General features: G+C 34.6%; 1 protein-coding gene and 1 non-coding gene across 4 annotated transcripts; one reads left to right on the top strand and one right to left on the bottom strand.

Annotated features, from left to right (window-relative positions):
- Positions 1-925: 925 nt before the first annotated feature.
- TRNAN-GUU (transfer RNA asparagine (anticodon GUU)) lies at positions 926-997 on the top strand. Its single transcript has one exon. It is a non-coding gene; the product is annotated as a tRNA-Asn (tRNA).
- Positions 998-40,669: 39,672 nt separating this feature from the next.
- Positions 40,670-67,185, bottom strand: LOC149528487 (DEAD-box ATP-dependent RNA helicase 53, mitochondrial-like). Of its 3 annotated transcripts, XM_089809394.1 has the most exons (11): positions 66,782-67,185; positions 66,202-66,404; positions 62,294-62,421; positions 61,738-62,149; positions 61,405-61,503; positions 60,249-60,473; positions 59,785-59,946; positions 52,394-52,656; positions 49,857-49,934; positions 48,830-48,904; positions 40,670-41,254 (listed from the first exon to the last, which is right to left on the bottom strand). In XM_089809394.1, exons 1-10 carry the CDS (start codon positions 66,978-66,980, stop codon positions 48,871-48,873), a joined length of 1,803 nt encoding a protein of 600 aa, XP_089665520.1. In that variant the 5' UTR covers positions 66,981-67,185; the 3' UTR covers positions 40,670-41,254; positions 48,830-48,870. The 3 variants fall into 3 exon arrangements, with proteins under 3 accessions (XP_089665520.1, XP_089665521.1, XP_089665522.1); XM_089809395.1 differs by lacking the exon at positions 49,857-49,934; XM_089809396.1 differs by lacking the exons at positions 48,830-48,904; positions 49,857-49,934.
- Between the last annotated feature and the right edge of the window lie 4,904 nt (positions 67,186-72,089).

The following is a 72,089-nucleotide window of genomic DNA, read 5'->3' as shown; positions in this document are numbered from 1 at the left end:
ATGATAAAGAATAAAAAAAGATGGATGAATAAAATAAAGGGAATCAAATCTTTTTGGCTCCAAATCAATATGAAAAATGATTTTTCTATTTGGCTGAGAGAATCCAAAAAGTGCTTATCGCATAGCTCCATTTGTATCATTTCGAGTTTTTTGCTTGATAGGGCCCCAAAAAGGAGCCTCTACCAAGTAGAGAGCTCCACAAGTACTAACCAATATCTTATGGCCTTCTTCGTTTATGGTTTGAAATTCTGGTGTCTCAGGCATAGGGGAACCACACCAATCCATCTCGAACTTGGTGGTTAAACTTTACTATGATGATGATACTATAGGGGAAGCCCTGTGGAAAAATAGCTTGATGCCAAAATAATAAAAAGCTTACTTATTTCCTTTTTTTATTTTTTAATCAAAAAAAACCTTGGTATTCTTTTTTCCCATTCCACACTGCTAAATGCAATAATTTTTTTATCTAGTGGAGATGGGGACTGTAGCTCAGAGGATTAGAACATGTGGCTATGAACCATGGTGTCAAGGGTTCAAATCCCTCCTTGCCAAAAATAGCTCACTACTAGAGAGACTACGAGTCTCTCTAGTAGTTCTAGAGACTAAAATAGTAAAATGACTACAACTACTCTTGAACTATTAAGAGAACTGTGAATACCAAGATCTAAGTTTATAGTGAAGCTTTGGAACTTTACTATAAGGGTTTTTCACCTATACTACTATTTATTCATATATTTAAGATCTCATTCTATAAGACAATTCTTTGTGTATGATCTTATATAACTCTTTCTCATCAGCACCAAGCTTGCACAGCATGTTGGTAAGAAAAGAACCAAGGGCTCTTACTCATTAAGACACTTGCTTATTCAAACTAGGGTTATTTACTCACAAATTTTCATCTTAAGTGATATCATACCTTCTTTATTCCTCAGTAGCTCAGTGGTAGAGTGGTCGGTTGTTAACCGATTGGTTGTAGGTTCAAATCCTATTTGAGGAGAGCTCTCTTTTTTTTCTTCAAGCACTTGGTTCCATAGTTATAAGTAAGATATTGTCCACCATAAAAAGAGTGAAAAATTTGCCCAATTTAGTTGAATTGGAGAAAACTTCTCTTTGCTCATACACATTCTTTTTTTCCAACTATTGATTATCACTTCATTGATAATTTTAGCAATGTTACCAACATCTTTGTGTAGATTAGGAATAATCTAAAACTCAGGGTTAGCCCACTCATTCATTTCAAATTATGAGTGAGCTATATTCATCAATTCGAGAGAATTGATTTCAATCAAGAGAAGGTCCTTGGCCTTTTCATCTTTATACCTTATGCAGACTATATAACCTTTGAATCATGGGCTAGTTGATAGGATATGTGAAATCTTATTCGATCTGCTTGAGGATTTGAAATGAATTATTAGGAAGTGGTAAAGTGTGAAAATGGACTTCACTTTTCAGTGGGAAAGCTTATTCATTGCTCAAAATAAAGCAAACCCCTTCCACTTATCCAGTGGTGGGTGAATCTAATGAATCATTTAGCCAAGGAGTAACAGTAATGAATCAACTCAATAACATTATTAACATCCAATGTCAAAATTTGAATAGCTTAGAAAATATATCTTTGACAGTATAGCATTCTAAAGGGTAATAAGTTTACTCCACATTCATTATAATCCCTAAATAATTGGTGTAATGAAGTATTGATACAAAACAAATACTGAACACCTCTCCAAAAGGACCCAAAATAATGAAACCAATTCACCCATTTGGAAATAACAAGTGTACCTTATTTGGATGACTAGGAAGCCATCACAAGTCTGCAAAGGGACTGGCAACATGTTGTAATAGCCTGGACAATGACATATCAACCTAGATAGTTCACCAACACACATTTAGCATATTCCTTTATACGCTCCCAAACTTCATTGAATATCATTAGAAATAAGTAATATTACTTTGATAATTATGATCAAAATAATATGGAAACATCAATATTAATTTATTCTATGCTAAATTGCTTGGAAACATGTTACCACACCTAAGTGACTCCATACATCAAGAAAATGGTGTTAAGCTTGGGCACTTTGCCTGAGCAAGCTCATACCTTTCCTCAACCATGGGACAACCAACAAAGTAAAATGATGTGACCTAGCTTAAATGTGCTTCCACACCCTTCAATGATGTACAACATACAAATACCTAATAAATGATGTCCAAATAGCAGATAAATGAAGCACTTAAATTTAGAGTTAAACCCACAAATAGAAAATTTGCAAATAATCCATGACATAAATATTCACAAATAATAGATTAGTTAGGGGGTTTTATCCCTAAAAATAGAAACCTTGAGAGGAATTTCATCCTCAAAATATTGTGGAAGAACCCAAGCTCATTCCTACAACGTAACAATAGCATTCTTCAGCATATCCTAAAAATGATCCCTAACACCTTTTTAAATAGCTTTTGGAGGTAAAATATTCAATCAGGAACATCCATCAAAAGAAAATCTTTAAATCTTTACCTAATATCAACACCCCCTCTAAAGGCATATCTAGTGACATTATCATGAACCCACATGTCTATAGTTGTTGAAGAGACATTCATAAGCCTCAACATGTTCTTTGGAATGCCCACCATGACCTGAATACTAGAGCCCACAAGAGCCTCCAAAACTAGGGGATCTGAATCAAAAATCTTCACATTCATAATATTATTGGCCCTTATAAGCCTCACAACAACAAGAGGAGGGATTTTATGTGTTGATATGGTGCCCCAATCGACACCAATGTCTAATGTCTTCACACTCCACACATGATGGTCAAAGCCCCTTTACTTTACCCTTTCAACAAGTGCATGTTTCTCTTCACATGAAATAAAACTTTTTTTATTTTAACATAATGAAGCCTGTGTTGGTCAAAATGGGCATGGATTTTTATTTTATTTTTAAAAGATTTTTTTCTTGCATATTCTGACCAATTTGACCCCATTTTAATAAATGGTCAAAAATTTTGGTCTAAAAATGGGGTCAAATGTAGTAGTGGATGAAGTAGGAATTTGAAATGTCAATGTTTGGTGAGATCAAATTCTTTGTGGGATTATAAGTATATCTGATGAAATATGGTGTATATATCACTTGGTCAAAATATGTCAAAGAGATATTGAAGACATTTGGACTAGAGGACTCAAAACTATTAAGTACATCTATGGTGACAACACTCAAGCTATGCAAGAATAATGATTCAATTGAGGTAAATCAAACGTTATACATATCCATGATTGGAAAATTGCAATATGTAGTACACAAAAAACCTGATATTGCATTAGTCGTAGGGATAGTTGCAAGATTCTCTACTAACCCTAAAGAGATTCACTTGATAGCTGTGAAAAGGATAATGAGATACTTGAAAGGAACAAAAGATTTTGGTTTATACTATAAGAAGAATGAAAATTTTGAACTAAAAGCCTACACTGATGTTGATTGGGCTGGAAATATTGATGATAGGAAAAGTAGTAGTGGAGGAGCATTCTTCTTAGGCAGAAGACTTGTTACATGGACTAGCAAGAAGCAAAGTTGTACTTCCCAATCTACTATTGAAGCAAAGTATGTTGTTGCTGCTATTAAGTGCACAAACATTGTATGGATCAAATAGCTACTTAAAGGAATGAAGGAAGAAATCTAGAACCAGTGACACTTTATTGTGATAATACAAGTGCTATCAATATATCAAAGAATCTTGTAATGCATACAAAGACAAAGCACATTGCAATCAAGTATCATTATATGAGGGAATTGGTTCAAGATAAAGAAGTGAAGATGGAATATATTAACACAAAGGATCAAATTGTTGATATCTTCACAAAAGCATTACCTAAGGATGCTTATGAGTATTTGAGAGGTAAACTAGGGGTGATACCCCTATCAAACACTATGTAAAAGACAGAGGGAGTACCCTATATCAAACAAGCTTGCATTCATTTTGTACAAATTGATGCAATGGATCTTACTTTGGGAATTTCCTAAAGTAATCATAGAACTGGAATTGCAAAATAGTCACAAGTAAGGTGATAGAGGGAGAAAATTGAAGAACCTACAAAAGCCTATATCTGCATATCTCAAAGATGCCAAGTGTTGAATACATGTTTTTTCTAGTGATTATTGTCAAAGAGGGAGAAAGTACATTAAATTGATCAAGTGCAAGAGGAACGATTGAGAGCGCACCATCAAAAGATCAGAAGACTAAAAGAAAGAAAGAGGGAGAAAGTAGAAAGCAATCAAAGGAAGGATTAGAACAAAAAAAGGGAGATATTATAATATTTTGTTGATCCATGAAAGAGGAGAATCAGATAAAGAAGGAACTTATAAGGAGTTATATTAGGAAACCTAATCAGAAGAGGGAGCTGCTGATAGAGGAAGAAATTTCAATCATAAGATTTTTTTTTGGTATTGTCTTACTGTTTTAACCTAGTTAGTTGGACAGAACAAGATGTTCATCATTTTTTTAATTGGTTGATCAATTCGGTTTGCCATCAATGTCAAAGAGGGAAATTGTTGATATCTGATTGAAAAGCTCATTTGAATAGAAAGATTGTTGAAGAAGATAGTGTGTTTCAATCATTATTTTTTCACTGATGTCAAACCTACAACATGTTGGTAAGACAATTACTTATATGTTTCAAGTACTATCACTTAGTTGATTGATGAGGAGGATTTGATCAACAAGATGTAACAAAAGTACCTAGAGGAAAGGTTGTGTTATGATTATGTATTGAAGTGCAAGAATCAATTAAGATAGTCATAACATAATATATTAATGATCTACTTGAGGTTACAAAATGACTGGCTGCACTTAGAAAGAGTAGAAGAATAAAGTTAAACAAAGTTCATTTGCCAAGCTTGACCAAGTGGATAGTAGGTGCCGAGAAAATTTAGTGCAAACCGAGCAAAAAGTCAGTTGGAGCCAAGTGAAAGCAAATTCTAGTGGATGCTAAGCAAGTTAGTAGATGTCGAGTAATTTTTAGTTGATGCGGAGCGCTAGTAAAATTCACTTGATGTCGAGTGATTTTACAGTAGATGTCAAGTAACATAATATGTGTTGAGCATCAAAAGATTGATAATGCCAAGCTACTGCATTATGACAAAGATCAAAGATTTGCCAAATAAAAGTTGACAAGTTTATTTTCTTAGAACTTGTGAATCAGAAGGAAAATAAGATTGATGAGCTAGTGACACAAAATCTTATGTAAACTATTTTGGAGGCAAATTCAAATGGATTTCAAAGAGAAGTTTCTAGAAAAGATAAGATATGGGGTAGATACATTGTATCCTACCTAATCCATCAAAAATCCTAATTTTGGTGATGGATAATGAGTGAGAAAAGTGTTCTAATTTCCTATATGTAGGAATTTCTAGTCATGAAGCAAAGATTTAGAGAGTTTTGCTACAAAAATCTAACAAGGAGAAAGAAAGGGGTTTTGCTTCATCAAGTGACCCAAGTAACAAAGTTTGCAATGGCATACTAAGCAAGAAGGCTTAAAGAGGATGAATACTTAAAGGGTGAACAAGCTATCAAAACTGTAAAGATTGGAAGTCAAGCATAATTGAGAACTGAATAGTGATCTAAAATCTACAAGGTTGTAAGTTGTATCAAATCAAAGCTCTATTGTTACTTTCTAACAATTGTATCAACCTAGGTTAAATCATTTGGAGTAAGGTTGACTTAATAGTCATTGGAAAATCCTTTAAAAGGGTGGCATTCCAAGTGAATGGCCTAAAGTCCTCTAACAAGGCTGACTTTTGACAAGGTGACTGAAATCCTTTAACTAGGTCACATTTAACAGTGTGTATTGTAACCTTTAACAGGGTTGGCCTTTAATAAGGCATCACTTCAGAAGAGTAAAAATGGAGTAGCATGTTACTGGTGGTTTTTTCCAAATTGAGTTTCCACATTAAATCATTGTGTCAAATGTGTTGATGGATATTTTGTATTTTATCATTTACATTTTTACAAGTTGATTTGATAGTAACATATCAGTTTTAGTTAATACACAATGAATGCATGTATGGTTAAGAATGTTTAATGGGTTCACTAAATTGTGAAAAAATTTATTTGTACATCTAGACCTTGAATAACTAATTCACCCCCCCCCCCCACCCCACCTTTCATTTATTCTAAAAGAAGTCCAACAATATTTTCCTAAGTAGTAGGCCCAACTCTGATAGGAAGAAAGATGGTTCCTTCGATGATTTACTCCAAGTTTCCCTAGGCTTTGATAGTGATGACTTCATTTATGATGTATGCCTCTATGTACCCTACTTGTTTGATGAATTTCAATGTATATAGGTTTAAGGCTAATCTATTATCTATCATGACCCTCTTGATAGCAAAGTTGGAAACCATGATAGCTATAGGGAGTAGAAGGATGTGATATGGTTCAACTACTAGGACATCATAGATTTTGAAGGATAATGCACATGGGGTGGAAAGATGGCCTACCAAATTTTGAAATGTTGTAGCATTGATATGAGTAGGATCATGAGACTCATGAAGTGTACTATCAAGGATTCTTTTATAAAGTGGATTGGAGTGGAGTAAATCCATGATGGAAATTTGGGCTAGCATGTTCCCAAGATATTCTAGAATATTGTATTGCATTGCTGAAGGAGCGAGTGTAGGTATAGGTGGCCCTGTGATGTTGAGTTGGGTTCTTTGTGTAGTGACTGCACATTGAGTATTAGAGCCTTTGATATTTATTACATTAATAGAGAATTCCACTTGGGATAGGAAATCGATAAAGCTATCATAGTCTAGGTATGAAAAATTTAATCCTAAGATCTATCATGATTGTTACCTTGCTTAGTTTGGATATGATTTGTTCGATTGGTGTTGTTTAGATTTTTGTTTGGTGGGAATGTATTTTCATAGATCAAGAGTCCTGCATCTGGAGAGGCTTGTACTCCCAATGTGATTTCCTTACAATCGATTAGATCTTGCAAATAATCTTTGAGTTGCATGCATCTAAAGGTGAGATACCCTTTCACATGATGAAATTTGCAGAGATTATTCTCTTTGTACCATGCACTTTAGATTGATTTAGGCCAACTTGTTGTGTTCTTCAATAGTGGATAAGACTATCTTTGGCCAATTTTTCAAAAATGACATCTAGCAGTTCCCCTAAGGGAGTGTATACTCTAGATTGTCTTAGGACCCGCAATTTTGGTCTAGCTACAATAGTGAGAGCATTAGTTTGATTTACTGGTCCTTGATAAGGGGGTGTTGGTGTGTTATGCTAATATTGATATTGTGGAGATCATTGATATGTTTTTTGATAGCATATGTTGGGTTGATATGATGGTTTTTGTTATTGAGGTATTGGTTGGTAAGAAGTGTTTGATGTGCTAGGCATTGTACTGACCACTTGGACATGTCAAGTGCCAATGGCACCATCTGTGATAGTATTCTTTTTTATGTTCTAGTGTCATGGTTTGTCATTAGAGTGTTCACACTCTTGGTTATTTTCTTTATGGATCTTTAAGATTCCATAGTTAATAAGCCCTTACTCAAGGCCCATTCCTTTCTCTTTGATATCTTTGTATGTTTGTAGGTAGTTCATGATGATGTGATGAGAGAGTTTAGGATGTGCATTGTTAATGAACATTTTGACAAGGTGGTGCTTGGGTATTTTGCAAGAAATTCATGTTGTGAGATTTTTCCATCTTTATAGGTAATCAATGAGATTTTTACCCTCTTTTTTTTTGGTGTGGACTAAGTCAACTACGAATGACTTAGTTTCAACAAGATGGGTGTATTGTGCCACAAAGACTTTTGAAAGAATAGCAAAGGTGTTAATTGTTCCTTGGGGTATTCGATAGAACCATTCGAAAGTGGGACCTCCCATAATTTTAGGAAAGAGATGCATGAGGAATACATCATTATAGGCTACCTCTTGGAAATTCATATATAATTATTTTACATTTGTGATAGGATCTCCTTTCCCCCTAAACTTATCAAATTGGGAATCTCAAATTGTTTAGGAAAAGATGTCATTGTGATAGCTCTATCAAATGGGTATGGATGAACATCTTCAAATTTAAAGGTCTTGGAATCAGTTCCATCTTTGAGTGTCTTCAGAGCATTCTTCATTTCCTCCCACTCAAGGTTGACAGATGTTATTTTTGGTGCCCCCAATCCTAGTACCCCCGATGTAGGGGATGTATCAGATTGGGTGGGTGAATATGGATAGTTTTGGTGGGTGTACTATGGCAAGTGAAATTTATATTGAACTATTGTTTGGATGGGTGGTATCAGTTGTTGGGGTGGTGGTTGTACATATTAATTCATTGGTTGGGTAAATTGTTGATATTGTAGCTATTGTTGGGTTAGATAGGTGTGGAACTATTATCTAAATGGAGGATTTTTCATGGGTGGTTGCACATACTGCCATAGTGGTAATTGTTGTTGGGGAGGTGGTGGATATGTTGGTGCTATGCTTTAGGTTTTCACACTACCCAATATAGGTTGGTTGTGCTCCTGGTTGAGAAGGCAATAGGGTGTTGAGGGATGCCAAGTAGTTGATGTAGGGAACTATTTCTATTGCTAGTGGTTGTTGTTGTTGTATCATTTTGCTACTTCATAAGGGTGGAATAGAAAATTAATTGGTGATGGGTGGTAGTGGATTGGTTGGTGGTGGTGGCTGATGTTCTTGGAATATGGGCATGAGTGAAGTACTAAGTGGTAAGCTTATGGTTGGCACCTATGATTGTCCAAAACTCTAAGGACCAAGTGGGAATGAAGTGGTGTTTGGCATAGATGTAAATGGACTAAGGGTAATGAAAGGTGGGTTGGTAGGCCCTTTTGATAGCATCCCTGTAGTAAATTGAGAGGTTAATGGGGGATTCTACTGGAATGTGTTAGATGCACTACTGGTGGGTACACATGAAGTGGGAGAAGAAATTTGGGAGGTGGAAGGTCTTATAATGTTGAATGGAATGGATTTTAATTGTGAAGTAGTAGCAGCAGTAGTGATGGAAGTGGTTGTATGTGTAGATTGTGTGATGGTAGGTTTCTGAGGGGTTGTGTGGACCAATGACTGTACAATGGTAGGTTGGTTACTTTGTGGGATGGGAGCACCGAGTTAGGAGGAGAGTATATTTGGATCCATGAGTTATGGTTGTATTTTAGGATGTCCTCTTTCTAGTATGAAAAAGGGGTCATTAGGATTAGATGGACCAATGGGTGGCAGTAGTCTACTGAATAAGGGATGTGTGGGATTTGACATGTCTAAAGGTGGTGGTCTCCTAAAGCTAAAGGTACTGACATTATCTCTTAGGAATTTTTCCATGATGATTTTTCTATTTCTATCTATGATAGCATTAACAATGGTTTTGTACCCTACTTGATTCAAAAAGGCATCTATGTCTAGTGAAGGACCCAAATCTTATGGATTTTTTGGTGGTGGGTTATGGGTGATCACGGATATCATCAGGTATGGTTGGGTGTTATCTAAGCTGCTACCAAGAATAGCATTCATGTCATTCTTCTTCCTTTTGTTCTAGTCAAAACATGTAATAAGTCACTAAAATGATAATGCTCCTAAGGATGAAATGCAAGATGGTATGCTTGTAAATATGAAAAAAGGGTGTTTTCTAAGCTTTCTAAGGCTGTGACAACTACAATGCAAGGATTTTCTAAGATGTAGAGGTTTGTGATAGATACAAAGGGGGGTGATGGAAAATCTTACTTCTAATGATATGATGTTTATGGGACCTAAAAGGTTTAGTTATGTGATGTTGAAGTAGAAGAGATGTTTTCCTTATGTATAAGCTCAAGATGTGATGGTGATGTCAACTTTAGGATAGACTAATGAACCTTTGGAAGACAAATGATGATCAAATGTGAAGCCCAACCTTTGGCTTAAGGTGATGAGGGACACAAGTGAAAAAGATAGAATACTCTACATAATGCTTTATCAAAGGGAGAATCATGATGGGATAATGGATGTAAGATGTAGGATAGAAAACTCTAACAAAATGACACAAAATTTTCAAGGATGAAGGGGATGATGGAAGATTTTGATATATGATTTTGATTTGGATGGGGGTGAATTTCTAAAGTATGATCTAAGGATAATGAGTCTGCCAAATGCTTAAGGAGGATAAGAACCTATATGATAACCCTAAAGGACAAATCTATTATGTGATAAATGTAAAGTATGTGGAAGAAGGGGGACCTAATCAAAGTGGGTATAGCTAGTGTAGTTGATGAGGCTTTGATTGACTCTATGTCTCAAGGTTATGTTTTGAATCTTTTGGTCCCACTCGATTTGTAGGGAAACATCAATACCTTCTTTCTCAATTTGATCTAGTTTAGGAATTCTTGGATCAGGTGTGTGTTTCTTGTGTTCTGCTTCTATCTCTCTGTATACTACTGGTTGCTTAAGTTTGACTTTTTAAACTTGGGTTTTGGTTGGTCTAACATGAGGTTTCTACCAAGTTTATCTCAACTTTGGGTTAAGGTAGTGACTACACTAAGTATACATTTTACTTAGGTTGGACAACATGAATCTTTGGGTGACAAATGAGTCTAAGTGGGACAGAAATGATTTTATCAAGGGATGATATAATGGCTTTAGTTAAAAGTAAGAGGTGAAGTGGGAAAGAATAGACTTAGGGTTGTTGTGAATAGACTTGTTAACAACCTTTTTGGGACAACAAGGATAAGACTCTCTTGATAAAGGGATATGGTGTATGGTGAGAAAACAATCTCTCAAAGGAAAAAGCAACATTGAGAGAGGTAGATAAGTGATCTCTTAAGAAAAAGGATGTAATAATAACCACTGTATATGTTTTAAAAATGTTTTTCATGAGGTCATTTCACAAGTAAGATAATTCAAGCACACTTTATCCCTATGATCAATTTGGTTTCAATGTGTTACTCATTACACTTGCTAGGAGGAGCCCAATTTTGATTTTTTCTGGATCTAGTGTGATATTTCCCTCTAATCGAAGAGGTAAGTCAATACAAGAGTTGTTCAACAAACTTACACGTCAATGATCCTTCAAGGTATGACAAATAGAAGCCCCCTTCTACAAGGACAATGACTCTTGGGGATGAAATCTTAGTAGCCTTATGCCTCTAATAGGGAAAACACGTATGTCAGGTAACTTCAAAGAAGACTTACATCCTTTTGCACCATGAGTAACATGCTAAGGATAAAAGGGTAGCTACTAAATTGGTTTGTAATTAGATCCGTGGAGTCCTCCCAAATGGTTTTTACATGCATGAACCACTTAAGTGTCTATTTTGACCATGCTGAGATCATGGGAAATTTTTCTTGCCTTAGACTACCATCAGAAATGCATCACCTGAACTTGTGTGGCTAGAGGGGTTTACCAGTTTGAGCTTCTCTCCAAAGGGGACGTTCTTCCCAGAGGATGATGAACTCACTAGAAGCACTCCTAGGTTGTTGCAAATGATCTTGCTAATAACTTTCAGTACATACATCACATATATTAAGGGTTTCTACTTTGCAAGAAATAAAATTTAACTCAAAGATGTGTTAAAAGACAGAATCCTAAGACATGTAAGACACTTGGTTCATTCTAATTTTGAATCTTTGAGGTTTTTCCTATCTATGAATTGAAGACGCTTGTGATTAATATAAAATATTCTTTCAACAAAATAAATTACACATGAAAGCTTTGAAAAGGATGGGAATAAGAGCGTGTTAATTTAAGAGCATTCAAGAGTTTCTAATTTTGTTTTTTGTTTAAGCCCTAAATTGAAGTGTTTATAATATTTTTATTAAGCCCAAAATGAAATGTGTGGTTCTTTTGACCTTTTAAACATTCAAGATTTGTTTGATAAAGGAATTGTTTATTTTAATCCCAAATTTGAAGTGTGATGTTTGTTTTAAATTCCAAGATTTGAGTGTGAAAACATTAATTCATTAGCCTTTTATCATTCAAGTTTTGATGAGGTTCATTTTAAGCCAAAAAACTAAAGTGTGATTTTTGCAAAACAATAATTTTTAAAAACTTGCAAGTGAAAGAGACTGCAAATAAAAAATGTGTGGAAGGGAATTGCAAATGTGCTGCCAAACAAAATAGATGCACAGCAACATCAAACAAAAGTGCAGTTGAAAGGGTCACAAGCATAGCATAAAAATAGAAGCACATAAATATTGAATGGATGCGCAAAAGTATAGGATAAATGTGCAAAAGTATAAAACAAATGTGTTGGAAAATAAATTAAATGCAATGAAACACAAGGTAAATGAGTAAATATAGCTTGAGTATCAGGTTTAAAATGCACCAAAAATATTTAAGCAGGGGTTACATATGCGCTCAATTAGAGAACAAATGTATGTACTAACAAATAGATGTGTTGAATAAGATAATAGATGTGCAACAAAATAGAATAGAAGTGCCTAATAATAGAGTGTATGCACAAGTATAGAAAGCAAATGTGTTGAATAAATAAATGGATGTGCAACTATAAGGAATAATTGTGCTAGTGAAAATCTTGGGAGTGTTCATTCACCAATTTCAAAATTCTTGCAAAAAAGCACTAAAAAGAATGACATGTGCACAAATGCGGTGTAAAAGTGCTGATAAAAGACATAGATGAAAAATGTCGAGACAAAGAGGGAAAACTATGACAAGATTTTTGAAGGTTTTCGAGTGTTTTAAGGTGCGATTCTTCCTCCTATGTGCATCTCAAGACCTGCATAATCAATAGAAACCATCTATAACCACATCAGACCAAAAAAAAATCATTATTTTGTTAGTTTTTAGTTAATAAAACAAAAAAATGAATGGAGATTTGATGAACTAAAGACCCATATGCGGGGACCCACAAGGCATGCCAAAATGTAGAGCTATGGAGTTAGCATGCAAATAACATTAACAAGGATTGTAATATTCACAAATCAAAAACAAAACTCACATATAGATTAGATGAAATAAGGTGCAAAAGAGAGCGTAAACTAAAAGGAGAGCATCCAAGAAGCCTCCTTTGATGGTGTTGATGTGTCCAATGATGGGGATGTATACTCAAACATGCTTCAAGCCTTAAATGGATGAGAGCCTTCAAAGGGTAAAACATGGTGTATAGGGTGAGTGAGGATTCCTGCATGGTAAGGGTGTGATTCAATTATTTGTTCTTCAAAGGGGTATTATGAGTTCACATGAAATTTGATTCTCTAAAATGGCAATATGACTTCTGCTTCAAGGATGGATGACTTGTGAGAGGAGAGGGGTTCAATTTATAGGCCAAGGATGTGAGGGTAGAGGGCCAAGATGCAAGGATGGAGGAAGGATGAGGGAAGGCTAGGATGCAAGGAGAGAGAAGCACATGGATTCTGCTTCTTAAAATCCATAGCCTTGTGACAAGTATCACAAGGAGATTGGATGTGAGGGGATAGTCAAAGTGGAGGGTCAAAGAGAGTTATGAGGGTGAAGGAGTGTGGAAGAGGGATGTAAGAGGACTTAAAAAGCCATTAATATATGTAAGAGGCTTAAATTCTTTTGGATAGGAATGTAAGAGGGATGGGATAGAAGTTTGACTTTGGTTTGGCTTAGGACTTCTTAACCCTTGGTTAAAGTTGTGCACATGTTTTGGGGAAGAGATTAGGTAGAAATTAGGAGGGAATTAGGATGCAAGTGGCATGTTAGAGGGATGCAAGTGGGCTAGCACTTATGAGGTGGGTTAATTAGTTAGCTAAGAAAGGTTGACATGGGTGAATGGGCTGGATTTAGCCATTTATAGGGATTTAGGGAGGGATATTGGTTGGGGGATTTGATTAAAATGATTTATTAAATCAAAGGGGTTTTTAGGATTAAATTAAATAGACATTATGCATTTATTTAATTTAATAGGAGAATAGGGATTTAATTGATAATTAGATTTTTGGTTTTCCATTTTCTTTTATCAATTGGACTATAGTTGATTAACTGAATTAATTAACTAGGGAATGAAATCAAATTAAATACTTAATCAATGATGCCTTAGGACATGACTAATTAGGATTACTTAAGTGATGTAATTATATTTAGGTGTCTACAGCTGCTAAATTATAAAGTTACATCAGATTGTTAGGAGATGGGTAAAAAGAAGTTGGGTGGCATTGACCCGTCTTGGACTCTTGAAGAAAACACTATGAGGGATGGCCATTAGGAGGCAATAAATCTAGTCTCTCTAGCTTTTAAAAAATCTTATCCTCAATTATAATATTGGAGATATGGAAAGAAAATAATAAACTATTTTTAACAAACAAGGAAGAAAGTAGAGAGGTTAAAGGAAAGGATTAATTAGGTGACTGAAGAAACTAATGGTGTGGCAATGTCCTACTATTACATTCCAACAATCTCATATAAGTGAGGAAAAACAACTTTAATTAGAATGGTCAATGATTAAAATTGAGTTCATTAATAGTCTTACCTAGGTTATTCCAATTCCAAAGGACCTTAAGGTGATTGATTGGATAAAACTAAAGGAGGAATGGAAGTTAATTTGATGGTGCATCAAAAGGTAATCCAAGTCCATATGGAGAAGGATTTATAATTTGAGACTAGAATGATAATACCATGGAATTGGGCGATAAGAAATTAGATGAAGGTACTAATAAAGTAGTAGACTAGGTGATATGTTATGGATCTTAAAATCAGATGAGCTCAATTAAATTGGGTACCAGTTCTTGCATAGAGATCTGTGAGATAAGAGTTGGCTAGTAATTTTATGCTAGGGAAGTGAATGTATACTAAAGGAAAGATCCTTTACCTACTTGGTGGTAAAAGGAAGAATACTAGAGAAAGAAGAGAAAGGTTTAAATTTTGTCAGTCAACAAAATCTATAATCTATGTGGAAGAAGAGAAATTTATGGATTACTTGTTGCTACATTATAAAATTACATTAGATTATTGGAAGATGGGTAAGAGTAAGTTGGGTTGCATTCACCACTCTTAGACTCTTTAAGAAAACACTTTTGAGGTATGGCCATTAGGAGGCAAAAACTTTACTCTCTATAGCTTTTGGAAAATATTATCCTCAATTATAATTTGGGAGATATAGAAAGAAAATAAAAAATTGATTTTTACAAACAAGAAAGATAGCATAGAGGTTAAAGGAAAGAATTAATCATGTGATTGAAGAAACTATTGGTACAGAAATATCCGAGCATTTCATTCTAAAAATCTTATATACAATAGAGGGAAGGAAACTTTAGTTAGAATGGTTAACATTAAAATGGGTCCATTAATGGTCTTACCTAGGTCAATCCAATTCCAAAGGACCTTGAGGTGATTGAATGGATAAAACCAAAGGATGAATAGTCGAAAGTTAACTTTGATAGTGCATCAAAAGGTAATCCATGTCTGTCTGGAGAAGGATTTATAATTCGAGTCTAGAATGGTAATACCATTAAATTGGGGGGTACAAAACTAGATGAAGATACTAATGATGTAGCAGAAGTCTTAGGAACCCTAACAGCTATTAAAATGGTAAATAAGATGAAAGTTACAAAGTTCAATGGCCTTAGAGGCTCTAGATGGGTTCCAAAATTGGGTCAACTAGATTTTGCAGGAGTAGGGTACCCTAGATCAAAAGTTGAGGATTCTCAAAAGGGTTATAATAGCCAATCGGAGAAATGGTTTTAAAGTTATGGTCTTCCAAAGTTTGACCAATCAAAATTTCCAAAGGCCGACTCTATATGTACTTTTAAGGTTGGTTGGTCTCAAGGGTTAGGTTTTGATGTCTAGAAACTTCTCATGCAGTGTAAACATGTCTATTTAAGGAATACATGTGCATTGTCTAGGACAACTCTGGGTGATAGTTCACAGTTTCTATGTTGCAAATTATTGTAAAGAAGCCGGCCATGTGGGTTTGCATATTGTATTTCAAAATTCTATAATTTTTCATTTGCAATGATAATAAGAAGCTCATATTTTGTTCTCACAAATTTTTGTTATTTTTTTGTTTCTATTATGCATTTTTGGCATTAAGGGGATCACCCTTCATCATTTTTACGTCTTAGGGAATTTTGTTTGATGAATAAGGGTAGACATGTCTGAATACATGGAGGAAAAAGTATGGGCTTTTGAAGAGGATAGGGCTTAGAAAATTACACAAAATAATAACCTCTTTGAGCAACAATTGAATCAACAAAGGGATAATTTTAATTCAATGAAGGTTTTTATATCTAGAAAATTAGATAAGTTGATCAATTATGGAGCTCAAAGTGGGAAGGACACAATTAAATTGGGTACCAAATCTTGCATAGAGGTCTCTACTAAAAGAATGATCCTTTACTTGGTTGGTGGTAAAAGGAATAATACTAGAGAAAGAAGGGAAAGGTTGCAATTTTATGGGCCAATAACATGTGTAATGTGTGTGGAAGCAAACAAAATTATGGATTACCTGCTGCTGAATTATAAAGTTGCATTAGATTGTTAAGAGATGGCTAAAAAGAAGTTGGGTGGCATTGACCACTCTTGGACTCTTGAAGAAAACATTTTGAGGGATGGTCACTAGGAGGCAATAAATATAGTCTCTCCAACTTTTGGAAATCTTATCCTGAATTATAAAATGGGAGATATGGAAAGAAAATAATAGAATATTTTTTATAAAAATGGAAGAGAGAATACAAGTTAAATGATATAATTAATCAAGTGATTAAAGAAACTAATAGTGTGGTAACATCCTAGTATTTTATTCCAAAAATGGCATAAACAATGGAGGAAAAACAACTTTAGTTAGAATAGTTGAGGATTAAAATTGAGTTCATTAATGATCTTACCTAGGTTAATCCAATTCCAAAAGACCTAAAGGAGATTGATTGGGTAAAACCAAAGGAGGAATGGTGGAAAGTTAACTTTTATGGTGCATCAAAAGGTAATCCAAGTCCATATGGAGAAGGATATAAAATTTGAGACTAGAATGATAATACCATGAAATTGGGCAGTAAAAAATTAGCTGAATGTACTAATAATGTAGTAGACAAGGTGATATGTTATGGAGCTCAAAATTAGATGAACTCAATTAAATTGGGTATCAATTCTTGCATAGAGGTCTTTGAGATAATAGTTGGCTAGTAAGTTTATGCTAGGGAAATGAATGAATTCTAAAAGCAATATCATTTACCTGGTTGGTGGTAAAAGGAAGAATACTAGAGAAAGAAGGGAAAGGTTTGGTTTTGTGGGTCAACAAAATATGTAATCTATGTAGAAGCAAAGAAATTTATGGATTACTTGTTGCTACATTATAAAATTACATCAAATTATTGGGAGATGGGTAAAAGGAATTTGGGTGGCATTGATCACTCTTAGACTCTTTAAGGAAACACTTTTGAGGTATGGCCATTAAGAGGAAACAAATATACTCTCTCTAGCTCTTGGAAAATATTATCCTCAATTATAATTTGAGAGATACAGAAAGAAAATAAAAAATTGATTTTTACAGGCAAGGTAGACAGCATAGAGGTTAAAGGAAATTATTAATCATGTGATTGAAGAAACTAACGGTATAGCAATATCCTAGAATTGTATTCCAACAAACTCATATACAATGGAGGGAAGGAAACTTTAGTTAGAATGGTCAAAATTAAAATTGGTTCCATTAATGGTCTTACCTATGTAAATCCAATTTGAAAGGACCATGAGGTGATTGAATGGGTAAAGCCAAAGGAGGGATGTTGGAAAGCTAACTTTGACAATGCATCAAAAGGTAATCCATGTTTGTTTGAAGAAGGATTTATAATTTCAGACTAGAATGGTAATACCATGAAATTGGGGGGTACAAAACTATATGAAGGTACTAATAATGTAGCATAAGCCTTAGCAACCCCAAGAGCTATAAAAATGGTAAAGAAGATGAGAGTTACAAAGTTGTGTGTACACGGGACTTTGCTTTATTTTATCATTATCAACATAAAGTGAAAGAAAGATGCATGGCACTTTCAATAATTCATCTACCTTATAAGGATTTAACTTCATTGAAAGATTTTAACATAACTCATGTAAGAAGATCAAGAAATAAGGATGTGGGTAAATAATAAATTGGGATTTATCTTTTGATAGGATAGAAGAAATCAGGATTGAATACTTTTGCTTGAACTCAATAGATGATTTAGTTGATGAGACAAGTTGGAAGATTCATAAATTAAACTCATGAATATTTTGGTGATAACTTATGGGTCATACTTTCCAAAAATTGAAAGGTGGTAGATGGATGAAAAATGGAATAAAAAGACAATGCATCTATTTTGGGAGTGTTACACAATATTTGGTAAATCATCTCATGTTGGTTGATAATTCATTATATAAAAAGTGTTTCATATTGTGCATAAGTTTTGATGGTTGTCGTGGGGTTCATTTTGTTGGCAATTTGGCTAGGTTGGTCAGCATGATTTTTTCATTTATAGAAACATATAATTCATGTGAAGTGAGCATATCATATGGATGAAGCATTGGGCTACATACTCATAAAATTGTCTAAGTGTTACACAATTCATCTAACATAATAGTTAGAATTTTGATAAGTTTAGTTCACAGAAGCAATATTGACATTTTTGAAGTTAGGTATGATTAGTAGAGACTATGAGGATGACATGTGCAAGACCATGTGATAGTATATTCAGTACAGAAAGAGATAATAATAATTTTACCAGTTGCAGTATTGTACAGGAAGAATAGAGAAAGATAAGGAAATGAATATTTTGGGTTAAGAAATTATTTTGTTTACAAAAATAATTACCTAACTAATTAGGGACAACATCCTAGATGTTAACCCTAAGCTAGCAAGAGTTAACTGTATATTTTGGCAAGCATGTAAAGGTATGAAGGCTGATAGAGAAAATAATTATGAAATAACAAGGTATAAAGGAAAATTGTAAATGTAATGTTAAGTGTACTTCTAATGAAGTGAGTGTGATATGTAAGTGATGCAAACTCTGATGCATGACCAATTGAAGTGAGAATTCTAATAAAGTTTTATGAAGAGCGGTGAAGGCAATATCAAATATTAAAGATATCAATAGTAGTGCAAAATAAAAAATTATCTATCTTTTGTATTGAAGAACTTTATTGTACATTGCATGTTTGGGTAATGGGCTCATCTTGCATAGATTTTTTAATTGTATATAGAAACTCCTAAAAGATTTGAGGCTTCTAACAAGGACTAAAACACTATACTGATGTAATAGACTCCTAACAAGGTCAATATCTTTTGTCAAATACTTTTGATTAGTGGATCATTTTGTGGGTATCATCCCCACCGAGGTTTTCCCTTGGCCAAGGTTTCCCTAGTTAACAAAATATGGTGTTATGAGTTACTTTTTTATGGTTATGTTTACTATTCAGCATAGTTAGTTTACTTTCTTATGCAAGTTATAAAGTTATTAAAGATATCCATTTTTGGGAAAAGCATGAGAAATACTAATTCACCCCCCCCCCCCAGTATTTCCTATTTCTAACAATTGGTATAAGAGCACAATTAGTCATAGAAGACTTAACAGCTTGAGTAAGATCTCTATGGATATGGAGTAGTTACAGAAGAAACTAGAAGAAGCTCTTGAGCATATTGATATTCTTCCTAAAGAAAGAGATACTCTGAAGGACAGATATGAAGATGCTAAAGACTACATTGGGAAATTGAAAGATAAGATAGATTATCTTAAGTCCAAGAAAGAGTATGAAGATCAAATCAAGGATAGTGATGAAGTTTCAAGCCTGAAGAAAGAAAATAAGATCTTGAAGCATGAACTGAAGATTACTAATCTGGATTTTGTTAGAGTAAATAATTTATTATTTATTATTTATTCTATTTACTTAAGCTTACTTAGGTAAATGCATTTATTAGTTGTAGTCTAGGAGTTTGTTATAAGTTGTTGACAATATGAGAGTTTGTTCTCTCTAAGTCATACTTATCCTCTCACCTTGTTCGAGGACTTTCCACCTCATGTGGATGTATGCTTAGTTGTCACACTTATCTCCTAGCATCTTCTAGCTTCTTCTAGGAGATTCCTAGAGCTCTTTATATTCTAGCTCCCTCATTGTATTTTCATAACACTTTCAGCATATTGTAAATACATATTTTCTTGTGTTTGCATATCTTGTTGTCTCTCATGTCCATTTAGGGTTTTTCCCTAGCTCCTCACTCTTCCTTCCTTGGCTTCCCTTTGACAGGTTATTTACATGAAGGTGATCTTGGGCATCTTCGAACTTAGATTTCATCAACTCCAACATGGTATCAGAGCCTCCCTGCTACTGCTTCATTGAAGGATTTTTAAAGCTATGATTTGGAGTCACAAACCCTAGTTTGTTTGTGCATTTTTCTTCAAATCGAGGGAACAGTAAATTTTTGGAGCACTTTAGGCCCAAACACACACTGCCATTGGATTCAGAAGGTGCTTTTCAGCTAGGATCCTTATAAAATTTGTTAATTTTGGACATAGGGCTCTGGGAGGCAAAAAAAATTTGTTGCAGGCCCCTTCCGTATGGATCGTATGGATTTTTGAGCCAAAAAAAAAAAATTTAAATCATTTCGAGTGTGCTGCCTAGCAACCACTATCGCACCACCATCACACGGCTAGCGTACCATTGGACAGCCACCCACACTCAGCTCACCGACCGCCGTAGCCGGCTGAGCTACCGCAGAACTGCCCTAGCTCGATCGTCATCAGCAGCCCACTCCACCACCACCAACTCACCTCCGCAGTTAGCATCACCTCTCATCCTCCACTCGTCCTCTACTCCTGCATCAGCTTTGTACTATGCCCAGTCACCTATCCATGTGTACGTTGTGTTAGCAGTGACATGTATTTTGTGCCTAGTCAGCATGTTGTGGGGGTGAAACGTGGCATGGGTGCCACGTGGCACTTTACCACGTGGACCCTGCCACGTCAGTTGCTGCCACATGGCTTATTTTTTTTGTGGTGACAGCCTTCAAGCCATCAATTTTAAGCCTGCAATTTGCTAATGTTAGCATGAAATCATCCTTCATTAGCATACCTTGCTTGTACATCTCTAGGGTCAGTTTTGGACCTACTCTCAGTTTTTTGGCCATAACTTGAGCATACGGAGGTATTTTTTCGATCCGAAAGAAGTGCTAGAAAGTTGGTTCTAAGATGGAGACATTGGCATAGGTATTTTTAAGTTTTGATGCATTTTTTTGCCTTTTTTTTAGTTGAAGTCCGAAGTTCAATTTTTGACTCCGAAAAGCTTATCTTTTGCATCCCATGTCAATTTTTTGAAAACTTTATATTTTTGGAAAGCTGGTTTTGTCACCTTTTTAGAAATATGGTCCTTTTTCTTAATTTTTGGCCCATACTCTTTCTATCATATTTTTGATTTTTTTCTATATGGTGGATATCTTGAGTGTTTTAGGTCTGAGGATCATTTTCTTGGCATGGTTTCCTTTGTTTTGGGTTGTACTATATTTTGTTGTAGCTTGTTTTCTATTTTGATCATTATAGCTATCATTTTGAAGCACTTTTTTTGTATACGCACTAAGTTAAAGTGTCACTCTTACATTCTGAGGGTCATGAATGTTGTTTTTGAGTTAGTTGTAGTTACCCTATTTTCATAAAGCGCCATGGGGGATAGTAGTTGTCATGTTTGTGTCATCTTCCTTTGTCAAGTGAGTGTCCCTTCCACGACATTAGCCCCATGCAGCATCGTTGTGACCATTTTTTTATAGGTGTCTTTACCTCTTTCCCTCTCTCATTGTTGTTGGTTCGTCTGCAAGAGATTTTGGCCCACCTTTTCAATTACCTGTCATCTCACTCTATCTGCATTAAGGGGGGGTTATGTTATTGTTCTAATGCATCCTTGGTTCGATGGTTTGATAGTGTGAGCTATGTATTCAGTGGTTCATCCTATATATAAGGCAATTGAAGTGGCTAGCTACCTATGCATTTCGATGAGATGGATCATCTATCATATGGACACACTCGGTTCGTACCTTCTTCTTCCATGGAGGTTCTTCATATCAGCAATTTTATTTTTGATGGCAGATTTGCAGCTTCTTCAAGCTTCAGTGATGCTCTTCATGATCACTCCTTGTTCCTATTTTAGGGGACATTCCCCTAGTTGGAGGCTTCTTTAGTTCTTCACTAGGTTACCTCTTTTTGGGGGAGGGTTTTTCCCATGTGGTTTTCTCTCTTTCCCCATTTTCAAAGGTTGCATCTTTTGCTTTGTACATGGGTACCTAACATGGCCTCGTTGCCAAGACCCATTCTACATTTCATCTTAGTTTTGTGAGCTTAAGGCATTTCCCTAAGTTGCACTTAAGGGGGGGTGTTAGAGTAAATTATTTATTATTTATTATTTATTCTATTTACTTAAGCTTACTTAGGTAAATGCATTTATTAGTTGTAGTCTAGGAGTTTGTTATAAGTTGTTGACAATACGGGAGTTTGTTCTCTCTAAGTCATAGTTATCCTCTCACCTTGTTCGAGGACTTTCCACCTCAGGTGGATGTATGCTTAGTTGTCACACTTATCTCCTAACATCTTATAGCTTCTTCTAGGAGATTCTTGGAGCTCTTTATATTCGAGCTCCCTCATTATATTTTCATAACACTTTCAGCATATTGTAAATACATATTTTCTTGTGTTTTCATATCTTGTTGTCTCTCATGTCCATTTAGGGTTTTTCCCTAGCTCCTCACTCTTTCTTCCTTGGCTTCCCTTTGATAGTTTATTTGCATGCAGGTGATCTTAGGTATCTTCGGAGTTGGATTTCATAAACTCCAACATGGTATCAGAGCCTCCCTACTGCTGCTTCATTGAAGGATTTTTGTAGCCATTATTTGGAGTCACAAACCCTAGTTTGTTTGTACATTTTTCTTTAAATCGGGGGAACAGCAAATTTTTAGAGCACTTTGGGCCTAAATGGATGTTGTCATTGGATTCAGCAGGCACTTTTCAGCTAGAATCCATATAAAATTTGTCGATTTTGGACACAGGGCTCCGGGAGGCAAAAAAAATTTAATCATTTTGAGCACGCTGCCCAATGGCCACACGCGCTCAGCTCACCGGTCATCGCAGAATTGCCTCGACCTGACCATCTCTAGCAGACCACTCTGCCACCACCAACTCGCCTCTGCAGCCGACGTCGCCTCTTGTCCTCTGCTCTTGTGTTAGCACCTAGTCAATGTGTACATGACTGCACAGTCAGCAACACCATCAACTGCCACTTTTGCTCCTACGTAAGCTCTATACTACGCCCAGTCACCTATCCGTGTGCACGTTGTGTTAGCAGTGACATGGATTTTGTGCCCAGTCAGTGTGTTGTGGGGGTGACACGTGGCATGGGTGCCACATGGCACTTACATGGACCCTGCCACATGGCCTCTCTTTTTTGCGATGACGGCCTTTAAGCCATCAATTTTAAGCCCGTAATTTGCTGACATCAGCATGAAATCATCTTGCATTAGCATACCTTGCTTACACATCTTCAAGGTCAATTTTGGACCTACTATCAATTTTTTGGCCATAACTTGAGCATACGGAGGTATTTTTTTGATCCAAAAGAAGCACCAAAAAGCTAGTTCTGAGATGGAGACATTGGTGTAGGTATTTTTAAGTTTTGATGCATCTTTGTTGCCCATTTTTTAAGTTGAAGTCTGAAGTTTAATTTTTGACTCCGGCAAGCTTATCTTTTGCATCCCATATCAATTTTTTGAAAACTTTATATTTTTGGAAAGCTGGTTTTGTCACCTTTTTAGAAATGTGGTCCTTTTCATGAGTTTTTGGCCCATGCTCTTTCTATCATATTTTTGGCATTTTTTCTATATGGTGGATACCTTGAGTGTTTTAGGTCTGAGGATCATTTTCCTAGCATGGTTTCCTTTGTTTTGGGCTGTACTATATTTTGTTGCAGCTTGTTTTCTATTTTGATCATTATAGCTATCATTTTGAAGCACTTTTTTGTATATGCACTGAAATAAAGTGTCACTCTTGCATTTCGAGGGTCATGAACGTTGTTTTTTAGTCAGTTGTACTTACCCTATTTTCATAAAGCACCATGGGGGGGATAGTAGTTGCCATGTTTGTGTTGTCTTCCTTTGTCAAGTGAGTGTCCCTTCCACAACATTAGCCCTATGCAACGTCGTTGTGATTGTGTCTTTATAGGTTTTTGTACCTCTTTCCCTCTCTCATCATTCTTGGTTCATTTGTAGGAGATTTTGGCCCACCTTTTTAGTTACCTATCATCTCACCCCATTTGCATTAAGGGAGGGTTATGTTATTGTTCTAATGCATCCTTGGTTTGATGGTTCGATAGTGTGAGCTATGTATTCATTGGTTGATCCTATATACAAGGCGATTGCAGTGGCTAGCTACCTATGCATTTCAGTGAGATGGATCATCTACCATATTGACACTCTCAATTCGTGCCTTTTTCTTCCATGGAGGTTTTTCAAATCAGCAATTTTCTTTCTGATGGCAGATTTGCAGCTTCTTCAAGCTTTAGTGATGCTCCTCATGATCACTCCTTGTTCCTGTTTTAGGGGACATTCCCCTAGTTGGAGGCTTCTTCAGTTCTTCACTAGGTTACCTCTTTTTGGGGGAGGGTTTTTCCCATGTGGTTTTCTCTCTTTCCCTATTTTCAAAGGTTACATCTTTTGCATTGTACATGGGTACCTAACATGGCCTCATTTTCGGGACCCATTCTGCATTTCATCTTAGTTTTGTGAGCTTAAAGAATTTCCCCAAGTTGCACTTAAGGGGGGTGTTAGAGTAAATAATTAATTATTTATTATTTATTCTATTTACTTAAGCTTACTTAGGTAAATGCATTTATTAGTTGTAGTCTAGGAGTTTTTTATAAGTTGTTGACAATACGGGAGTTTTTTCTCTCTAAGTCATACTTATCGTCTCACCTTGTTCGAGGACTTTCCATCTCATGTGGATGTATGTTTAGTTGTCACACTTATCTCCTAGCGTCTTCTAGCTTCTCTAGGAGATTCCTAGAGCTCTTTATATTCGAGATCCATCATTGTATTTTCATAACACTTTAAGCATATTGTAAATACATATTTTCTTGTGTTTGCATATCTTGTTGTCTCTCATGTCCGTTTAGAGTTTTTTCCTAGCTCCTCGCTCTTCCTTCCTTGGCTTCCCTTTGATAGGTTATTTGCATGCAGGTGATCTTGGGCATCTTCAGAGTTGGATTTCATCAACTCCAACAGATTTAAGCTTGAAGGATGATGACAATAAAGTTGGGTTAGATTTGAAAGTTAAAAATGGAGATCTAAGATCCAATCTTACCAAAGTAACATCTGAGCTTGAATCTACAAAGTTGCAATATGTAAAACTTGAGAAGTACAATACTATTGTGAAGGGAGAATTAACTAAATCTAAGCTACATCTTGAGAAGTTATATTCTAGTACTAAAAAGATTGATGATCTTATACAGATACCCTCTTATGATAAGACAAGTCTTGGGTGCCTTGGAGAAAAGTCAACTAAGAAGTGTAAAGCCATAAAAGAACTAGACCTTGAGATCCATCAGCTTGAACATAAAGAAGATAATCAGAACAAGATTGAGGCAAGTCAATCTGAAGTTTTACCTAAGCAAGTTGATCAAGTTAATCAGCCTGAGCAAGTTGATGTACCTAAGAAACCTAAGCAAGTTGAATCACCTAAAGAAGTGAGGAAAAAATTCAAAGGTGATGCTATGAATGCAATTAATTTGGTCATATGAAAAGAGACCATACAAGTCATTTAAACCCATATCTGGTTATTGTTATAATTGTCATGATTTTGGTCATAGAGAAGTAAATTGTAGAGAGCATAAATTTGATAATAGCAATAATAATGATTAAATCTTTAGAAGTACTAACCCTATAGAAAATAGACCTATTGGAGGAACCATTGTTATAAGGAATGGCATTATGTGTTATAAGTGCAACGACTTTGGACATATTGCTAGAGATTGCAAAGTACAGATTGGTCAGTCAGGGCCTAGATATGGAAACAATGTTATAGTCTATCAGTTTTGTAACAACATGGGATACACACCAATATTTTTAGGATGAACATGTGAAACCCTAAACCTAGAAGGAATGTAAACAACAACCAAAGGGATGAGAATAGTAGTAACAGTTAAAGAGAAAACATAAAATGATCTTGTAGGAAACCTTGATGAATCATTTGTTAAAGCTAACAAACCAGCAAGTTCATATGTTGTGTTGGAAAGTCAATCAAGTGAAGCACAAGATAACATATTGAAATCAATGATAGTTGGTAACCAAACATTATCTAGTTGAGAAACCTATTCTATAAGCAAAACATTAGAAATTTAGGATTAGAAGCTTAGTTAAAACCTTAGGATAAGTTTGGAGATTGTGTAGTTAGTATGAGGTAGAGTATGATAAGAAGAAGTTATGGTTAAGAGTGCATAAGATTTGAAGCTTACATTTGAGTGCATGAAGCAAAACTTCATTGGGATACAAAAATAGTTGTTTGGTGATTGCGTACTTGTGCAATTAATGCACAAGTGAATTAGATGTGATTTAAAGGTTAAAATTGAGTTGTTGAGTACCATTTGATTGTGAAAGAATTAAAGAAGAGCTTTGGAGAAAATTTAAAGATGAAGTTGAAGTGATTTGAGTAGCAAATTCAGTGAGCCCTAGTTTCACAAAATTGAGGTATTTATCGCTTGTACAGTCATAAATTGGAATTTTAATTTGAAAGAATGGCAACCCCAACAATATGTGATGTTAGTGAAAGGTCTAAGTATAAATTCAAGAAGCATCCCAATGTTTCATTGGAAGATGACCCTCTAGGATCATTTTCACAAGTACCCTACAACGTTTTACACGTAGAGGTCATTAGGGCATACATTCACTGTAAGTTTGAGAGTGTAGGTGATTGTGACACCCACAAAGACCTGGACTTTGTTTGTAACAATGACCTATAACTTAAGAAAGGGTTTAAATACCTAAATGACCTAAACATCATTAGGCATATTTTTCATAGAGAGCTTGACAACCATGAATGAACAAGAATTATTCTGAGCAGGATTCATGAAGATATGTTCTGGGTTGGTGACATACTAGTTATGGTAGACAATGACATGATTCATAAACTTACTAGACTATGTAATGAAGGTAGCAATCCTGTGAATGAGAAGAATGTCAATAAGCTAGTTCAAACAACTTTGAAAACCAAGTCAAATGACAAGAACATGAAGTTAGATTTGATCAAATTGATTGATGTCAAATTGATAAGCAATATATTTGGCTACAAGATGAATTATACTTCAAGGTTGAACTCAGTACCTTCTAGATTTATCCATGTAGGTTATATAATCACTATGAAGAATGAAAACATGAATATGTGTGAGATCTTGAAATAGCAATTACTAGACAACATTGGTAGAATCAAGAAAACAAAGGATGCAATATTCAGGTGTGAGTCTTTGATAACACATTTATTTTTCCAAGTGATAAGAAGATTTCCTAGAATACCAAATTATGAGTGGAATACCAAAAAATGCACTATGAACATGATTAGACACTACTACAGGAAGTATCTAGAAGATAGAATGATGAGGATTTTTCAAGAAAAGATGAACCAAAGATATTGAATATCTCCATCCCTAGTAGAGAAATACAAAGATGACATGTATTTCATGGTTGAAACTGATGTAACATTTACGGAAGTAGTAGAACCAAGGGTTAAGTTCATTGACCCTATGAGGTATGAAAATTTAGAGGAATCGATAGAAGGATATGCAAAGATAATCCTAGAATCAAAGGACAACAAGGAGTGTCTTAGATGGGGCACATATGAAGAAAAGGTTAGAGAGATAGACACTCAACTTTGCAGAAAGGAAATCAAGAAAAGATTGAACAAGAAGATAGAAATAATTCTAAAAGAAACAGGCATGAGAGAAAAATACAAGGAAGCTATGGGAATCATTCTGGAAATGAGAGCAAGTGGATAGTCTAAAATGCTAGTTGCTAAGCCTTTAGCAATTGATTTTGGATCAACATAGAGAGTGACAATAGTTGGACCATCAACTAGTGCACCATATGCAATAGTATCACATAATCAACCACATTTTATATACTAGTTTAAAAGAAAAAAGATAAAGATGTCAACATTGTCAAAGTATAGATAGTTACCCCTCCTATTGCCAAAAGGTTTGCGAGGTTAACTAAAGTAAAATAGGAGCCAATAGAATCTCTTATTGACAAGAGAACCAATAAAATGGCCAGTATACCTGGAAAGAAAAGAAAAGCACTTCGTAGCACTCAGAGCACTCAAATGGTTGAGCCTAAATTAGATGAATCAGAAGAAGCAGAGGTAAAAGAAAAAGAGGCAAAAGAAGTGAAGGTTCCTACTCGAAGGAACCTTGGAAGCCAACGATAGAGATATTAAACAATGCAATCATAATTAATAGCAATTTTGTATATTTAATAAGTTTTACAATTTGTACAATAATTTGGATAGATTGCAGTTGGAAAATGTAGTAGTTGGGCATATGATTTTGTCTAACAAGAGATTTGAAGATGTACAAAAAAAAATTCAGAAAGATCTCTATGATAGATTGATCAACAGAAATGAAAGAGGAATTGAACAGGACAAGAAGATAAGGTAGAACATGATAAGAAGTTATGTGAAATTAAGAATGACGACCATCTTGCAAACATCATGAAAGATATTAAGCCCTTACTAAGGAACAAGAGAAGAGCAGTACTCCCAATGGGAGGAAATTATGAAGAAGTTAATGAGGAAACAAAACAAGCAATTGTGAAGTTTATGACCTCAATAGAACCCATTCAAGAGAAGGAAAGCAAGACATAGGGGGAGCAATCCCTACAGCAAATAAATGGGTCATACCACCATCAGCAATAGCAACAACATTATCAATAGGAGCAGTAGCAACAGATACTATAATAATAGAGGCAATGACCACTCCACAAAAATAATTGCTACTAACACTATGCAAATAGACAGTACAAGAATTACCTTGGATACTGTTGATGTCAGTTTTTATACCACATAACGTATTAGCAATTAAATATCTGATACGAAGTATCAAACACACAATTCCTCTCTTAAAAATTTAATACTCATGGGACATGAGAATAACTCCAATGTTCCTTACACCTATGGATACTAACTCATTATATCGATGTGATTTGTTGGTAATCACATTGGTGGGCTTACATGATTCCTTCAAGGACAACTTGGATTTTGGGATGATCATAATGGTGATTCGATACGAGTGCCAAATGATGTTGATGGTGATCGAGAGTGAGTGTTTGAATGGCTTATGCTTTCTTAACCTTCTTCTTCAAAACCTTGACTAATCAACTACTCGCTATTTGACTCCTACTCCTATGAATGGAAAGATTAGCAAATACATGGGGATCAAATCTAATAAAATTTTACCAGTGGCTCCACCCTCACAGATACAATGATTCAAAGGAAAAAAAACTAGTTTACCACACAAGGCTTCCCAACAAGCCGCTAGGATGTTAGTGGCCTAGTTATAGATCCCTATCAAACATTTACTAATATCACCATACAATTAGCCATCTACTTCTACTCTAGCAACATGAAATGAAATCCTACTTTTAATTTGAGAGATGAGAAGAACCATGCAATACACCAAAATGATCATGTATATCCACCATGCAAGCCACAACAATGAATAGAGAACAATTTTGATAGTATTTTGGCAACAATTCTCTAACATAACTCTCTCACAAATGAAAGCAAAATGGCCTTATATAGAGGCCCCAAATTACAATGAATGGTTGAGATTAAGAGGCAAAATCAAGGGTCAAGATTATATCTTACAAACCCTAATTAGGGTTACCATTATTTAACCAATTATATGAGAGCACCAAATTTGTGGGCCAATGATAAAATTACAATAATTTGTCAACCAATGAGAACATAGGACACTTGGCATTATTTGATTGCATGCACATGAAAATGCCACTTCATCAACCTTATCTTATAAATCTATTCAATTCTTGAGATAAGGTGAAGCCTTGAATGCTTGAGCTTGTCCTTAGAAACTTTCTCATCACCACTTCAACTTGCTTGTACTTGATGTCCTAACCTTGAAAAGATGAGGTCTTCATGCACTTGGGGTAATCTTGTCTTAGCCTCGGTGGCTTCCCTGGATGAGAACTTCTTTGCAACTTGAGAGCCTTGCTCTTGGCCAATACCTTGAAATTGAACTTAATCTCCCCCATTATCCTTGCCTTCCTGATCTTCCAACCTTCCCATTTGAATTCAACCAAGCTAGCTTGCACAAATAGCCAAGCCTTGCCTAGCTTCAAAAAATTTCAAATCTCTTCTACTAATCCGCTCTTTCTTGAAATTGTGGGGCTTCTTGAATCTTAATCTTCAATCAAATTCACCCTTCAACCGATTTCATTCCTCACCAAAGCTCACCCTTCAACCTTTGCTAGCTTGCAATCCAATAGAAGGGCTAGGACCCCATGTGGAATTGCTTATGGTCTTGTACTACCCTAAGTTATAATTCTAGATTTTCACTTATAATTCTAGCCCAATCAAATTTGCCCCTTCCATTTGCAATTTCATCAATAAAGAAGTACATCTAGTTTTTGGATTGCACACCTTAAGCTAGGCCCATGATCCGGCTCAGAAGCACCATGAGATCACAATATTCTAATTTGAAATCTGTCACTGTGAGCCTCGATGATCTGGTGACTCCTTTCTTTCCTTCATGTAGCCAATTCTATTTTTGTAGATCTTTGCCATGGGGAATTGTCCTTCCTTTAGTTTTTCCTTTACCTATATCATATTTATCTATACCGACATTCGTATCGGTTATTTGCCACATTTTCGAAAAGAAAGTTCTTTTGGGCATCATATCCTCTTTTTCTTTCTTAGTATTTGTTCCCTTAGGGTTCTTGCTTGCACTAGCATCAACCATCCTAAAAACTTCTTTATGCCTCTTCATTTTAAGTAATATGGACTACCCTTATCAATCTCCAACCTTCTTTCTATCAATGGATTCTATACTTATTTCTACATCACCAAGTCCTATCACTACACTTATCAATCTTCAATCTTCAACCTAGGAGTGGAACTACCACTTATTTCTACCTCATCATTGCCTTAGGATGGACTACACTTATATCTCCCAACTTCATTCCTAGGGTGGTCTAGCTTATTTATGCCTCTTCAAATGTCCTATCATGGGAAACAAATCTAAACTCCTCTTCAAATGCCTCCTCACAACATCTAGCATCAACCCAAAGAAATGTTCTTAAACATTTCAAGAAATAAAACAACTTAGAACAAAAATCTCAAGATGGCCTATCCAAAAATCTACTTAAGGACAAGCACTCAACGAGGGAAATAACTCTTAAGTTGAACCTAAGCACCCTGACCATAAGTTACTCACATGTGTGCAAATGATTTATTTCCCACTCGACAAGAACTTGAAAATCTGTCAGATCCATTAAACTTAGCTCATTATAATATCCTTACTTCAAAAGCAACTTGGATAGAGTACCATTGCCAGTCAGATGTCTATAGCCCCGACGGAGTTATCGTTGTGGCACCACAATCATGGTTCTACCTTTAGTGATTATTTTTATAGCACCGGTAGAGATGATTACACACCCTTGAACCAAATTTCATCTTTATTTTCACTTTGATATTGCCTTTTCTCTTTTCTCATGATATTTTCTCTCTTTTTTTCTTTTCTTTCCCAATCTTTTGTTTGGCTTGCAGGCATTGAAGCTTGCAAAGGATTTGGAAGACCATAGTGGCACTGAAGCAGGGGTATGATATTACTAAGTCCAACTTCTCTTCAAAACATCAAGAACTTAGAGCAATTAAGTGTGAGTAGAATGTTGTAACCATGTCAATGATAACTTAAGAACCTCTATCGAGTTAGACCCAAATTTAGTACAAGTCCTACCATAGACCAACAACTAAGCACATCCTTAAATCTTTGAACCTTATTAAATGTATTCAAGAAATGAACAAAATAGACTCTACTTTGTCACCGAAAATGTAAAATCTACGCACCTCGCCCATGAGTGATAACATGGACCCCCTTTGCTCTTGCAAAGGCCCAAAACCAAAACTGCTTTCCAACTGAGGGAAGCTAAAAAAAATTCAAGTCAAATGACTTGATGCAAATCAAGCCCAAGCTCCCTTAAACGCCTAAACTAAACAACTAAAAGAAATCTACCCTAACCAACTGAAAGGGAAACTTTAATCTACCCAACTGAAAGGAAACTAAACTACTCTCCTGAACCAAATAGTCCAAGACAAACCTACCCTAACTATGTGCAAGACTCTAAAGGGACAACACTAACAGATCTAATATATACACTAGATATAACATGGTTTCTCAGGATGTTCAAAAGTAGCAAGGTTTGGGTGATAGTTCTCAATCTCGCAAACTCATCCTTATACTTTGAAAAAAAAAATTGGTCACCTCAAACTCAACTTCAAGAAAATTATCATGCAAGATCAACAATTGAGGAAATTCATTAGGACCATGATCCAACCACAAACAAGTTTTCTCTCCAAAATTTCCATAATCAAAATTACAACTTTTACAACTTTGAACATTAAGAGCTAGGAAAGATACAACCTGGCATGACTCAAATTCAAATGGAACCTACAAATTCTCCACGGCCTCAAGAAGTCGAATTTGGTGGTGAACCATCCCAATAGCATCAACACCAAACCCCTGAGTGATCGAGGCAAGGTCAGTCGTGAAGTAAAGGCCTCTAAACATCCTTCTAGACAGCTTGTCCTTGTGAAACATGAACCATGCATCCTTGTGAATCTCCTCAAGTGTATCCTCAAAAATCAAGGATTTTTTGATATTCTCCCCATCAAACACCTCTCCAAATTGCTCGAACACAATATCCAATTGTAGCATCAATCCAAATTGTTCTTTGTTTTCCCTTTCTATGGGAGCAACCTGATCACCACTTAACAATCCTTGCATATCCTCACCAATAGGAGCTTCATCATCTAGCATGTAATTTCCATTTGAATTCTCTTTAGAAACATCTTGCAATTCTTTATATAGACTCTCACCAAACATCGTACCTTCAAGACTGATAGGAGAACCATCATACATCTTTTTGAGTTGCCCATCAGCTTCCATTTCAAGTGGCAAAATTTATGGAAGTTGAAGTTGATGGTGAATCATGCCACTTACAACAACTTGATCACCTTGAAAGGCTTTGGGCAATGACTCCTTTTGTATTTCTTCCATAGAATCTTCAAGCATCCCCAAAAAGAATGTAGTAGAGATAGTGCCTTGTATTTTTGCCTCATATTTGAACTCTCTTTTGATGTCTTGTAATTCACTGTTCATCTCACCCACTTGATTATCTTCCTCTTTAAGGATATTTGAAACTTCTTGCAACCCATCCTCAAGATTCAACCCTTGAATTGTGCATGAAGGATCACCAAAGATTTCCTTTTTGTCCACCTTTTGTTGTTCCATTTGTAGTTCTTCGTGCGCCCTCACATGTTGACCTTTGCCTACCATCCTTTCTCTCTCTTGGATAAATTCAATTGTTTCTTCGATTTTCTTGTCAATCTCTCCACCTCATGATATAATGTGTGAAGGTTCATCCACTTGGTTATCTTGAACATTGGAATCAACCATATCATCTTGATAAATCTTACCCTCTTCATTCTTTGGTGTCCAACTTAAAAGCTGAAAGAAATCTTTACCACCCCCCACTGATATTTCCTCATACCAACCCAATTGAAACTTGACCAAGTTAATGGTGTCTTGGCAAGATGGGCAAGTAGATTTTGAATGTGAGAGACTGTGTACACTGCACCAAGAACTTCTTCCACATATGTATTATTGTTCCCTATCGGTATCTTCTTTGTAATCACGAAAATCTTCCTCTGAATTGACAAAGACCACAGGCTCATGTACTTGTAAAAATAAAATCTTCCTCTTAATATCAAGTCCACTCTCAAGAGAAACACCAAACAATTCATCTCCTCATGATCTGTAGTACCATGTATCCTGCACTTCCCTAATGCTGCAAGTTGAGACAAATCCAATGGAGGTAACATTTCGTTCAAATCAAACCAAATGGGAAGAACGTCCACCTGCCTATCCATTGAGAAACCTTTCTTTTTTGAATTCTTTGATTGTTTATTTTTTTTGGATTTTCACTTTAAAAGAGATCTCTCATTCAAATCTAGCTTTGAAAGCTCATTCCTCGTCAATCTCTACTCTGAATTTCCAAGTTGATGTAAGAATGAAAGTCATCCACACCCTCCTTCTAGTGCCAAATAATGTTGATGGTGCAATGATGGAGCGTATGCCCACCAATAACACTCTGATTTTCCCAAGAATGAATTTAAATTTCGCCCTCCTAACACCAAATAATGTTGATGGCGCAACAATGGAGAGTATGCCCACTAATGACACTCTAATTTTCCCAAGAATGAATTTAAATTCTGTCCTCCTAGCGCCAAATAATGTTGATGTCAATTTTTATACCACATAACATATTAGCAATTGAATATCTGATACGGAGTATCAAACACACAATTCCTCTCTTGAAAAGTTAGTACTCATGGGACATAAGAGTAACTCCAATGTTCCTTACACCTGTGGATACTAACTCAGTATATCGATTTGATTTGCTGGTAATCACGTAGGCAGGCTTACGTTATTCCTTCAAGGATAACTTGGATTTTGGGATGATGGTAATGGTGATTCGGTACAAGTGCCAGATGATTTTGATGGTGATGTAGGGTGAGTGTTTGAATGACTTATGCTTTCTTAACCTCCTTCAAAACCTCGACTAATCAACTACTCGCTATTCTACTCCTCCTCTGAATGGAAAGATTAGCAAATGGATGGGGATCAAATCTAATGAAAGTTTACCAGTGGCTCCACCCCCATATATGCAATGATTCAAAGGAAAAGGAACTAGTTTACCACACAAGGCTTCCCAACAAGCCGCTAGGATGTTAGTGGCCTAGTTATAGATCCCTATCAAACATCTACTAATATCACCATACAATTAGCCATCTACTTCTACTCTAGCAACATGAAATGAAATCCTACTTTTAATTTGAGAGATGAGAAGAACCATGCAATACACCAAAATGATCATGTATACCCACCATGCAAGCTACAATAATGAATAGAGAACAATTTTGATAGTAGTTTGGCAACAATTCTCCAACATAACTCTCTCACAAGTGAGAGCAAAATGGCCTTATATAGAGGCTTCAAATTACAATGAATGGTCAAGATTAAGAGGCAAAATCAAGGGCTACAATTATATCTTACAAATCCTAATTAGGGTTACCATTATTCAACCAATTACATTAGGGCACCAGCTTTGTGGGCCAATGAGAAAATTACAATAATTTGTCAACCAATGAGAACATAGGACACTTGGCATGATTTGATTGCATGCACATGAAAGTGCCACTTCATCAACCTTATCTTATAAATCTATTCAATTCTTGAGATAAGGTGAAACCTTGGATGCTTGAGCTTGTCCTTAGAAACTTTCTCATCACCACTCGAACTTGTTTGTACTTGATGTCCTAACCTTGAAAGGATGAGGTCTTCATGCACTTCTAGTAATCTTGTCTTGGCCTCAGTGGCTTCCTTGGATGTGAACTTCTTTGCAACTTGAGAACCTTGTTCTTGGCCACTACTTTGAAATCAAACTTAATCTCCCCCATTATCCTTGCCTTCCTTGTCTTCCCATTCAAATTCAACCAAGCTAGCTTGCACGAATAGCCAAGCCTTACCTAGCCTCAAATATTTTCAAATCTCTTCTACTAATCCGCTCTTTCTTGAAATTGTGGGGCTTCTTGAATCTTAATCTTCAATCAAATTTGCCCTTCAACCGATTTCATTCCTCACCAAAGCTTGCCCTTCAACCTTTGCGAGCTCACAATCAAATAGAAGGTCTAGGACCCCATGTGGAATTGCTTCTAGTCTTGTACTGCCCTAAATTGTAATTCTAGATTTTCACTTATAATTCTAGCCTAATCAAATTTGCCCCTTCCATTTGCAATTTCATTAATAAAGAAGTACATCTAGTTTTTGGATTGCATACCTTGAGCTAGGCCCATGAGCCGGCTCAGAAGCACCATGAGATCACCATATTTTGATTTGAAGTCTATCCTTGTGAGCCTTGATGATCTAGTGACTCATTTCTTTCCTTCGTGTAGCCAATTTTATTTTTGTAAATCTTTGTCATGAGGAATTGTCCTTCCTTTAATCTATCCTTTACCTATATCATATTTATTATACCGATATTGGTATAGATTATTCGCCACATTTTGGAGAAGAAAGTTGTTTTGGGCATCATATCCTCTCTATCTTTCTTAGTATTTGTTCCCTTAAGGTTCTTGCTTGCACTAACATCAACCATCCTAAACACTTATTTATGCCCCTTCATTCTAAGTGATATGGACTACCCTTATCAATCTCCAACCTTCTTTATATTGATGGATTATGCACTTATTTTTGTCTTGCCAAATCCTATCACGACACTTATCAATCTCCAATTTTCAACCTCGGGGTGGGACTACCACTTATTTTTGCCTCGCCGTTGCCTTAAGATGGACTACACTTATATCTCTCAACTTCATTCCTAGGGTGGTCTAGCTTATTTCTACCTCTCAAATGTCCTATCATGGATTCTACACTTATCAATCTTCAATTTTCAACCTAAGATGGGATGAGGAAGTGGTGGATGATAAATGCAAAAAGAACCAAGAAAAGCAAAACTAGACAAGAACAAAAGAGCAAAATCCGCTTAAGGACCACATTCAACTCTGAATGACTTGAACTTACCTTTACCAATGGTCAAGTCTTCTTCTGAATTTTGGATCAAACCTAAGAATTTCAAGCCCCTTGCAAATATTAATGCCCTAGTTGAAGAAATCAGAATTCTGCCCACTTGAAATTGCCCATGCATTTGCCAAAAAATCAGACTTTAATCACCTATTTCCTTTGCCAAATATTATTGTCCAAATCTGATGCAAAGTCGCAGCTTCTCAAGAAAATTAGTCTTCCACAAATTTCGGCTCCACAAAAATCGCAGCTCTTTATGGAAATCAGACTTTAATCAAAGATCATCTAGTGCAAGGAAAATTAGATCTGCCTTATAAAAACCGACAAAAATTGCCCTATAAAAAAAAAACATCAAGGAAGAAGAGCTACTACCATATGCAAATCTGCCCTTTGCCAAAAATCATCCAAGTAGGAAGAACTACTCCAAGCATGGAAGAGGAAGATGGAAGAATGAGGAGATAAGGGGAAGGAGAGCCTTTTTATACCCAATTCACTTGCCTTCCCTAGCTGGCCAATTTTCACCTAGGAGAGGAAAAGAAAACAAAAATTTAATTATAAGCCAAAAATTAATTTTGCCGCAATGAGATTTGCATTATTAAATTGCCAATTAGACCAAGTTTGCAAAAACAAAATTAATAAAGCCTTGGAGATGCTAAACGTTTTCATTTAATGACGATTTAGTAATTAATATATCATTAAAAATCAGATTTAGCAAGCCAAAAATGATTTTTTCAATTTTAAATTACTAATTTCTTTAAAGACTTTAAAATCTTCAATGCAAATTTAATCCATTTAATCTCAATTTTTGCAATTTAATCTAAATCAATTTTGCTATGTCATTTTAATTTTTTAACAAAAATAAAATCATTTCTCTAGAGTCTAAAATCGATTTTCTTATTTGATTTCACCATTACAAAATTAATTTTTTCACCCAAAAAATTTAAGATTTTTCAAAAAAAAACCCAAATTTAACAAAAATTTCATTTTTTAAAAATGACACAAATTTATACAATTATATCCAAAAAAAAAAAATTAAATTATTTAAGTACAAAATTCACAATTTTATCCTACCAAGTGTTGTTCTTTGAAAGTTGTTTGGCCTAAGGATAAAATTACTCATTTCAAAAAAACAAAGCTAAAACCAAGTGAACAAACAAATCTAACATCCTCCCTTGGTCTAAAGGTGTCCATGACGTGAAATTTTTTAAAATCAAAAAAAAATGAACAACTTCAAAAAATTATCACCAAGGCGATCGCAAAAAGGGGGTCCCCAAAATTTTTGAGGCAATGGAGTGAAAACCTCACAACATATACAAAAGAGGATCCATTCAAGGACTACGAACCATCCATTGTTGACAATTTGGTAGGTGATACTACTCCTAAGGACGAGGAAGAGAGAAAGAAAGGAATAGAGAAGGAAGAGAGGTTAGAAGAAAAAAGGAAAAGAATGAAAAAGAAAAGAGGGAAGGAAGAAGGAAAGGGGGAGAAAAAAAGGAGCAAAAAAGGAAAGAAGAGGAAACAAAGGAGCGGAAGCAAGAAAAGGAGGTTAGAAATAATTGGAACGTAATAATGCAAGATATCTTTTGTACAAGCATTGAGAGTCCTAGAGATGAGGTCGACAATGTTTACATTCCACTCATTTAGGGACTCAAGGGAAGATTTATAGATGTGAGAACAAAGGTGGTTAGCCATGGATGGGAGGCTTTCAAACTATTTTTAGACCTTATGAAAGTAGAGACATAGTTGGAGAAGGCTAAGGCCAATGCATGTCTAGTGAAACCTAATATGTCAAGGAAGCAATGCTCACAAAGGAAGAGGTGCACAAGGAGCCTTGTTCCTAAAGCAAAGAGGGAGAAAGTGCGACAGCCTACATGTCAACAACATTATTCAAAAAGCACAAGTTGGCTGCCATTGACTTTACTCTTGTTTTTTTGATGTTTCAAAATGAATAACATTCTCCCTTTTGGTCTAGTTGTCCTTTTTGTAATCTCCCAAACAAGCATTACAACTAAAAACTCTTATTAAAGGTATTTTGTACTCTTTACAATTAAAAGATAAGCTATTATTATCAATCACAAAAAAATCTACATCATACTAAAAAAAAGGAAGAGAATCCCTATTAAAATGTGTTTTGTACCCTTTTTACAATTAAAAGGTAAGCTATTATTATCAATCATCAAAAAAACTACAATATACTATCAAGAAAGGAAGACGATGCCTATAAGAATTGTGAACTATAGATAATTGAAAAATTATTAATAAAATGTAAAACAAAATTGCATTTATTGCATTGTTTTGCTTCTTGGGCTACAATTTTTAATAAACAATCCAATCAAACTACTATAATAATATTATACAATTATTCAATTTTAAAATAATGGGAATAGTAAGTTCGATTAATAGTACTAACCTAGTATTATAGATCAAACCAAATTGCAATGTTCTAGTGAAACTCTAAGCCAATTATTTTACAACACCATTTTCATGTAGAACATATATATTTATGCTTACAAACGTATTTTTAAAAAAGTCATCCCATCATTTATCTAATATTACTGTGGCGTGCTTATTGAATATTAATGCATGGTTATTATATCATAAGCCATACATTTTGAAATGGCTTAGATTCAATTTTAGTTTTGTAATTCCTTTTATTTCTTTGAAGTTCAATAATTCCTTTTATTTTATTTCTTAAGAAGATTAACATGTTTGTGAGTGTATAGTGAATTGGAGCTCCTAGTTCGTTCTATGCATTACCTCTAATCCTCTTTTGAACTTAACACAATCTCTCTTCTTTTTTAAGAACTTTTCCTATAATAGTTTATATCATAGATGGTATCTTTGGCTTGACACACCACCAATTCCTAGCTCTAGGTTAAAAGCGTATATCCCTTAACCAAAACAAAATGCCTCAGTTGAAATAGTTTTAAATCTCTATTGGTCAAAGAAAAAAAATAGGATTTTGAAATATATGGATGCCATCTGCAATTGCCTGCCGACGTGAGCTAATAATGTACACAAGCATACTACTGCAGCAGCTCAATACCATCGTAATACTGCAGTTTGTGAGTGTATAGTGAATTGGAGCTCCTAGTTCGTTCTATGCATTACCTCTAATCCTCTTTTGAACTAAACAAAATCCCTCTTCTTTTTTAAGAACTTTTCCTATAATAGTTTATATCATAGATGAGATCTTTCGCTTGACACACCACCAATTCCTAGCTCTAGGTTAAAAGCGTATATCCCTTAACCAAAACAAACTGCCTCAGTTGAAATAGTTTTAAATCTCTATTGGTCAAAGAAAAAAAAAGGATATTGAAATATATGGATGCCATGTGCAATTGCCTGCCGATGTGAGCTAATAATGTACACAAGCATACTACACCAGCAGCTCAATACCATCGTAATACTGCAGTAGCTCTTATCCATTGGAACTTTAGCAGACACCAATAGCAACATTTTCTGAATGTTGTCTTGAAAGCTTCATTTTGCACAATACAATTATCAACGTTGCCATATATCACATTGACTCTGCAATGTCATTGTCTGATTTGGTGTTGTACTATCTCAGCTCTGTACTTCTGGTTGCTTGTAATCAGGTTTGTATTTGCTGATTTTTCAGCTGTTCTGGTCATCATTTATGTTCATGTTTGAGCTGTTTTGTTATTCTTTGACAGTCTTTTGACTGTTTTCCGTTCTTTCAATTCAAAAAAAAAAAATCTGAGAATCATTTTACACTAACCTAATTTACTTCAAGAGGCCCAAAAAAATCTGCTAAAAAATCATTCGGAGAGAAAAATACTGTTCAGCAAAATGCCTCAAGGGGAATACGGTTCCAGTGAAATGCTCTAATTTGAGTAAGGTAATTCCTTTCCATATAAAATAAACCACCATAATTCTTGTACAATAGCATAGTCCGCATCGGCAGAGATAAGGATTAGATGTTATTAAAAAAGAGAAAATAGCTAATGTAAGCAGCCTTTATTTGGGATCATATAGGCAAATTATGTTAAATGTTTCTATTGAATCCTGAAATAAGCTCTGACAAAAAGTGAAAACTAGAATAGTTTGTTCTTTACAAGGATCTGTAGGGTTGTGTAACTCCCACCTCTAGAATATGCTACAATAGGGGGTAATGCATTCGTAATTCCGAAGAAAAATACAGGACGCAAGAGCTTTTGAAAAAAACCTTTCACGCAGAGAACTATTAGTACTAGTAAGGACTAAGTGCAAGAATCAAAATCTATTGTTTGGTAGCGTGGCTAGGCCACCCATCAATGTGGCAAATTATCTTCCTGTATTGTCATATTTGCTGTATGGATCCAGAAGAAATTTTCATCCAGATCGCATAGGATGTTAAAGTACATTCCAATTTTTAGCCAGAAAGAAATTCGTCCACTTGAATTTCAGTCTTCTAGTGAGACTCAGCTAGATTTCCTGCATCAATATTACACAATAAAATAATATTACAACACACTGTACAGTGAGAAAAAACTATGCAATAAGCAAAAGACGTTGCAAGAAGAAAAGGACCACCTGTGATAGTTGCTAATAAGAACTGATTATTTTTCTATTTACTAAGAAATCATTAACACTAACTAGAAAAAAAATGGCATTTCTATTGATGCAAACATACTAACAAATACGGAAACAATGAAACTGTGGTGCAAAGTTACAAATTGTTAATCATTGCAGTGGTTAATGACATCCGAGACAATCTCTAGATAGCATGAATATAACTCTTATACCATTACTGTTAATAATATATTGCAGAACCACATGAACATTTAGACAATTCAACTATCATCCCTTCAGTTGAATCCCTACTTCAAGACTTTTCCCAGGAAAGATATCTTAAGCTAGATAATTCTACAGTAATCCCCTCATTTGTGTCATTACTTGTGAAGGTCTTTTCATAGGACAGGTATCTAAAGCTGGAATAGCCCTTTAAGCTGCAGATAAAATTGATCTCTAATTAATTTTGAGATCTAAATTTCAGTGTATTTGTATATACAAACCACAAATGCAGATAAACTCACTTTTAGCACACCTCACCAGATAACCCTTTCAATAGCTAATTTTACTCTTAAATAATCAACCCAAACACAATGTATGACACTAGGAATCAAATTTTCCAATCCCTTCATTATTCTATTAAGCTGACAAATAAGCTGTAAATGAGGAAATCAGCGAGATTTAGACAGGAGAAGATGGGGGGAAATATAATGTACAATGGAACTAATATCATCACTTTTATAAAATTGTTGCTTTGCTTACAAGCATTAAGCCTTTTATGTCAACAAATCCACCAGTTGCAATAACTAAAGAAAACTTCCAGTCCTACAAGAGAATACCCAAACTACCACAGAAAATTCACAAGCCTGCACACTAAAGAGAACTCAAAAGCCAAACTGTCAGCCACAGCAATCATCTGTAAATGGATTAGTCCAGCATTATGTCTACTTAATATATAGATTGATTATAAAATTTAGAACTGTCGGGCAAAGGTTGCCTGATTTTGTGGGTTTTGGATACTCAGGTTCAAAAGTGCATGTGTAAAAATTATTTAAATAGATCATATATGCAAATTCTAAAATGTTACATATTTCCTGATGTAGATGCCCAATCTGAGGAATTCTCTCCTTATGTTGCACAGGGAGTGCCTTCTAATTAAGGCCCTTCACAGACTTTGACAAAGTTTGCCAGGGGTCCTTATGATCCAAAGTCCCCTCTAAAACAATTTTCTATTACAACTACACGACGTACAGCTACATGTGGTGGCACGCAGAAATGGAAGTCTAATATGTATGGCATGGTAAGTTTTGGCAGCATCACAAGAATTAATGCACACTTTTTTTGAGTTCGCATGAAGTCAGTTCACAGTTAAAATTTGTTATAATCCTGTGAACTAGTAAGATGGTTAGTTGTTATAATTTAGTATGAAGATAACATGCTAGTTAATTGTTGTGATAATATTTTAAAAGCTATTTCAGATAGTTGATTACTTATCATGAATTTATGAAATTGAAAAGGCGGTTAGCTGTTATGATCATTTATGATTAATAACTTGTTATAGTAATATGATTTAACTGTGGAAAAATTCCTTGTAGGGAGCACGTCAAAGGGGTGGAAGTATTGTCAAAAAAGAATTGGGCACAGAGGCATCACCATCACTCGGCAAATAAGTACGAATCTTGAATCACCATGGTTGAGGACATAGCGACTGCATAACAAGATACAATCATTGGATATGCATGAGCTATTAGATGAACATTAAAAACATTAATCATTTTTAATTGAAGTACATACCTCTAGTGACTTATGGTTGATATTTTTAACATAGATATAAAAATAAGGTGACACCATAGTATTATTTTATACATGAGTATCTCTATTTAAAATACGTACATTTAAATGCGTGCACACCAAGAGTGAATAAGAAGATAAAATAATCTCAAGTAAATATATATGTTTATAAATTATCCTTTGATTAATAACCTTCGAGTTCTCTTCCATATTTATTTATTTCCTTATAAGAGACGGAAATGTACACTTGGCATATGTTATCGGTGATTCAGGAAAACAATTCTTTCTCTTTACTTTAACTGCTCAAGAGTTACGGCTTCTTGAAAGCCTTTGTTATTTTCAAATGCCTCCTTTATTTATGCAAGTCGGGAGAATCAAAACATCACTATTCTGCACATTTTTACCTCCGCTCTCCTGCGTTTTCCTCATTCTATTTTGCTGCATATAAACAAGGACAAGTCATAATCACTTTCCCCCTGAACTTTGCGATTTGGTTGCTCACGTCTGAAAGAACCGACTAACCTAATCAAGCCAAGCCTATGTTTACCAGACAAGTTATGTGATCAGCTTTTTCCAGCCATGAATTGCTATATATTTTATTTACATGCGCATTTACAGCAGTAAGAAATGTGTGCATGAAAATCCGTACATTATTATTGTTTTGCAATATCGAATAGATATTCAATGACTCTATTCTTTCCATGCTAACTCAATATCAAATGTTCATGATATGTTCATAAGTCTTTGTCATGACATATATAATAATATTCTTTACACCAAGGTTCAGCACAAGAGTTGGATTACTCTAGGATTTGAACACCTACGACTCACTTAGCGGTATGGCCAAGAAAGAGGGTAAAGAGATGAGAGAAAATCTACAAGAACATGAAACCAGAATCAAAAGTGATTCAATGAATTTATTACTTTCAAAAGAATCATGAAAAAGCCCATGCATGTCAACTTAATTTATCCTGTTGTCAAAATCGAATGGTGGAATTAAGTACCAAGACGCTCAGTGACTGACAAGGTGTTTCATATTTATTCTGGGTAGGGGAGGGCCTTTCTAGTAAGAGAAAGTGTGAGGTTAATTTTAGGGTTCGTCTTTGGGTGGTTAAGCCCCTGACAACATTTCCCCTCTCCACAAGATGTCAGGACGTGCATCACGCAAAGATAAGTAAGCATTCAAAAATTTATTGGTAACAGGTATTTTACTTTTATGATGTTTGTTCAAGTAGAAGATAAGATGGATTGAGTTATACCATTGTTTTTCAATTATTCCTTTAAATGAAAGCAACTCTTATCGTCAATGTTATTGGCAACTAGTTAGATTGGTTGATCTTCCAACTAGACATGGAATATATCTATATGCAGGAGATAGGTTTATCTGATGGACTGATACTGCAGTCTTCTATTTCTTTGAAAAATGGATATGAGCGTATTTTTCCGAATTGATAGTGGTATGTGATGCCCTAAATGATCCAATGGTAATAAACGCCCTAATTGATACAGTGGTATGTGATGCCCTATATAATCCCATGTTAATTGATGCCCTATATAATCCCATGTTAATTGATGCCCTAATTGATACAGTGGTATGTGATGCCCCTAAATGATCCAATGGTAATTGATGCCCTAATTGATACAGTGATATTTGATGCCCTAGATGATATATTGGTCTTTGTCACTACAATAAAGTAGTTAAGCTATTTGTTCCTTCAGAGGTATTTTATGGACTAACCTGGGTTTTGCAAAAGCATCCCTAGATGGATTTCGGTTTTGAATTCTACGGTATGAAGATTTTAAATTCGTTGATAAATTCATTAATGGTAACTTCAATTGTTAGTTATGAGATTTCCATTTAAGTAATTGTAATCATTAATCTCATTCACATGAACATAACTGATATAATTGTCTTCCTATGAATATGAAGTAATAATCGTATTTCTTTGATATATGAGTTGTTAATTAAGTGATTGTAACCGTTAATCTCATTCACATGAACATAACTGATATAATTGTCTTCCTATGAATATGAAGTAATAACCGTATTTCTTTGATATATTAGTTGTTAGTTAAGACCCGAAAAAAGTGGTTGTTACAGAAAGCATGTTGGATGGGGCATTGGTCATCATCCCCTCATCAACATTATGGTCACATGCACCGAGGTCCCATACCTTTTGAGGACGGTTGATTTTTCAAGACATCATAAAGAGGATGAATTTCGGTTTCAAGTGCTTAGGGATGCCATTGAGAAGGTAGGACCACAAAATGTGCTCCAAGTTGTGACAGATGTAGCACATGTGTGCAAAGCTACAAGGAGGCTTGTTGAGGCAGCCTATAGGCTTATTTGGTGGACTCCATGTTGTGTGCATGTCATAAACAATGCACCCAAAGACATGGGAAAAATTGATTGGATTAGACAAGCTGTTAATGATAGGAGAGAGGTGTAGGTGTTCACTTGCAATCACCATACATCACATGCACTTTTCAAGGGCTTTGCGAAGAAGCAGTTCCTGAAACCAATTGAGACCAAATATGCCTCATATTATATTCTCTTGGAGAGAATGATTGAGTTGCAAGAGCCATTGCAAATCATGGTTATGACACACAAATAGAATCGATGGCTTGAGTCTAGAATGGAGTAGGGGGAAGAGGGTGAGGGAGAAAATGAAGAGTGATCAGTGCTGGAGTGATACAAAATACAATCTCCATCATTACTCCACTGTTGGAGTGATGCAAAATGCAATCTCCATCATTACTCCAGTGTTTCAGATGACTAGATATGGAGATGCAGATTCACCTATCCTTGGAGAGGTTTATGAGTGCATTGATTCCATGCTTGGACAGGTGAGAGTTGTTGAGCATGAGAGACACCCCACTATAGCATTCTATATAGAGCACATTCAGCCTATCATTCACTGCAGGTGGGAGAAGCTGAACACTCCTTTGCACATGGCTGCCTATGCATTGAACCCTTAGTGGCACATGCCTAGGCCTGCTAGAGTCACAACACTTCAGGATGATGAGGTGAAGAATGGGTTCTTTCAGTTGCATTGCTAGGATGTATGATACTGAGACTGCTATTTAAATCTGCACTAAGTGGACGAAATTTGCCTATCTTACTAGTAATCATTAATTCTTGATTCATTGTTCTAAGCTCTTTATAATTATAAGTTCGTTTAATTATTACTCAATTATAACTTATTTTAATATTATGTTGTAAACTTGTAACTTGTAAAATACTCGGATATTGCAAAGGTGGATCTCAAAACTATGGCACAAAAGAATCCCATTTTGGGGTGCAAATGTCATGGATCACAGAAGTCAAAGATCTCCTCACTAGCCATCCAATTACTTTCTCAAGTTTGTAGTTCCACCAAACTATAATTCATGATTTATGATTCACTAATTTATATCATTATCATTTGTCACAAATTGTATGAAAGGTTGTTTGTAAGTTGTAACTTTCAACTTTGTCATCTCAAGTTTCAAGCTCCTTAGTTGCAAAGAGGAACTAATCAACCTATAGCTTCATCCACTTTGTTAAGAGGAACATACTTTACCTCTTAAGAGAGCAGAGAAGTTTGTTGTTGTACATGGTTACTTGCAGCTCAAAGATCGCAAGACATGCAAGTACAAGGAAAGCCTAGCAGCACGATGGGATGTAGAGCTCTAGAGGATTTGGCTCAAATTGATGAGGATGACGATGCAGCATAAGCCAACATAAGGCTAGTTGGTGTTCCTTTGGAGGATCAGGATCTTACCCATGAGGAGACTAGTAGTTCTAGTGATGAGGACTTCAATATAGGGGATGATTAGAGAGCTCCCACCCTTACATTCTCATTATTGACATTTTGTTGATTGTACTAACTTTGATGGGGGCATGATACATTATTTCATTTCACTGTTTCATGCTACTCAACTCATTGTCATCATGAGCATCTTTATAATATATCATATTTGAACAATGAACTTTTAATCTTTCATCTTTGTCATTTGATAAATTGATAGTCAATGGTTGACTTACATGGTACTATGTATGGTTTATATTTTCCATTTATCATTATTATGTTTAAAAGTTTTACTATGAGTATGTTACTAAGTTCAATGGTCATTGGTAATTGTTATATGAGGTTTCAAGTTTCAAGTTTGAACATATGGTTCATGAATCGCATTTCAATTTTCTATTTTCAACTATATTTGGTATTCTATATTGAAGTATCATTTCATAATTAGCATTTCCAGTCATATGTATACTCTGCAACCTACCACCTCCCCCCTCCGCACCCCTACATCCCCAAATTGACCTTTTTTCCCGCACCCAATCTCGTCGCAACGTCCCCCGCACCACCACAACCCAACATCGGCACTGCATATTTCTCAAGAAAATTATAATTTACATAATTAAATCATCTAGAAATAAATTGGTCAAACATGATGTCTAATTAAAATATAGATTGATTAGAAAAAATTAGAATTGTCAGGCTTAGGTTGCCAAGTTTTTTAGGTTTTGAGCATGCAAATTCAGATTTGCATCTGTGTAACAAATATTATTAATAGATAATATACCAATATTCTAAAAGGTTACATATTTCTTAGTGATAATTATCATTAAAAGAATGAAAAACATATATGATCAAACAACAAATGAAATCCATAATAATTGAGGTGAACTTACGTATATGATGTATAATTGCATCACAACTTTCATCCTATGCACTAACATTTAAATTGTCTTTTGCTGAATGTAGTGTTGGGAGCACTTCAATGGTGGGAGGTTCAACTCGGGTTTTGGTAAATAGGATGAAAAAGATGAGCATAAATGTATCAGAAGTGGTCATGCACCCAATGCAGCTCGGTTCAGCTAGGGGCAAGCCCCTGTGTGGCTTTGCTTCTTGTGCTTCATTAAAAATACACAATCATATTACAATAGATGAGATGGAAAGCCAACATTATTTTGATTTTTGAGATGGTGGTGCATTTTTCATCCCTAAATAATTATTTAATCTGCAAAGGTTTAGCACATCCTTTGACAATTTTTTTGTCAAAAAGATTGGTCTCTAGAAAATGTAAATAATACTGTGACAAGTCTTTTCGAGACAGAAAATCATATAACTGTTACAGAAAAAAAATGATCCTATTGACCTACTTTTAAAGATAATGTTTGTCATTTTGCAAATTCAAAACTATCATAGTGATCAAAATGGAACTGTATTAATTTTGATTTATAATTAACAAAAGGAAAGCCCCCTTGCACACTCAAGAAGTGATCAATACAGGAGGGATCCAACTCGCAAGATTATAAACTAATAGATCTAACTCACTGTTATCCTTATCCAGTCTCAGGTTTAATTCCAACTCAAGTCAGCGCCTAGAGACTAACAAACCCTCTTTAGAAATGTTTTTTGTTTGAATACAAAAAGTTTAATTAATTTTACATAAGATTTTCAACATTAAAAAAAATGCACAATGGTCTCACTACCTGGTGTGCATGAGTTTAGTAAAATATGGGATAAATTATAATAAAAAATAAGTGTAAAAAACAGCAAAATCACTAAGAAATATGTTTTCTTCTATTTGCAAATCCCTACTCTGAAAGCTTATGTCATGCAGTGTATTCCATCATTTGTGTAGAAATTTTTTTACCAATGCTGAATATAAACACCATGTATGCAGATAAGAAAACAACTTCAAACCAAAGCATACCTGCTACCAAACTTTCTGTTTCAAGCCACCTAAATCCCTATTTAATAACCAGAACGTCCCCCATAACTGCCGGACCTGTCACAAGGAATGGTATGATTACATTCCATGCCCATGATAAGTGGCATCAAATGGCATCAAAATATACATCAAATGTCCATTAAAGTTATTTGTTGTTATAGACAAATCAGTTGTAAGAACAAACAAACTTATTTGTCATAATAGACAGATCAGTTGGAAGAACAAACGCATTTGTTGTCATAGTAAACCACAATGGATTTAGTTTGGCAAGTCAACATCCACCAGATTCATGACTCAATCACAATTCTCATTGAACAATGCTACTTTCCCAGGTTTAAAAGACAGGGCAAAAAAATAGATAACTATGAGAATTATGGCACAAGTGATATCAATGAAACTCTAGACTGTGACTTAAATTTAACATGGATTTAACAGCTCCACACCAAGGCAACTTCTCAGATACTTTATATAGCTGGCTGGATATACAAGTTTAATGTTGGCTATGGAGGATTAAAGGTTACTGCTATGTTTCACAATTTACATAAATTCTACTATTAACTTCATCTTTTGAACATAGTTGCAGTCAGACTGATCATACAGTTTACCAATAAAACATTATCCATGCATATTCTGACCTAGTAGCAGAGCCCTCCCTATATAATCATAATTTTTCTTTAGCAAATGATGATTGCACCTCATTTCTCACATATCAAACTCCAACCACATTGCCAAACAGTGTCTGGAAAATAACATAGCTCTGCCAGCAATTGTCACCAAGAGGCTATTTGCAGTGACTCATCTTTCCATCAAGAGGAAAGTGGGGTTTCTGAGTGCAATCAAAAACTCAAGAGGAAGAACTAATTTATTTGTTAGTTCTAATCTTTTGGAAGACAATCTCTCAATAAAGCACGATGACCGATTATATGGCTGGTCAACTAGCCATTCTCATGCCATGCAGATTCAAATGCATATTCATGCTTCTACAAAGAGCAATATGTAGATGAATTACCTGCCATAATCCCTGGTATATCTATCAAACTGGTTGTTGTTAGTCTGATAATTAGGGCGATCTCCATAATTATCAAACCTGTCACCAGAAAATTTGCAGTCAGAGTGACTATTAAAACAACACATTGTAACTAGTGAAGGCTTTAACACACTTGGAAATATCATTACTATATTCAGACAAAATTCAAGATAAATATATGAATATTTAGATAAAGTGCAATAGTTAAAAATTAATATCCCATTCACATGAGCTATGAGCTTTATATATCGTAAAAGCCACATTAAGATACTTGGAGGATTCCCCACGTTAGATTTATGACCATTATTCCTCCACTACAGTAAGAATATTAATCCCCTTCAATACTGAAGAGCCACATATTACATATCAAGACACTACCTTTAAAAAAGATGTTAGGTATAATTGAATGTCTCTGACTAGTAGCACAGTCCAAAACATTAGGCAATTCTGAACACTGATAAACCATATTTATATGATGATCCTATTTAACAGAGAGAAATTAGTATAGAAATTTACTTAAAAAGTAAAAAGCAAAGCATGTTCTGCTGAATAGGCAAAACTCAGTCAATATTCTAAAATCTTCATTAAACTTCAACAAAAAATTGGACATTATAGAAAAACACAGTTTTCTCAACTAAAAATACTTTGGAAGTTATATAGCAGAGTGATTAGCAATAATGGCTATCCCAGTTTAGCAGACTCCAATAGCCAGGTAGCATTTAAAGGATCCTTGTAGGTCTACCTTGAGAGTTGACTGACTGATCACACCGTGAATCATAATTATAGGCTCCAATCATGCGCAAGATAAACAGTAGTAACACGAATTTCCAAGACACAACAATAAAGATAAAGATGTGTTCCATTGCTTAAGCAGGCATCAGAAAAGTTTTGACCCACCAAAAAGAAATCAACATGACTTTTACCTAGTGGCCCTCAAACGGTACTTATTTTGCCAAGTCAACATCCACCAGATTCATGATTCAACCATGTTCTCATTGAACAATGCTAATTTCCCTGGTTTGAAAGAAGGGTCGAAAAATAGATAAGAAAACTATGACTGGGAGTTGTGGCACAAGTGACATTAATGGAACTCTATACCATGACTTAATTTAACATCAATTTAGCAGCTGCACGACAAGGCAACTTCTCAGATACATTCCATAGCTGGCTGGATGTACAAGTTTGATGTCAATTATGAACAGCTTAAGGTTACTGCAAGCACCAGTGTTTCACAGTTTGCATTATCATACAACTAACTCCATGATGTGGACAAAGCTTAAATCACAATGGTCATAGAGTTCCCCAATAAAACATTATCCATGCAGGGCCCCTCCCTACATAATCATAATCTTTCTTTAGCCAAAAATGCTTGCATCTCATTTCTCAGATATCAAACAACTCCAACCACACTTACTACACAGTGTCTGGAAAAAAATCATAACTCTGCCAGCAATTGTCATCAAGCAGCTATTTGTAGTCATCTTTCTAACAAAGGAAAGTGGGTTCTTTGAGTGGAATCAAAACCCCAAAGAGGAAGAGCTAATTTATTTGATGGTGGTAATCTTTTGGACAACAATCTCTCAATAGAGCACACTCACCAATAATATGGCTAGTCAAATAACCAGCCTAGTATCATGAAGATTCAAATGCATACTAATGCTTCTATAAAGAGCAATACGTAAATGAATTGCCTGTCGTAATCTCTGGTATATCTATCAAACTGGTTGTTGCTAGACTGATAATTAGGACAGTCACCATAATTATCAAACCTGTCACCAGGAAATTTGGTCAGAGTGACCATTAAAACAATGCATTGCAACTTGTGAAGTATTCAACACACTTGGTAATCACAACAACAAGAGCAAATAGATACAACATTCAAGAAAGATATTTGAATGTTTAGATAAAGCGCAATAGTTAAAAATGATATCCCATCCACATAAACTATGAGCTTTATGTATCTTAAACGCCATGTTAAAACTACTTGCAGTATTTCCCACGTTGGATATGTAACCATCACTATTCCTCCACTCCAGTAAGAGAATCTTAATGCCCTTCAATAGTTAAGTGTCATATACTACATCTCATGACACTCCTTAAAAAATGATCTTAGTTAAAATTTAAATGACTTTGACTAGTAGCACATTCCAAAACATTAAGGCAATTCTGAATCCTGATAAACCATATTTATATATGATAATCCTATATAACAGAAAGCAATTAGTATAGAAATATGTTTCAAAAGTAACAAAGCAAAAGATGTTCTGCAGAATAGGCAAAACTTAGTAACATTCTAACATCGTTTACATCGTTAGTCGTGATTATAGGCTCCTATCATGCACAAAATCAAAAGTGATAACACAAATTTCCATGACACGACATATGAAGATGAAGATGTGTTCTACTGCTTAAGCAGGCAACAGAAAAGTTACAATTCACCAAAAAGAAATCCACATGACTTCCATACCTAGTGGCACCCAAACAGAAGATAACATGCATACAAGTTTTAGCAAAAGTACCTTCCACCTCCAGAATTCCCATAACTACCATACCCGCCTCCAGAACCGCCTCTAGAACTGCCATAACCGCCCCCACTACCACCATAGCCACCTCCTGAACTTCCATATCCACCTCCTGAACTTCCATATCCACCTCTAGAACTGCCAAATCCACCACCAGACCCACTGTATCGACTCCCCCCTGAACTACTAAATCGACTCATTCCAAAACCACCACCACGTCCCATAGCACTATCATCTATCTCTTCTTTGATTTTGGGAAGCTGCATGTAAATAAGGGGTACTATGAATAATTTGGACTTCATGAGTTGCCATTAAAAAATAATATAGATTGGTAATTAAAAACAAAATCCACAACTAGTCCAAATATTCTTTGTTCCTCTAAATAAAAACAGCTATTTTCTTCAGCCACAATTAAAGTTACCATAAAAAAATATATAGATTGGTAATTAAAAACAAAATCCACAACTAGTCCAAATACTCTATGTTCCTGTAAATAAAAACAGCTATTTTCTTCAGCCACAATTAAATTTTAAATATCCAACAAACATGATCTTTTAATCTACAAAATTTGTGTATCTAAAGCAGTTTCTACACCACAATTAATGCCTTCCATTTGCCCAATTTGATAGTATAAAGAACCATTTAACAAGACAAACAATTCAATAAGAATTCTATTATTTACACCAATCCCATGTTATAATCTTTACAAAATATTATATATCCTTTATTAAAGAAATACAAGATCAGTTATAATTTACTGCAAAGGAAACAAAACCTCACGATTTATATTTTTTAGACATTATGCAATAGAAGGTGGTAGGAATTAATTATTAAACATTTAATAACTGACACTACTACTTATTTACACATTGCTATAGGCAATTATATAAGTACAGGCTCAGCAAAATTTTGATGCACATTAGTCATGCTGAATTTCACAATTGCTTGGAAATTGACACTAGATTCTCAAAATATAAAGTAGAGGCCAAGTTAAACCAGCTACAAGAGATAGTACACAATCAATTTCCATAAACTATTCCTGAATAGGTTTTGATAGCAACATCGTAAATAAATTTCCTGTTTTTAAGTACACACCATCTACTGGCTACAGAGTTAATTAAGTTTCCATTATTTGAACCACATTCTGCATTAGACCAATCATTAACCTCTTTAAATATTCAAAATTAAAATACATAAACAAGCAGTGCAGGAAACCAAAGGGTGGTACTCACACAAAAATATTAAGGTATTGCAACTATAATGATAAAAGAACAGGGCGAGAATAAATGAACCACAAAATTATTCACTTGCACTAACAAAAACAACAAAATACTAGTCTAAAAAATTTATAGCATTGACAGAACCTCAGAAAAATGATTAGTTATAATTAGAAAGAAAATGTGATCATGTGCATTCCATATAAGAGCAGCAGTAAAACAGACAAAAGGAACCAAAATATTGTTTATTTAGTTAACTAATAACCTTGAAATGGATTGCCTGTAGTCTAGTGTAAATGAGGATTGCAGTGCACCCTTCTTAACAGTAATTCCAAACTGAGAAAAGTAAGATTCATATTTCTTCTCAACAAACTACATAATTAAGGTGTACAACCTACGTATTTTTTGCTCAGATCCTCTTCATGCTTTTTAAAAAGTATTTCAGTGATAAACTAATCACCTGGTAACAATTTTACTAGAGATTTCAATTTGTTATGTTACCAGATTTGCACCCTGCAGCCTCGAACCTAGTTCAGGTCCACACCGGGTTCAGGTGCATCTGCTGGTACATGATGGGTGAACGCCCAGAACTGTGGCTGTACCACGGTGCTGAAGGGCAAAAAATCTTATATAAAAGATAGAACTTAATTATTATACAACTCTTTAATTTTATTTTTAGCTGATAGGCTGTTGTTGATTGAAAAATAAAACCACTGGAATCTGTCATTGTCAGATGCCTGATTTTTCATTCAAATTAATTTCCAATCTCAGATCATGATAAAGCAGCTTTCACATCTGCTGGTACGTGATGGGTGAACGCCCAGAACTGTGGCTGTACCACGGTGCTGAAGGGCAAAAAATCTTATATAAAAGATAGAACTTAATTATTATACAACTCTTTAATTTTATTTTTAGCTGATAGGCTGTTGTTGATTGAAAAATAAAACCACTGGAATCTGTCATTGGCAGATGCCTGAGTTTTCATTCAAATTAATTTCCAATCTCAGATCATGATAAAGCAGCTTTCAATAAAAAAGTTGTTTAGAATGGCATAATTTCAAGACACAAGATCTTTTATTCACTGTAACCAGAGAGATGTTTTGTGAAGTTAATTTTGGGTGACACATCTGCATATCCCAGCTCGTAGACTTGACGATAGCACTTCCGTTTTCATGGAAAAGACAGTTTTATATTTGGGAGGAAGAAAAGTTGTAACACACCACTGTTCATCTCTTCTTGTGCTTAGCCACAACATATTAGCCAATAGGCTATGATTTGTTGAAAATCGCCTGTTTTTGGTGATGCCAGATGCTTGAAACACAGAACCAATCAAAATTTGCTGAATATAATTTAGTCACTTTTTTTACGTTTCCTGAGCAGTACGAATTCCTGTCAGTGAATTCCTTGCGAACCATATGGGAGGAGCGCTAAACAAGGTTGCTAATATCAATCAGGTTGAATAAAAATCTGTTGTTTGCTCAACTCTTAAGAAAACTCTAATCTGTTTGGTGACATCTTCATGTTCAGCTCAACATACACCTATCGATGAAGAGGATTTGCTTTGCTTGCAGGTACCAGAGCCAAGAAGAAACAGGCTCAGTGTATGCCTTACATCTCTTCTCACTTACGGTTTAAATGGTTTTGCCATTGTTTACCTCACAACAGATTCAGTTAATTTACTTTTGACTTTTTTGTTGCTGTATGAATGATCTCAACATTATCCAAGAGGCTCGTATGGGAGATCATAAAGAGAACAAATCTCTACAATTTTAACTCATACAAGTTGTCAGGTATTTCTGTCTAAAGATCTTCTTCTTTCCTGTACTTTGTTTTTGTATGATTAGAAAGATATTCTCACCTTATGCATAGAGGAAAATGTTGTACTCCACGTTGTGGAAAAGAGCACAGAGAATTTCCCATAACAGAGAAATCTCGTTAAAGATTGCATGTCCATACAGTGGACAGTTGATGAAGAAGAACAGAACTGAGGGCTTGTAGATTCTTTCATGACATGACAAATGCAGCACAAAATCCTCTAATGACACTACTGAGGGTCCCTCATGAGCTCTACTTTTGGAGTGGATCTCTGGCCTTCGTTAAATTCAGTTGTGAGAAATATCTTTCTCACTGGGCAAGTGATTATTGAAGTAGGATAAATGTTGGGTTCTGCAGGAAGCGCAACTTTTCAAACATCATATTTGGGACGAACTTTGGCCGGATCTCCTTTGCAAAAGGTTGAATGAGGGACCACCTTTAACTTTTCAAAAGCTTCATATTAAGTCATCTTGGTATAAGTCATCTCCGTGCCCTGTTAAGGGCTTACACAACCAGCACTGTACTCACAATCCAGAAGCTCCAAAGAAGCTGGAGAGATTGAGGGGAAGACAATCCAGATTAATGAGGCAAAAGTTTTGACTTTTTGGTTGCTTGCCTCAAAAACTATCTTTTAAAGATTATTTTTCAAATTTTCAGCTTAATCTATGATTAGGAGGAGGAGACCGAGGCGAGGAATCCTCTTTGGATTTTAGTAATTTCATTTCTTTAATCAATGGACATCTTTCAGGCACTATATATATCATACAAACAATATTCATTAAAAACTAAATATCTGATTGACAGGTTTATTTATTTATATAAATGGTGAAATCTATCATTTAAAGGCTACAAAAGCTTAGGGTTTTATGAGGTTTGTATATGTAATTTTATTTAGAGTTTTAAGCTAGAAAAGAATAAATATATTTTTGAAGTAGATTCTAAGGAAAAGAAAGCAGAGACTATGCAGTTAAGAAAGCAAAAATATTTTTTACATGACATTGATTTGAAGAGCAAAATATACTAAATTAGAAAAAATAGTATTTAATTAAGGAAAATTTGATTTTTTAGGTTTTAGCTTTTTTATTTTCACAAACTTAAACTGTAAATAATAAATATATTTATTTGCAACAGATCAATTCTTCATACTAAAAGGAAATGGATTTATTTTAAAATTAAATAAATTAACTTTTTTCAAATACTTGATATTGGATTTTCCACCAATTTGATTGGAGTCTATAGGATTATATCTTGATTGATTGTTTTTAAGAGATGTTGTTTAAAAGGCTATTGTTAACATATGAGATTTTCTGTGACAATGTCAATAGAATAAATTATAAATAAAATTAACTATTATTCATTTTATAGTTAAAATGAAACAAAAATATAATTGAATGATTTTTAACATATCTTTTATAAATTATGTGTTTTAAGTGTAAGATGAGATATACTTCAAAGGGATGAGGTCAGGATAATTCTTAATAATGTTTATCTAAAACTTAAAAAAATAGAACTATATTTAATAAAAAGTTAAAAACTTAGATACATTTTTTTCTTTTTAATAATGAATTTTGGAGTTACGACAAAAAATGTAGAACTCAAATAACATAAATGTAAATCCAAAATGGATTCCTCTCCTCAGTTGAATACCATTTCGTTGAAACGTTGGCAAGTTGGACTCACCGTTGCCATCACACCTTTATAAATTATGTGTTTTAAGTGTAAGATGAGATATACTTCAAAGGGATGAGGTCGAGATCATTCTCAATAATGTTTATCTATAACTTCAAAAAAATAGAACTATATTTAATAAAAACTTATGGACAATTTTTTCTTTTTGATAATGAATTTAGGAGTTACAACAAAAATGTATAACTTAGATAACATAAATGGAAATCCAAAAAGGATTCCTCTCCTTAATTGAATACCATTTTGTTGAAACGTTGGCAAATTGGACTCACTGTTGTCATCAAACCTTCCCTAGAAGACATGCATGCATAATAGATAAGCAAAGTGTATGAGCCATTTGACAGAATGCCACACAAGAGATGTCATCTCATGGAATATGATGATTAGAATGTATGTGTGGTTTTTTATTTAAACTTTTTGCCCATTCATGTCTTAGGAGTTCTATTTCTAAGACCTAGGTTATATTGTTTACACTTTGCTTAATGAAATAATTGCTTCACATTGAGAAGCTTGATTTGGCTTCAGTTTCCAACACAAGCTTCAAAAGATGCAGAAACAAGGTTTGTGTTACTTTGTTTTGAATTTTATATATATATATATATATATATATATATATATATATATAACACTTGTATAGTCCAGTAGGAATCTTTACCATGTCCAATATTCCTAGGTCTTTATGTGACTTGTGTCTCAATGGTTTATGCTTGCTATTATTGTTGCAAATCCTTGGTCGCTCTCTACCACAAAAAAAAATTCTCATATAGGGGTCACATCTGTAATACCCTAAAATTTGATCTCCTCAACCATTTTGCTCCTAATCTCAAATATCAATCAAAAATCATTAAAAGCCCTAACTCATTCAGCATTTCTAGCCCTATTTCTCTACTCTATCTGAATATCAAGCATAAAACCATTAATGTGAAATAAACTTTAAACATTGATAAATTCCTAAATATTAGATTTAAAATTGGCTATTTAAACCACTTTGATTAATTAATTTAAGATAAAGTTCTAATACTTTTATTATTTAAATCCCCTTTTGCCAATTACACATGAAATTGGAGTCTATTAATTTAATTTAATTAAACATCTGAAAATATCCAATTATTTGAATTTAAATATTCAATAATTGAGAAAATCATTCAAAAATGAGATAATATTCAATCAATATCCTCAAATCTTCTAAAAATCTTCTGGAGTTGAAAATGGAAATAAATCAGTCAACTTGAATCAAAAAGGGAAACGAAGTAGTTAATGGATCTTATCTCCTCAAAACTCTCAAAAGCTCCCTCTTGAATAGAAACTTATTATTTGAACTCAACTGCAAACCAATCTTGACCATTCATCCAAGTCGATTTGAACCATTGATCTCTCTAGGTTTCGTATAAATTGAGATCTCTTACCTCTCATTGATAAGGTGCAAATTATGAGCATTGGCATGCTGCAAAATTTGTGCTAGACATCATTGCTATTACTTTAGTTCATTGCTATTACGCACATAAGTCATTTGGTTTACTTGGATTTTGTTATTTACTTTGATAGAATATCTTGCATACATTTAGATTAATTTCTTTATATTTGCTCTTGTAGATTCATACAGGTCAGGTTGCTTGATTATTCACAATGGATTTCCTCTATCCACTTGTGAATGATTCACACATGTAAGGACTATGTTGAAGTGTGTTGCTAACCCACATTTAGCACATAAAGCATCATCATCTAACCACATGTCATTTGTTATGGTCTTATTACTATTTTTTATAGAAAAGGGTGCCCTAGGTTCAAAATCCGTTTGTAGTGATTCTAAAAATCAATTGCACTCTCCACATGTAGCTACAATTTAGGGAAATGTCATCACTGTCACGACCATCATTTTCATATGAATGGTTTAGATAAATCACCCACCTAGTATCCTTTTTCTGTTGTTCTTTAGGTCTTGAAGACAAAACACCAACAAGAGCATCTCATAAGATTTAAGTTACTTGTCCTATTACATTGGATTAAAATTACTTGAAATTTCCCCCCCTTGACCTTATATATACCCTAGTTATATCTTCTTGTCGACATAACTATTGCACCTTTTTGAGGTGCAATTGCTAGTATATAGAAAATGTCAGTATGTTTAAGACTAGTTTCAAATTCATAAGAGTTATAATGGAGATTTTAGATTTTGAGAGATTCCAAAAATAATCCAAGACTCAACCAAATTTTAAGAATCACCATGCCTCTACCTGTGATACCTTCCACAGCTTTTCTTGGCTTTCCACAATAAATTTGATATTGGAACAAGGACCTTCCAATAATTCTAATTCATTTCCATATCCTTTACTAGCTTGGGCCGGCTCTCACATCCTTGACCATGAGACATGAAAATTAGTGCTGAACTAAGACTATCTCAGACAACTACCCCGCTAAACTAAGAAATTTGAGACTCTTAAGGAGATTGGATATTGAGTATTCTAATTAGTAATTCAATATTCCAAACTTCAATGTTCATTGAACGATTTTTAAGTATTTAGTATTTGGCATTTGCAATGATCAAGTGGAATACTATGAAATGATTTAGCTTTACAATTTTGTATATTTCTCTAATTGTTTTGCATATATAAATTAAAATCTAAACAAGGACCCACAACATAATGTTTCTTATGGAAGTAGAGCACATACCTCTTTAAACTTGCAACCTACATCTTGTTCAATACCCCTCACTGCCCTAGATTGTTGCTCAGAGTAGATAAGTATAGCAGTGCCCTTCTTACCAGCACGCCCAGTGCGCCCAGATCTATGAACAAAAATTTCTGAAGAATTTGGCAGCTCGTAGTGAATAATCTGAAAAACACACATTGATTTTTAAGTCATAAATTAAAAATTTATAAACAACATATATGACATTTATAAGTACAACAAACTATAAACAAATATTTGAAGATTTTGGTAGCCAAATATTACTCTTTTGAAAATCCACAAATCAACAATCATGTCATATAAACATGATGCATAGCCTGACTAAGAAATGCAAATATGTGCAACCATCATAAGTTTAAAACCTTAACAGAAATCCATCCCTCAAAGTTTTAAAGCAAAAAGTGCACCTAACAATTAAACAAATAATATCCAAAATTTAACTATACCAGATCAACATTAGGTACATCAAGCCCACGTGCAGCAACATCTGTAGCTATCAACACATTAAAACGCCCTTCACGAAAACCAGCAAGAGTCCTCTCTCGTTGACTCTGAGAAATATCACCATGTAATGCCTCGCATCCAAGAACATGGCTCATTGATGTTGAAAGATAGTCTGCATCTCGTTTGGTTTGAGTAAAAACAATACATTTTCCACCTTTGGCATGTTCCTAAAACATACACAACAGATCAAAACAAAACCATATTGTGTTTCGTAAAAAGTGAACTTAAAGGTGAAAAGATTGCTCTACATACACAAGGGAATGCCAACAATGAACAAAGTGATTTATACTCTAAATCTGTACAAACCGGAACATAATCAAATTCACGTCAAAAGCCCAATTTGATCTTCATTTTTAGCAATAATAAATTAAGTTCAATAATTGTCTCAGAAATGGAGTGAAATCTACACCACTACGAAAACAATCATTAATAATGTCTAGATGTTTCTCCTAAATTTTTCAATGGGTATGTCATTTTCCAAATTAAAATCAGAGTTAACTACAGCATATTGACCTAATTGAAGCTTTTTATCAGATGGGACTTCTCGAAACCATATAAAGCATATTGCATCGGGATTCCAACTTGTACATGAAATGCATATTAACCAGCCACAAGAGACTAAAAACTTTTATTCTACTATAGTAGTCATATTTACAATGTCTGCATAACTTAAACAAAAATAAATGCTAAGGGTTCAATAATGTCTACTAAACATCTTCCAATTGAGCTAGTGTTCACAACCAAACAAACAACATTATTCATATAAATTCAATTAGTTTCTCATTATAAGTCACACATAAACATTGCATCTCAACTTTTGACATACCCTAAGTGAATTTTATACGCAACAAGCAAAGTAAGAAAACTTTGATTACCCATTCATTAAAGAAAACTTGATAAAAATCGTGAACATGCACAAAAATTTCCAACGAGTGCTAATCTTGATAACAGTGACAAAATTGGCAAATCCTCAATCAAAGCAAATAATTCACAACATGTTTAGTGTACGAGAAAAGAAATCAATGATAAATACATTCAACTTCAAATAATTCTACAAACAAAATCAACTCAAATGCTTTAATGAATTAAGCACCATACAGTTATTAAGGGCCTGAGAATTGAACGTTTGCCATAAGTTGATGCCCCGATAGAATAGAGAGAAATTCCATCAGCCAACTTCTGAGGAGAGTCACCTACCTGTATTGAGACAAAGTTAGTAAAATATCTACTATATTCAAAAAATCCGAGAATACAAACTAATACAACATCTGCACATGCAGAATAGTAGAGATTCAATTCAACAGCTTATGGATACACATTTTTAGAATAAAGGATCAATGTTAACAAGGTACATGCCTGATCAGCTAAAAAAATAAAACCCCATGAAGCAATTGATTTTTTATCACAAAATACAGCTAGTTTACAACTTACAAGATCTACAAGCAGTGGATTTGTCAAATATTTCCTTGACAGATTATGTATCCAGGAAGGCAATGTGGCAGAAAACAGCATACTCTGACGCTTTTTGGGCAATCTCTGCATAATCACCTCAACATCCTGGTCAAAGCCAACAGCAAGCATCTGATCGGCCTCATCCAACACAATAAATTGAACATCCGATAAAATTAAAGAACCTCGATTCATTAGATCAATAATTCGACCAGGAGTTCCAACAATCACATCCAGACCCCTTCTGATAACATCAATTTGGCTGCGTATTGGTACACCACCATAGCAACAAAGACTATCGAGACACGGTGCAGCTTCCACAAATTCTTTTTCAACTTGCCGTGCAAGCTCACGGGTAGGAGCCAAAACTAAAGCCAAAGGATTGTAGCCACGCCTGCAGATGCGGCATCATTTTCGAAAAAAAAAATTGAATGATTAGCGACTGAGAATATAATAATTATGCTGACCTTAAATCATTTACATTTTACTCAATTAGTAAAGATAACTTGAAACAACCCAATATGAAACAAGAACAAACCCATTTTTCCGGTTGTTCTGAATGATCTTATCTAGAATGGGAATTCCAAAAGCTAAAGTCTTTCCAGTTCCTGTCCTCGCTCGGCCAATCATGTCACGACCTTGCATTGCTGGATCCAACACCGCTTTCTATATGTAACATCAGCAAGGTTAGAACTCATTGCCTAAATACAGATATTTACTGAGGAAATATAATAAACAGAAAATCCAGAAGGAAAAACAAAAAACTAAGGGAACAGAATTATCAATGTATGTCAATTGTCAATTGCATACAAACTGCACTTAACAAGTTATTAAGTCTTTGATGATGCTAAAAATAATTTTGAAATCAAAGAGTGCTTCTCAGAACACTAAAAAATTAGACTTTTATTATGCTATTGTCATGTCCACCATTTGAAACCCTAACTGTGACATCCCCAACCTTTTCACGTTAGGAAAACCCAATAACTCGCTTTTGTCAAGTCTCTGGATAGGGAGTTGCAAATGTATTCTTACGTATTAAATTTACAATAATCAACATTAGAAAGTAAGGCATAAGTGATCAAAATATCAACCCCAAATGAACAATGAAGAAGGTATCATGTGAAAAGGACCAAGACTACAACGGAATTTAATAGAAAAGGTAGTCCTTATGAGAAGGTCAATTTTCAAGACTAGCTGACTATATATGAAGACCAAACTATAAGATGGATAAAGAGGGAATAATTAATTATAAATATGATGTGGTCACAGATTGTCAATATACATCTTGACCATAAGAAGAGTTCCAAATAGTTAACATTGACTGGCCGAAATATATTATCTGTGTTGGTGAATGAAATAGAATAGTATCACACGACTTTGCCAATATCAATGTTCAATTAGAGGAAGTGACTTAGCCAATATCAATGTTCAATATTAAGAACTAAACACAATATAATCACCAGCTGTTGTTGAGAAGATAGCATTCAGGAAACAAGAATTAATCTTGTTGACCACTTCAATCATCTCTGTCTCCAAGGCTTGCGTAAGAAGGATAAAGAGACAAAATCTTTATGTCTGATAGTGATAGCTACACTCACAGCAATTAAGTATTATTCAACAGTGATTCTATCATCATCAGCGCAATTAATAGAAAAGTCAATAATTAACAGGTTATGGTAAATGATCATTAGTAATCATAAAACTTATGCTTGGATGACAGCAATTTAAATGATCAAAGACCCCTCTAAGATCGCAACCATCCCCAAAAGATTCTGAGATGTTCCTTACAAATTTCCAGATTTGTTGGATGGCTAGGGGATATCCCTATCCATACCCCCATCCCCAGGACATCTCGGAAACGAGGACGCATCAAAATGGACCAGGGACATATCCCCTGGTTTCTTTGTAAATATTCCAATTAAACTGAATGGAAAACAGTTTAGCAATTCCTTGTGCGCTAAGGCTAGATTTACTTCACTGCAGAGGCTACGATTATTTAAAGTTAATGAACACACAATTATGGCAACTATTGTTAAAAAAACAAATAGACAATTGCAGGGTTGCACAAGGACATATTCCCTGTTCCCCAAACACCCGTCCTCATCCCAAGTGTTTCCTGGAAGGCAGGACTCAAAGGGGACGTGATGAGGAGAAAGCCAATGAAACAGAAGGAAACATCCCCTGCAATTTGGAGACATCTAGCGCTCCCTGAAATGGTTAGGGGACATTTGGGGGTAGGCTACCAACCACAAATGCCAGAAAATATTTTCTGCCTTAATAAACAAAGTCTTTCAAAAATTTGTTTGCTTCTATAACTCCATATGAGAATGTAAGACAAAAGTATTCAAATTTCAAATGTATGAGAATTGAAACAGATATCCAATTCCAAATGTATGAAAATCAAATGTGCTCAATGAAGTCCACATTGAAAGTTACAGATGTTTAATTTTCTAGGACATGCCAAGTTCTGGACTACTAAGCTTTAGAAAGTTCTACTCTTGAGTTTCTGAATTTTTTTTTTAAAATCACTATTCAATTTTTTTGTATAATTGTACTTTATTTGCTCTGAAAATGTTTACCATTTGGCACTGACCATAGTTGCTATCATTGGATGATCCATTTATGACCATAGCTAAAATGATTTTGAGTCTTGGGATATTGATACCCCAATGAGGCTTAGTTTTATAGAATCTTATATTTTAATGTTTGGGACTGCAGCTATAATGCTTTATTGAATATATTACACTGCTAAGATACTGCTCTGGTGATTTATTTACACATACATATATCAGATAAAAATGTCAATAATTGATAACAACAATATCTATATGTAAATAAATCATGATAGACCGAATAAGGCTTAGATTCATAGACTACTATATTTTGATGTCTGTGACTGCTGTTATAATCCTTTATTGAAATTTATTATTCTGTTAAACTACTGCTCCAATGATTTATTTACATATTGATGTTAATATACTGTTCTGGTGATTTATTTACACATACATATATCAGATAAAAATGTCAATAATTGATAACAACAATATCTATATGTAAATAAATCATGATAGACCGAATAAGGCTTAGATTCATAGACTACTATATTTTGATGTCTGCAACTGCTGTTATAATCCTTTTATTGAAATTTATTATTCTGTTAAACTACTGCTCCAATGATTTATTTACATATTGATGTTGTTATTATTGACATATTTCTCACTCATCTATATATATGCATACATATACATACACACATATATATAGTATATAGTATATACATATACATAAATATAAATATACATATATATAGCATTTTAATATTTAATAGACTTTTATATTTTGATGTTTGAGACTGATGTTATAGTGCGTTATTGAAAGTTATTATGGTGCTAAACTACTGCTCTAATGATTTATTTAGATATTAATGTTGTTATGAAGTATTGACATATTTCATTCAGGTTTATATACATATATACAAATAAATATACATAAATATAAATGCATATGCACATGCATACAAATATTGTCCCCTACTTTTGGGCCTCTGGGAAACATCCTCCAAATGCCCTGTCATCCCCACATCCCCATCCCCAAAACACCATGGAACGTAGGAAAACTCTGGCAAGCCACTCCACATCACAAATTCACAACAGAGGCATGGTTACAAATCCCTGGAGCATGATAAATTGTACAAACCAAGGTAAAATACATCATACAACTAACTGGGTGCGGCACACTCGAATGGACAAGGAAGTGATCAAATATAGTGTCATTTTAGATGAAGATAAGTTAAAATGAATGTTAGTGCAAATAGTCCTACTTTTTCAAACTTACATCCCTAAATAATTTGAAAAGGAGCTAAAATAATAATTTAGGCTTAATTAAATACCCTGAAATAAGACACATGAAGAAGTGTAAACAGTTATATAAGGCATCAAAAATGCTGGGTTTGGCTCCTACTCTAACAGGCCAATATGCGTATCAAACAGGGTGAGATGAGGAATTTAACCGCTAAGACACCATATAAAGGTAGAATTAAACAAATTCAAAATTAAAAAAATCTAATTAAGTTTGCGAAAAGAGAAGTTCTAGTCCACTCCATACTCTGTACAGGGAATAAGTAAGTACTCAAAGCTAAAAATAGAAAATAAACTAGCCCAAACAATTTGACAAAAAATTAAGAATCCACGTTAAAAAATTGCGAAAAAAATAAGAGACAAAAATATCTTGTAAGAAAAGGCAGAATGTTATTAACGTCTTCCACCTGTGTCCCCTTCGCAAGGCATACTCATCTAGTCTGTAACTATAAAGTTAAGGTGGATCTTACCATGTAATGGAAATTCAAATGTCTTGATACAACACCATTAAATTCCTAAATCTTCAAATTCAAGTCTACTGAAAAGGAACAAAAAACATTTAATAAAATAGAAAATGATAATAACTCACCTGTATAGGAAACAATTTGGCAATACCCTTCTTCGCGAGGGAGTCAATAATCTCCGCATCGATCCCGAGCTTAGCAATCTCCAGCCCATCATCAGAGTCACCAACACCATAGTCTTCAGCAACTGCGAACTCCGCCAACGCGGGTGAGGTTGCTTTAGGACCAAAGGCTCCAACAGAAGAATAAAGCCTAGTAAAACCGTTTCCTGTATATATGACAAAATATAAACATCAAAATTATTATTTGCGTAAATCAGAAAAACTTTAATAATCTCTAAATTGGGTTTACAAGCCTTATTGTTAGAGTTCGAGCGATTTTAATAAATCAAGCATGGAGCTCACAACAAATCAAGCATGGAGTTCAAATAACCGGTGCTCTTCGTCAGGATTCACAAGCTTCATCGTCACAGTTCAAATGAACAAAAGGATGAACCAGAAGGCTTTAAAAGCTTACACTCCATCATCAGTGTTTAAAAAAATTCAAAGAAATTATCATAACCAAACCAGAAGCCCCCATTGCTGCCAATTAAACTAATCAATGCTCGTGTTTATTAAATGTCGTCAAAAAACCCTCATTTCGTACCTTTTATTCCATTGAATAAGCTTTTGACATGTACACTGCGTTGCGCTGAATATCTAACAGCCCCAGAAAAATATGCCGACAAAGGGTTTAAAGGGCTTTCATTTTTAGGAAAATAAGTCGGCAACGACAATCTTCTCCCCGCTTGTGCTACTGCACGCAGCGCCATCGCTGCGGCCTTATTTAGCTGAGATGACTGCATTTTTTTCCCTGTTTATTCTTCCCTGTTGATTGGAAGAACTGTACCTCTATATCAAACCGGGGTTCTCGAAAGGGAGAACCAGGAGACCCTCGAAACCCTTCTGTATTAGACTGGGGGTTTAACAGATGAATGTTGACATTAGCAGACTGATGAATTTGTATGGTGGGTCTTAAACCCTAAAGCCCAACTAAAAAAAATCTCGTGCCGGTATATTCTATGTTCCCAACCATATTATACCACTATAGGGAAAAAAACAACAAAAATGTAGCCTTGAAATGTCATTCTAACTAGCAATCCCACCTTAGTGTGCAATAGGTATGTGTAGAGGTGTAGACTAATAAGGAAAAAAATATTTAGATGATAGCATCTAAAACAAAGATGGAAAGCGTCAAAGTTCCTACCTAAGTATAGTTTAGGTATGTGTAGAGGTGTCAACTAATATATAAGGAAAAAAAAATTAGATGATAGCATCTAAAACAAGGATGCAAAGCGTCGAAGTTCTTGCCTAAGTATAATTTTTGCATATGACTAGTAGCAATTTAGATAGTGTTTTATACATTGGATATGCAATAGGATAAAGCATGTGATGCAATTTGTCATTGTATTTCAATAACAGTTTACGTTAGCAAAGCATCTACTCAATCATATTATACAACTTGATAGAGCAAAAGTATGTCTCATAGCATATATATATATATATATATATATATATATATATATATATATATATATATATATATATATATATATATATATATATATATATATATATATATGACACAGAGAGTGTACTTAGATATGAGACTCATGCATATACATTATTTGATTAGACGTCTTACTTTATATTGACTAGTATCTTTTGTAACTAGCATTAATTATAGCTTGATATGCCATTATAGTTATCCATGATATATACAAATTCTATTTTGTGCACGCTAGTATATTGCAATTATGTCTCATAATGACTTGCTTTTCATATTTTAAAGTATGTCTCATAGTGTATATATATATATATATATATATATATATTGTGCACGCTAGTATATTGCAATTATGTCTCATAATGACTTGCTTTTCATATTTTAAATAAATGTTGATTTGTGACTAGTCATATTTACTTTTTGTTGTGAGCAATTATTCAATTTCCATTTGTCACAACATAATTGATGGCATTGTTCTGGTTCAATGTGAATTGACCTTTCACGGTGAAATCTCAGAGGATAAAGATGATCTTTGATTTGTCTTGTGTGTGGTCCTCAACTTTTGTCTATTTTGGGCTTGGTAGTAGTTGTTCGACAATGGACTTGTCTATTGAACATTGGATGATTTGTTTGTTTTCAGTTGTGATGATAGTCTTTAGGTATAATGAATATACATATGCAACCTCTTGATTGCATCTATTGCAATGAGCTATTTTGTCTTCTAGCATTCCATAATCCTCAAATTTTAAGTTGCATTGGGAACAAAATGTATGAAATGGATTTGCGAATGAGTTGGCTACTTTGAAAACCCCATCAACCTACAAGATATGTTTTGATATCAATGTAGCTTGTGTATGAATTAATTAGTAGTTGAAGTGTTGAATTATCAAAATTTGCTTACCAGTAGTGTTGTTTGTAGCAATGCATTCAAGACATCCAATGTTCTCTTGTCTTTTAGTGTACAGATGTATGTAGTAACCCCTATGCAAAATGTTCTATCTATGTCATTCCGTCATACAGTGTTTCTAAACAACATTGCAAAAGTCTTGCCTCTTTGCAATTGGATTGCTATTTGCATGGATTCTTCTTGGAATGCGGAGTTGATTTGGAGCTAGTCATTGACAAGAGATTTTTATTTTATACTTTTAGAACTTTGTACTCAATAGAAACATGACTATTGTACATGTTGCATACAAAAAAGGGGTGTTTAGTGTGTTTTTTACCTATACTTTGTCATCATCATTGTTTTTGTCTTTTATGTCAACAACATATTGGGAGCCTGTCTGTCATCCTACAACTATTAGTGCACCTATTATACCAGTGGCATAGGTACTTGTGCTCATGAGTAGCTGTTTGATTGTGGTGCTTGGTATGAATTTGTATTCTTGGTAAAGTCATGGTATAGTTTCAATTGTGCTTGAATCTTGGAGCGTCAAGATGCAATCACAATCTCCACGGTCATAGGTTGTTTTGTGTCCTATTTTAAATCCTGACATTATAATGGATGTTCTTGGAAATAACTTGTTTGTGTACTCTTATACGAGATTCCATGTCATATTTAAAGTTATTGTCATTTCTCCTTTAAAGTCTGTCAAGTTTGCATGTAGCACCTCTCACATTTTGTTGTCTCTATACAATGTTGTTATATATATGACAAGTACATCTCATTCAAAAGTGTGACCTATTTTTCTTGCATTCAAGTCCTCAATTGATATTGCATTGGAGTTTCCTAGTTTAGACCTGCACAAAGTATTGTGGTGTTAGTTTAGTATTGTAGTGGGTTGATATTTAGCATTGCTTCAAATAATAGAAATTCATGCATTGATTGGTCATTTTTCATGTGAGAATTCATGTTATTGGAGATGAGAAAAGCTCGGTACCTTTTTGTTGTTTGCTCTTGCTTGACATGAGTTCTCTTTCCTGTTCTTTTGCTTACTTCCATTATTGTGTTACACAGAAAATAGAACATTGAAATATATACTATTAAATTAGAGTTATTATTTTTAATACATAAAAAGTCTTAGGTGTAAGATGTATTTGCATTACTATACGTGTTGTCACTATTTAATTTTGTGTTTGGTTATCTATGTATTAGCAATATAGAGTGGAGTATGGAACCTTATAAATGTAGCAAGGTGGTCAGTCCAGTATGCTTCCACTTTGTAAAAACAACATATATTACTCGAGTTTGTCCATATGTGATCAATTTTTTTAGTTGCATACATTTTGCGTTTTTTCTATGATGTAATTCATGTTGTGGTCTTGCATATACTTTTCAAGATTTTCTTTCCTTGCATTTCTTGTTGACGTATCAATGTTGAAATCACCTGCAATGTATAGATTAGTCATTGGTTTGACATATGTGGTGACTTGTTGAACAATAGTGGCATATTCTTCAATGAGTGTGTTAGGTCTTGCATAAAGATTACATATATTTAGTTCATTGCTTTTGAACAAAGTTATTATTGTAATAGATTCTATATTTGTTGTGTTGTATTGCTTTATCTTTGAAATGACTAGGGTTTTGTTGGCTAGTGTCATTATACCATGTATGTGATAGGCATTGAAGTTGTTGAAATGTTGAAATTGGTCATTTATTTTAGGGATTTGCATGTGTAATTCTTGAATGCAGATGATGCCAGATGACATTATATCATGCTTATTGGTTATGTAATTTATGTGAGGCTTTAAACTACTTGTGTTTAGTGTGTATAATAACATGGATGGTGTGTTATGAGAACATGTATCGTCATTCTCAAATTGTCATTTTGCACTTGATTGTAGACAGGACATTTCAAGATGCATTCTCTCTTTGAATTTTTATTTTTTTTATGTTTGAGGTTTTAGCAGGAATAATGAGTCAATTATTTTAGTTCATGATAGTGTTGTGTATGTTAATCCATGTTGTCTCACCCTTGTGGGGTCAAAAGTCATTGCCTCTGTTGTAAGCCCTTGTGACCTATGTATTGTTCTTGCACATGCTATCTGTATAGAGAATTATTTTCGTACAATAATTTTATTTTTGATCAATGCCTTTTGGATAAGTCGAATAATGTGTAGTATCGGTACCCAATCATTTTCATTTTTTTATGTATAGCATTGTACGAGTTTCTTGTGTTGTTGTTGTTTGATTGTATTATTGTTAAATCTTATCTAAATTATGTCAAAATCATCATATTTTGTGTATGCTTTAAATATGCTATCTAATCTATTTACTAGACCATTTTGTGTTGTAGTTTCCTACATATAGTTCTACCAAAATATCTGGTTTGAGATGTATTTGATGTGGGAATGAATTTGTTCGTGTGTGTAGGCATAATGCACTATTATTTTCATCATGTTTGTCAATGGCATTGAGGACAATCATTTCACCAGGAACTATTGCAAGCATTTTTGTATTATGAGCATCAACATTGATTCTCCTATAGAAAATGAATGGTAGTGATGGGTCTAATAGTGGTTTCCTCATGCATTGTTCATTGATATAATGCAGATCTTCATTTGTTTGCATGTTTATTCATATTTTGTTGAGAACATTAATGAATTTTTCATCCTTTTGCCTTAATCTATTTGTAAACAATTAACTTTTAACATTGTCTATCCAGAAATTGTAAGATATCAATTCTGACACAGTTGCTTTATTTTTAAATATGACTGGGTCAAGTACTGGTTGTGCTTGGTACAAGTCTTTGCAGATAATTATATCAACGTTTCCAAAGTATACAGTGGCCATTTGCATTTATCTCACGCAATTGTCTGTCAATGTAACATAGGAATGTGGCACCAACTAATGATATCTCATCAATGAGAAGTACACGTAACTAATCATAGTGCTTTGACAGTGCATCTAATACGTTGCTATTGAATGGCAAGAAGTCAGATGTGATAAAAGTTATGTGCAATGTTGAATGTAATGTGACTCCACCTACGTTGTATGTTGCTTTTCCTATGTAAGTAGTTATTAGGCCCTTTGGTTTGTTGGGATCACTATCAATGTACTTATTGTAGATCCGAAGGAGAGCTTGGTATATAACTTTTGCAATGAAAGTCTTTCTAGTTCCGACCTCACCTGTCAAGAACAGATGCAATGGGTTCTTGTATTTTTATTTATTTCTTATTTATTTTTATTTTTTTAACAATATCTTTGACGATTGCATGTTGTTCTCTATTTAGCATTTGCCTCAATTTGTAGTACTCATTGTTGTCCATAATTTGTGGATGGTGGTTGATTTCAAATGTGTTATAACGTATGTCACTTTGTATCTTGTGTACCTTATGTTGGATGTCTTTTTATATGTCATATTACTCAATTTGCTTATATTTGTTGACTGTGAGGGTTTGGCCATCCATGTCATCATTTTCAGTATCTAGATCGTTGACTATTTTTTCCATGTCACCCCATGCAGGA

The sequence above is a fragment of the Cupressus sempervirens genome, chromosome 11, assembly GCF_028749045.1.
Source record: "Cupressus sempervirens isolate cs-2001-9-10 chromosome 11, ASM2874904v1, whole genome shotgun sequence".
NCBI lineage: Eukaryota > Viridiplantae > Streptophyta > Pinopsida > Cupressales > Cupressaceae > Cupressus > Cupressus sempervirens.
This window is presented reverse-complemented; position numbering and strand designations above follow the sequence as displayed.

What these genes read in the sequence shown, in the direction of transcription:
- LOC149528487 (XM_089809394.1), bottom strand. Translation starts at nt 66,980, where the DNA reads ATGCAGTCATCTCAGCTAAATAAGGCCGCAGCGATGGCGCTGCGTGCA. An exon ending in CTTATTCAATGGAATAAAAG is followed by an intron (nt 66,405 to 66,781) that starts GTACGAAATGAG and finishes TCATATATACAG; the next exon opens with GAAACGGTTTTACTAGGCTT. An exon ending in TATACCAGGGATTATGGCAG is followed by an intron (nt 48,905 to 49,856) that starts GTAATTCATCTA and finishes TCCTTGTGACAG; the next exon opens with GTCCGGCAGTTATGGGGGAC.